The sequence below is a fragment of the Castanea sativa genome, chromosome 10 (genome assembly GCF_040712315.1).
Source record: "Castanea sativa cultivar Marrone di Chiusa Pesio chromosome 10, ASM4071231v1".
Lineage (NCBI taxonomy): Eukaryota > Viridiplantae > Streptophyta > Magnoliopsida > Fagales > Fagaceae > Castanea > Castanea sativa.
Window position 1 is genome coordinate 36,625,673 of NC_134022.1, and position 54,852 is coordinate 36,680,524.

The 54,852-nt window shown below is 35.6% G+C and overlaps 2 protein-coding genes and 3 pseudogenes across 2 annotated transcripts; 1 reads left to right on the forward strand and 4 right to left on the reverse strand.

Moving 5' to 3' along the window:
* The first annotated feature begins 3,174 nt into the window (after positions 1 to 3,174).
* LOC142611642 (uncharacterized) lies at positions 3,175 to 5,564 on the forward strand. Its single transcript, XM_075783735.1, has one exon. It carries the CDS (start codon positions 3,183 to 3,185, stop codon positions 5,307 to 5,309), a length of 2,127 nt encoding a protein of 708 aa, XP_075639850.1. The 5' UTR covers positions 3,175 to 3,182; the 3' UTR covers positions 5,310 to 5,564.
* Positions 5,565 to 14,567: 9,003 nt separating this feature from the next.
* Positions 14,568 to 20,235, reverse strand: LOC142613888 (oligopeptide transporter 2-like). The gene is made up of 6 exons (XM_075786406.1): positions 19,729 to 20,235; positions 19,041 to 19,138; positions 16,307 to 16,870; positions 15,967 to 16,222; positions 15,558 to 15,740; positions 14,568 to 15,280 (listed from the first exon to the last, which is right to left on the reverse strand). Exons 1-6 carry the CDS (start codon positions 20,233 to 20,235, stop codon positions 14,663 to 14,665), a joined length of 2,226 nt encoding a protein of 741 aa, XP_075642521.1. The 3' UTR covers positions 14,568 to 14,662.
* A 4,373-nt stretch (positions 20,236 to 24,608) lies between these two features.
* Positions 24,609 to 32,572, reverse strand: LOC142612629 (oligopeptide transporter 4-like; annotated as a pseudogene).
* Positions 32,573 to 33,735: 1,163 nt separating this feature from the next.
* LOC142612463 (putative pentatricopeptide repeat-containing protein At3g15130) lies at positions 33,736 to 35,522 on the reverse strand (annotated as a pseudogene).
* A 1,746-nt stretch (positions 35,523 to 37,268) lies between these two features.
* LOC142612464 (oligopeptide transporter 4-like) lies at positions 37,269 to 54,636 on the reverse strand (annotated as a pseudogene).
* Between the last annotated feature and the right edge of the window lie 216 nt (positions 54,637 to 54,852).

Genomic DNA, 54,852 nt, shown 5'->3' on the forward strand with positions numbered 1-54,852 from the left:
TAATAAGCCAATTCATTTGGGACCCTGCGGATCCACTTTTTTTCCTATTCAAAGATCCGCCCTTTGTCTCTGTGTTTTCACATCGAGAATTCTTTGCAGATGAAGAGATGCCAAAGGGGCTTCTTACTTACCAAACAGACCTTCCTACATCTATATATAAACACTGGTTTATCAAGAATACGCAAGAAAAGCACTTCGAATTGTTGATTTATCGCCAGAGATGGCTTAGAACCAATAGTTCATTATCTAATGGATTTTTCCGTTCTAATACCCCATCTGATAGTTATCAGTATTTATCAAATCTGTTCCTATCTAACGGAACATTATTGGATCAAATGACAAAGACATTGTTGAAAAAAAGATGGCTTTTCCCAGATGAAACAAAAATTGGATTCATGTAACAAGAGAAAGGTTTACCATTCCTTAGCCGGAAAGATATGTGGCCATGAAATAGGGATTAAGTGGAACAGAATTGATTCGGTGGTAGAGTCGTGGAAACACCTCTTTCTTTCATATTTTGGACCTTAGTTCCGTGGAACAATATGAGTTGGAATTTTTTATAGATTAGCTATTTTAATTAAATATAGTAAAATAAGAGTGTTATGAGAGAAGAGAGAGGGAAATGACAAAGATGATAGGGATAATATCACATGGTAGAGATGCAAAAACAAGGAGGACGAATCAATTGTCGTGGATGAGAAGATTTGTTGGTGTGAGATTTAGAAGAGGGAAACGACACTGTGTCAAGAAGCTGAGAGAGAGAGAGAGAGATGACCAAGACAAGTGAAAGAATTAATAAAATATCCATTTGGACAAGCTACATTGTTACATATTTTTTTTAGTGAAGCACTATAGCAAATTTTTATTTTGCCTAATGAGTGCACATGTATTGATTTTGTACTCTTTTTTTGGGGGGGGGGGGGGGGAGGGGGGTTCATTGGACATATTTGGACTCTTATTTATTATACTAAAATTTTATGTTCTTGCTTGTTGAATACTTTGGTGGTGATCGAGTGCAAGGAGGTGGTCATCTATCTATCTATCTATCTATATATATAGATAGATAGTAAAAGCTGAGAGAAAATTCAATTTTGTTCTAAATTATATTTCAATTGTGGGGCTAATTTTGTGCCATATGTTCAATTAATTTTTAAATTTTTTTTGCCAAGTGAGTTATTGAGTGCAAAATACTAAGAGTCCAATATTAATTAACTATAAAAAAAAAAACCAATTATCACCACATGTTTCATCTTATTAAAAAATATAATAAATTGATTATAAGTAATATTAAACTTGTAGGTACATTGCCCTGATTCTTTTGGATTAAGATACTAAGCAAAACACATGTTACAATTAATTTAAGGGTTGATATTGATCCACAATGGGAAGTTTGGACAAGAATACGTAAAAAACCAGAATCTCCTTTATTAATTTCAATATCATATGTTACATGTCCCATTTGAGTCTTTTTTTTCTTTCTATTATATGAGTCATTTTTTTCTTCTTCATCTTTTGTCCTAGTCCACCTGGATTGCCACCTGGATTGCTTTAGGTCTTCTTTTCATGGCTTTTCATCATGAACGGAGACTTCTGAGGTATTTTTCATTGTTCAGACATCCACTTGTACAACTCCTGGTCTTATTTGACTCTTATTTTGTAGGCTTTTCATCATGGGCAGAGACTTTTGGGGCTCCTCCTACTGTTTAGACTTGTCCCTCTGCATTGAATACAATGATGTCAGGTTGGTGACCTATTTAAATGCGGAGACGATTGTGGAATCACCAGGAACCTCTAGAAGACTATCTTGTAGAAGTTTGGTCTTTCTGCTACTTATCTTGTTAGCTTGTATAGACCTTAGAGGTGACCTCTGTGTGATGCTTAGGTGGGTGTTGGGCCTAACTGAGGATCCGAGGTTCTGCGTGCGTTGATTAAGAAGTGTGTTGGCCATCATGGGGTTTATCCCGATTGCTTGGGCTGATATTCTTGTTGGGCCCAGTGTTTACATTTATTATAATTAAGCCCAATACCTGTTTTGCATTCGCCCCACTACAAAACTTATGCATAAATTTTAACATGCATCTAATTGCATTTATTTTTTCTAATAATTTGATTAATTATTTATATTTTTATGATAAAAAAATGTTTATATTAAATACATCTATGCATATGCATGAGTTACAAGTTAGTTAAACTTAATTACAATGACCATGCCTTTAAAAAAAAAAAATTAAATACCACAATTATGGCATATGGAATTAAATACCCTTGGTGCAAGGGTCACTCTACAAGTATAAGTGCTTGTAGGGTGTTTTAGAGCCGGAGTTCAAGTCTCCAGGAGAGAGGTTCACACAAATATATACTTAGATTAGGCTAGAGTAGAATTTCTATCTTCTATAAAATAAAATAAAATTATAAAGTATTCTAATAACATATGTTTAAGGTGAAACTATAATTTTGGTTCCCATATATTTGTCACATTTCAAGTTTCATCCATATTAATTTAACTATGTCAATTTTGTCAAACAAACTTCAAAATTAAGCTCACATAACTATTAATTTGTACCCCCCACCCCAAAATTGTCAAAATTAAATCAAATTTGTCTCTCTAGTTATAAAATCAGGTCAATTTTACTTTAAATGTGACTTAATGGAGGACAGATTTGACTTGATTTTGAAATATGTGAGACAAGATTGACACACTTAATGTTTGAGGCATATTAGCAATGAAATGTATAAGAAGAAATGTTAAAAGTTTTGTAATTTAACTAGCATCTTATATTATTTTCAAAGGAGATAGGGTTCAAATTTTTCATCCCTTATTTATTGAATTATCCCAAAAAAAAAAATTGCATAAGGAGAAATTGAAATTTTCCAATGTTGGAGGGCCAAAAGTGTAGTTTGGTCTTGGTTTTACATTTTACTCCAACTTCGATTCATAAAATAGACAACCCATATCCACAAGGACCACAACCACATTAGGGTTGATGGGCCAAGTCTGGCTCATGCCAACAGATCATGGGCCAAGGACCTCCATTGTAGGCTTCACAAAAGTGAGCCTTGGGTCTGCCCATCCATACATAAATGGTTCCACTCTGTTTTAGCCTTAGCCTCCCAACACCCAAGTCCAAAGTCCAAAGTGACAAAGTGTCAAAGTCCCACATCCCCTTCCCAATACACACTATATGCCACCTGCTCATATTTTGCAGCGAACCAGAAAAAAACACAAACCGGATAAGCAAGCAACCTGCGGGCACTCCCACCTCAAAAAAAATGAAAGTCACTCTTTGAGTAAGCTCTCTCTGTCTCTCTCTCCAAAACCCATTTGGAATAACCTTGTACCACTCTGTTTTAATATAGTTCACACTATATTCTTAAGAAGTGTGTACTTTCTGTTTATATTACACATATTCTCTTCGGAGCATGCTTTTTTGATTGTTGAGCTTTGGTTCTATACGATTAGATTAAAAACTATGGATCTTATGGTACACGCAAAGCACGCCCCTGAAGGGTTTTGCTCATTTCCAGATTTTCATGTTAAGGGCACTGGAAATGTTATTAGTGTTGGAGCTAGGTTTAGGGGTAAAGTTGGTTACAAATCTAGGGCAATGATAGTCCATATGAGCTGCAAAAATCACCTTCTAGTTCTCTCTGGGCTCCGGCCTCGGAAACAAAGGAGAAATTGTGTTTTTGCTGTTTCAAGGGTTGAAAATTTTAGTTCCAATGGTAGGTTGCAACATATTGAACAAACCCCACATGGGCATTTGGATGACGCAGAGTCCATGCCTGTCAATGCTCATTCTTCTCGTAATTTTGAAGAATTTGAGAGTAATAATCATCTAAGAAAGTTGGTTAGAAATGGGGAACTAGAGGAAGGGTTTAAGTATCTTGAGAGCATGGTCAATCGAGGGGATATCCCGGATATAATTGCCTGTACGAGCCTGATTCGTGGGTTTTGTAAGATTGGTAAGACTAGGAAGGCAACTCGGGTTATGGACGTTCTTGAAGATTCTGGGGCTGTTCCTGATGTTATAACTTACAATGTTCTGATTAGTGGGTATTGCAAGTCTGGGGAGATTGACAATGCCTTACAGGTTCTGGAGCGCATGAACGTTGCTCCAGATGTTGTCACATATAATACGATTTTGCGTACTTTGTGTGATAGTGGCAAATTGAAGCAGGCGATGGAAGTTCTTCATCGGCAGCTGCAAAGGGAGTGTTATCCGGATGTGATTACGTATACAATATTGATCGAGGCAACTTGCAAGGAGAGCGGGGTTGGGCAAGCAATGAAACTCTTAGATGAGATGAGGAACAAAGGATGCAAACCTGATGTGGTTACATACAATGTTCTTATCAATGGGATTTGCAAGGAAGGGAGATTGGATGAAGCGATCAAGTTTTTGAATAACATGCCATCATATGGTTGCCAACCCAATGTAATTACCCATAATATTGTATTGCGGAGCATGTGTAGCACTGGGAGGTGGATGGATGCCGAAAGACTATTAACTGAAATGCTTCGCAAAGGATGTTCTCCTAGTGTTGTTACTTTCAATATCTTGATAAACTTCTTATGCCGAAAGGGTTTATTGGGCCGAGCAATTGACGTGTTGGAGAAGATGCCTAAGCATGGTTGCACCCCAAATTCCTTGAGTTACAACCCGTTGCTTCATGGGTTTTGCAAAGAAAAAAAAATGGACAGGGCAATTGAGTATTTGGATGTTATGGTGTCTAGAGGCTGTTACCCTGATATTGTGACCTACAATACTTTGCTCACAGCATTATGCAAAGATGGGAAGGTTGATGTTGCAGTTGAGATACTTAATCAGCTAAGTAGCAAGGGTTGCTCTCCTGTTTTGATCACTTATAATACAGTGATTGATGGGCTTTCGAAGATGGGGCAAACAGAACGAGCTGTAGGACTTTTGAATGAGATGCGTGGAAAGGGTCTTAAACCTGATATAATTACATACTCTTCTCTTGTGGGAGGGCTAAGTAGAGAAGGAAAGATTGATGAAGCGATCAAGTTTCTTCATGACTTGGAAGGATTGGGTGTCAGGCCCAATGCTATTACCTACAACTCACTCATGTTGGGACTTTGTAAAGCTCGGAAAACCAGTCGTGCGATTGATTTCCTGGCTTATATGGTATCTAGAGGATGTAAACCTACTGAAGCTACATACACCATTCTCATTGAAGGCATAGCTAATGAAGGTTTAGCTAAGGAGGCTTTGGAGCTGCTAAATCAGTTGTGCTCCAGAGGCGTTGTGAAGAAAAGTTCAGCAGAACAAGTGGCAGTCAGGATGTAATCTGTAATGAATTTCATCTTTTTGCTCTTGGATGGCTGGTCACTGATAACTTATGCCTTTGGATTTCATAGCCTCAATGTTAAAGACTCCTTAAGACTCCAATGTCTTTCTTATTTACTTTGTTGGAACTCGAAAGGAGTGAAATCCAAAATCAGTTTTGTTAGTTAGTCATGTAGTTTTATCCTCCATGTTTGATTTTGGGTTTATACTTTCTACCCCATGAAAATTTATATACAAGTCTCTCTTTTTCATCTATGATTCTATGTATACAGAAAGTTGTGTCATTTTAGTTGCTATTGATGCAGAAATTATCTATAGTGCAACTAATTCTTATGAATTGTTGTTACGATATTCATTGCTTCTGATGGTATTGTGATTATATTTTATTCAAGGACTGTTATAGTTTTTCCATTTTTTTTCATAGAGCAGAGTGATTAATTGGTTTACCTCAATATATTTCATACGAGGCTATACACCTATACAGCTATACCCATGTTATATGGAATAACTTGATACATTTATTAAGATGGTTGTTGCTGAAACATATCATAACTTCTCATGTTTTCTTGATTAATACGTTCCTTTCTAATTTTAGAGCAGTGTTTGGTAATTTAACATGAAAATACTTTGTATCAGGTATGAAGCATGTCATACCTTTTCATGGTATTTTTTTTATTGATTTTAATTAGGAACATGTTACAGATATATTCTGTTCTCTTGTTATGAGGAGTGTTTGATTAGTTTACCTGAAGTTTAGGAATGTCTGTTTTTGCTTTTGTAGTTTTAAATTTAAAGATGATATTGTTTACTGCCCATGTTAATTTTTATCCAAGTTTAGCAGAGTTTGTTAGTGTTTGTTGAAGTTTGAAATAGCTTAATATATGTGGTTAAGCCTTTGAATCAAGGTATTCTTAAAATGCGTTTTTGGGCTTTGTGTGTAATGATAAAATAGTGAGAGAAAAAAGTTAGCTGCAACAGCAAACTTACCCTCTCCACTATTCCTTTTACATTGTACCAATGAGGTTCAATGTTGAAATTTACTCCAATAACATTAGCAACATGAGTTCTTTGTCTGTTGTCTTTATACTGTACATGGTTGGCTAACATTCCCTACCAATAAAACTTCTAATGTTAAGAACTTAAGCTTAACATAATTTGTCTCAGATTAAACTCATGCTAGTTACATTAAAAATATCAGTAATGTAATCATTTTGGCACCATGCTTTTTTATTTGATTTTATTTTTATATAAGATAGAAAATCTACTCTAGTCTAATTTAAGTGTATATGTTTGTAAAGCTTTCTCCTGCAGGCTTGAATCTCGGCCCTTACTCCCCATAAACACTTATACTAGTGAAGTGATCATCTCACCGAGAGTGTGCGGTGGTATTTTGGCACTACACTTGGTTCCATTTGAGTTGGTTATTTTTGGACATTCAACCTACCCTTGCCTAATTATATCACGTTGCCAACCATTCCCTACCAATAACACTGGAAATAATTTGTCTAAGATTAACTCATGCTAGTTACATTAAAAATATAAGTTATGCAATCATCTTGGCACTACACTTGGTCCCATTTGAGTTGGTCATTTTTTTTGGAAATTCAACCTACCCTTGCCTAATTATATCATGTTGCCAAAGCACATATGCTGTAATCACTTTTGTTTCTTTGTTTTTGTTTAGTTATGGTGTGATAATAAACTGATTTTTATAATAACTGCTACTACTGTTTTTGGAGTTTAAAAACTATGCAGCACCTTGGTTTCTTGGCATGTTTTTTTTTTTTTTTTTTTTTCAATAGCTTCATGGTTTTTGCCTTTTGTCTAGTTCTTTGTTACCTATCATGTAGTAGTTAAACTATTGCTGGTCGGCATTGTTAATTGAGGGAGAAGCCAAGTACATGTTTTTTCCTGTTCCCACACTCTACATTTCTGTCTGGTTTACACTGCTCCTTTGGGTAAAATGAGTAGAAGTATTGCATCTTATCATGTTATATGTGATACATCTCTGATGCGGAGAATTGACGACAAGGATGGGATTAGGTTTTGTCGTCTACATCTAGTTTTGTAATAGCTGTGGTTGCTATGACAACTAGTGGAATTAGGTTTTGTCCCCTGCATCTACTTTTGCAATAGCTGTTTTGCTAATTACCGTGGGCCGTAGCAGTGGTTACTTGTTTTAGTTCCTATTTTACCATTTAGGCCGTTTGATATAGTACTTTAACAACGTATTTTCAGTTTTTAAATAACATTATATGTATTTTTATATATTTTTTTATCTACACGTATTTTAAAAAAATATAAATAACGTTATTAGAACAACGTTACCAAACAACCCCTAAATATGTAAAAGACAATAGACTATTGGCAACTGGTTGTGTAAGACATATTGGCTATAATAAAAAGAAGGTTTAAAACTTTAAATACATTTTACATACTGTAAGTTTGGGACCATTTCTAAGTTGATTCCTTAATTTCAAAACTTATAATTTACACCATTGACCAGCTCTAATTGAGTGGTAGGATTTATCTTATTTGAATATGATGATTACAACAAATGATGCCAACTTTCTATCCAAAATGACATTGTTTTTGGTGAATTAACGGCAAGATGTAATCGTCGAATGTGTAAATTGCAAATTTTCGAAGTTGAGGGACTAATTAAAAAGTGATTCCGAATTTAAAAGGTGTAAAATGCATTTTAACCTTAAAAAAGGTATCGTTTATGTTGCTTTTTAAAAAAAAAAAAAGAAGAAGATTTTTTATGTTGTTATTTGTAATTCTAGTCATGCTTTTAACCCATTAAGTTAAATTGCACCAAAGAATTAAATCCAAGAGCACACATTTATAAAAAAAAAAATCGAATCCAAGAGCACTCTATAAGTATAGAATTAGGGTCCTCTTCATTTGTTTTGAAATGGAGATGGTCCAAATCATGGGAAAAACATTATTTTTTTACATAATAGAAAATGTATACGGCTATGCCATCTAAACAATACATTAATTCCTAATCAATTTCATCATATACACTTTTAATCATGCGATACATATATCTTCTATGTTCAAATAAAATTAAAAATTGTGGGTTCTAGTTAGTTAAATTAGTAAAGTTTCTGACGGTTGTATAAAAAATTTGGGATTTAATCCTCGCATACATAAAAAACTGATTAGTGTCTTGGTCTGATAATAAAGAGCAATTATCAAAAGCGGACACCATAAGTTCAAACTTCCTAAAAAAAAAATTACCTTGAAAGATTCTTTTTCATTTGAAAAACAAACGAAGAAAATCTAGCAAACAAAGATGACAACAGCTAGTACGCTTGGTACCACCGAAACGGTGACATTATAAACATGTGGGGAAAGACTTTTTATTTTTTATCTTTTTTAAAGAGTGTTTTAACTTGAGGCGTTCGCTCTTGATGATAATTTTTAATCATCAGATTAAGGTACTAACAATTTTTGATATAGATGAAAAATGAATTCTAAATTTCTTATATAATTATTTGATACTTTATTAATTAAGTTAATTAAAACTCTTTATTAATTGACTTAACTACCAAAAAAAAAAAACATTTATACCAAAAAGTAGAGAGCAGAATGCAACAATTTAGCGAGAAAAAGAAAATGACCGAGCTTTGGGAAAAGAGTAATTGCAGAAGCATGTCTCTGACCACTCTTTTCGTACAATTTTTTTTATGGGACTTGTTGCGGACTCATAATATCTTATATTTGAATTGTGACGAGAGAAACATACACTTTTATATAATTTTGTACTATAATTTATTATATAGTAAGTTGTGATTAGTTAGAGTGTGTTAATAGATCATGTAGAAACACACTAATCAATTACAACTCATACATAACAAATTGTGGCATAAAATTGTGTAAAAATGTGTAACCCAAGCATTTCTCTTGTGACAAAGTCGCAATACAAAATGCTATGATGTTAGATCTTTTCTTGGGGAAAACTAACGAATTTAGTGAGAAAAAGAAAATGACCGAGCTTTGGGAAAAGAGTAGTTTCAGGAGCATGTCTTTTTCCGCTCTTTTTTTTTTTACAAATTTTTTATGAGACATACTCCACTTGTCACTTCTATGTAAACTCATAATCTCTAGTATTTGAGTTGTGATAAAGTTGCATACAAAATGCTGTGATGTTGGATTTTTTCCTGGGAAAAACTAACGGTGACAACAAGCAAAGGTTGGGTAAAAGTAAAAGCTCCCTGTCAAAAGAATGACACCCCAGTACAAAATGATTAAAACTTCGTACTGATGAGCCTTCACAATCACACACAACTTGACAAAGAATGGACACAACGAATAGTGAATTTGGTAAGACAATACATTCCACGGATATACTCTTTACTAACCTCCAAATTTCCACAACTGCTAGTCGAGTCCACCACCATGATCATCAATCAATTACTTTTCTTTCGTGAGCAAACCGTGTTCGCTCCCCCCACACCACACAAACTGTAGGGCAAAAATAGCTGGGAACAAATATAATTTTCACTAATGCAGTTTAGTCTAAGCAGTAATTATGGATTGGAAACGTGCGTTTTGAAAAGTGAAAACATTTTTTTTTTCTTTTGAGATAAAAACATTATAATTTCAAAAAGTGTCTTTTGAAAACATGACTTTTTATTTATTTATTTTTAGATATGAGATAGAATTTTACTCTATATGTGTGAATGGAGTGTTTGTGGTGCAGTTTTGAGTTATTTTCAACACTACAATTTGTGGTGTGATTTGACCAACATTATCACCATACTGCACTTTAGTTTTGTATTCACATGTGCCAAATGGTGTACAAAGTTGGGTTTGATAAGTTTTAGATTGGTATATTTTTCAGGATGTCATGGTCATTACTAGTTTACTATTAATAACTATGACAATATGAAAGTAAGTTTAACAAACTAAAATTACTACAAATATATACAAAACTAAAATATAATTCATGACAATAAACCATACACAAATTATACCTATTAAACAAATATAACATGTAACATAAAAATGCTTAACAAGCAAAAATCCATAAGGTCCATAACAGTGTACCATACACACTGCTAATCATACCTACTAATTTCAAGTTTCAATTATCACAATCACGATGGAAACAAATCTAAAGCAAAACATGAAAAAAAAATTAAAAACCCAATGATATGAAATTGTTTAAATAAATATGAGAGCAATAAAAAAGTTCATCCATCCAATGCTATACCTCTCCCCCACCCAACTGTACGTTGTAGCTCACACTCCAACTCTTTACTCAATCTTCTTTGTCAATTTCATCATCAATTGTATGATGAGTGGGTGAGACTTGAGAGACACTGAGAGTGAGAGGGTATTAGCGAGAAGAGTGAGAGTTTGAGATTAAGGGTCCGTTTGGATAGAACTTATTTTGCTGAAACTGAAAACACTGTAGCAAAATAATTTTTAAATGTGTGAATAGTACTGTGAGACCATTTTTAATAAAAAAGTTGCTGAAAAGTGAAATTTGTGAGACCTGTAAACAGTGCATTTGTGCACTATTTATTGCTGAAAAGTCCATACATGCGGCTAGGTAAAAAAAAAAAGCAAAAACGCAGATCCAAACGCACTCAAAAAAGTGAATGGAGTTTTGAACTTTTAATTTTGTATTAAATTAACCAAAGCAAAGCTGATTTTAATGGAAAATTGGACCCACCAACACTGGGCTGGCCTTATTACTTCATATAATATTAAATTATTGATATATATTCATAAAGAATCGGATTGCAATAAAAAACTTAACATTAAGCAATGTATTTTTCTCACCGGTCGGACCTAAAAAAAGATGAGAGGATTTTGTATTCTTGATAATATCTTTCTTTTCTGTGTATTTGAATGGCAGTAGATACATGCATTTGTCCTTAAAGCTGGATTGTTCCAGTAGATGTTGACACAGCCTAATGGTGCAAAAAGCAAGTTGATGTACGCTTTGAGATTCTCTCGTCAAATCCAAAATCAACCCCACATGAAAAATTTATCGCCTTTTCTCTCCTTCTCTTATATGCCGTCGATTCTTTTCTAATTTATTCTCTTTTACTGACCTCTTTTTCTTAAAATCGAAAAGACTACTCCATATGATTTATACACCATACCACCCTCTCTCTCTCTGCCACACACTCTAAATCCATAACAAAACAAGAGAAACAGAAAGGAAAAGTCCTAAAGGCCACAACTCTTTTTGAAATGATAATTCATATTCATTTCCAAGCTTAAAAAGTTTCCTTTCTAAAAGCTATGGAGAGAACTTCAAGTCCTAGAAACAACGCAGGGTTACTTTCTTGCTGGGGATGTCTCAAGTTGAAGCTTCCATGGGCACAACGAAGAGCAAGAAAAAGTACTCATATGAGGATGAGAAGTGTGGATAAACTTGGTGGTGGATTTAACTATGACCCTTTAAGTTATGCTCAGAACTTTGATGAGGGTTGGGATGAAGATGATGAGGAAATTGCTCAACGTGGGTTCTCCGCTAGGTTTGCTGCCCCTTCATCAAAATCACCTGGAGATAAGCAACAAGTTTCATTGAGAGCTGGTTGATATATATACATTTATAGGGGTATGTAAAACCTGATAGGTGCCATGTTGATGTTGATTGCTGAATGAAGCATCAAAGGTGCTCGCTTGGATGAAATTTGTAACTCTATTTTTGTGCAGACAAATTCACAAATGAAAAATGCAATACAGTTATGTTTATGATTACATTCTGGTTTGCGTTCCAATCATGTTAAGTACATGTGTTAATGATGTTTCTTAGTTAGTACCATCATATATATTGATCGATCTTACTTTCTTTAGTACTATATGTGTTACAACTATTAGGCAAAGATCTGGTTTGTCTTTTTGAGTTTTGTCTAGTTTTCATTTTTCATTTAATTAAGGTTCTGTGAGACTGTGATTCACAAAGCCCAGATATTCTGAGATCAATTATCTTTGGGACCGTTTGGTGAGCGCACTGAGAGGTAATGTTCATTTCTTCCTGTACTAGATGGTGATGGTGAGCCCTATGGCATGAAGGGACCTTTTACCAAGAACTATAATTATTATACTAATCATGACTAATGAGTTTACAAGGGTGGACCAGGCTGCAAAATATCGATGAATTTATGGTATCTCCTCGTAGTATATGCCCTAATGCTTCTCTAGTTTTGCTCTGGCACGGGGCACGCAATTAATACCCTCAATCAACGTTGAGAAATGAGAAATTATGCGACTAAGCAACATCAATATTTTCACAAGAAACTATAGCGTCAAGTGTCAACTTGTAACTCAAGAGAGAACAAAATAAAACAAAACAAAGAAAGACTATACCCGGTTATATTCACTGCAACTTACATCAATGGTATTAAGGTTATTGTGAAAATATCGTGAGATTTTGTTGTGGCTGTAGACTTTTTTATCAACTATTGATAATGGTAAAAAAGATGAAGAAGAAGAAGGAAATAACGGTGTTAAGGATGCTACAATTTTATTATATAAGTTTTACAATTTTTAATAATTTTTTGATAAATTGATAGTTAGGGAGGGGGGATTTAAATAATAGTTGTTTTCGGAGTACCAACTAGTTAAATTATAAAGCATTTTGCACATAGATCTTACAAATTAATGTATCACCAATCACGAAAAGTAATTACCAAGAGTTTTATAATTTAATTAACACATTCTGGTATTTTTAACGGAGATATTTATGGGCTCAATCTCGCATCTCCTATTATAGCTATCAAATTTATAAAATAAAAAAAGTAATTCAAACCATTTATTATTTTGTTGAAATACACAAATCTCATTCATTGCTACTACCAAATTTACTTAACAAATTTTTACAAATTGATGTGACAATGAATTTAATTAATGAAATTTAACAATACAATAAATTGATTTTAGAATTGTTTGTTTGGTTGGTGACATCAATTTGTAGGGCTCATATAATAAAATTAGTAATACTTTTAACATTACTCATCACCATAAGTTTGGTTAACCTATAATAATTTGCAATCCCTAACATTACTCTACCAATCAATCCTTCTCATCCTGAGAAAATTAATATTCTATTAAGATTCCAATTTGCTATATTCTGCAATGGCAATGCAAATGTTATAGGGAGAGTTGCAGATTAAAGAGTTGTGAGGTTTGTATTGTTATTCTTCTATTGGGCTTGGAGAGGATTTTTTAAGAATGTAATGCAAATTTGTATTTTACTCATTTTCTCCATGCCAAACTATTTATGTGGCCTATTGCCAATAGCCTTGTAGCTTCATCGAGTGACGCTAGACATTTAGGGTTCAAATTCCCCTACCTATAACTATGTAGAAATTTAAAAAAAATAAAATTTGTGGCTTTTACACTGTAAACAGAAAAATAAATAAATAAAGGAGGACAGCGGCTCACTGACTTACTAGTTTTGATTCGATTGTGAGGTGAAAAAAACAAGGCCAATGGCGAAAAATCTAACTCAAACCCAATTGGGTTTCAGAGCACAGCCCAAGTATAGACCAAGGCCAGCTCCATTTGCTTGAATATGAAATTAAATGGGCCAAACTTCAAGCTTCGACCAGACTCGTGCTGTACAGAACAGCCCAGTTTGTAAACTACACGGGTTCTGTAAGGCAAGCTGACTAGTCTGGTAAAAAAAAAGAGCATGGCCCATAAATTTTTAAAACTCGATTCACAAAGTTTTTTATGCAAGCCCAATTATGTGTCATGATGAGGTGACCGACCATTATGCAAGCGTAATGATGTGTGTTTGATGCATGACACGGTGATGATGACGTGGCCATGCTGACGTGGTTGAGCATACAGAATTATGCAGCATTAAAAGGTGGTGAGTGATTTTAGTATCACATAAAAAGTCATAACTATCCTATATGTCAATTTTATATAAATTTACCACTCACAGTCTGTCACATGTACAATTCTGAGCACTAAACAGTTTAGGCACTTACCTAAATTGTTGTAGAAAATTATCTAAACATTTCAAAGTTACCTGACATTTGAAATTTTACTCATATTATCAAGAAACTAATATACTTAATAAGATAATATTACAGGTCTAGTTTCTCTTAGTATAAAGAAATATAAGAAACCCAAATAAAAAAAATCCCATAAAAATGTTATTAAATATTCAACTAAAATCACAAACATACTAAAGAGACTTCACTTTAATTAATTTGACATTTAACCAACTATCAATTTATCAAAGCCTTAATATTTACAAAAAAAAAGACCCTTTTTCCAATGATGTTAAGAAATTGAAACGAAACTGCTGAAGTACTTTGGTAGAAAGTGGAAAATTGATTATGAAACTAAATTGCAAACTGAAATGAGAACTAAAAAACAGGGCAGCCATCAACAACTATTCCCTTAGCAGTTGGACATGTGGCCAGTTCACAGCGTTCACCACCATCAGAACCCCACCAGGATAGGCTTATGTCCTCCATGGTAAGCGTGAAGTAGAGAACCACCCCCATGAAAGCCAACCCTGCATCCAATGCTGCTGAAAGAACATAATTGTACCTTTGCCACCAATTCTTTCTATACTTAAAAACAAAGTAATTGAATATTGTTCCAACCACAATCCAGCAATTGAAGTTCACACTTGTAGCAGGTGGCATTGCTGCTGTAGCTCCAAGAAGTACTGGAAAGTTAATTAGTGAAATCCATTCCTGGTTGGGAAAAGCTTTCTGCATTAGCCATACAATTACAGGTCCAACTGCACCTCCAAGGAAGAACCAGTTGAGTGCTGGGTAGTTACCAAGCCTGCCAAAAATTCGTCTTGGTCCAACCAAACCCCATATGACAGATGCATCGAAGAAGACGCGGTCACCTGGGCATGTCCAAGGACTGTTGGGAGGTAGTAGTTCATCCTGGCATATGTTCTCAATGGTATTCAACAGCCACCATGCCACTCCAAGATTCACTGTTCCAGCTATTATAGTTCCTATGAACTTTTGTGGAACAACAAAGAGGAAATGACATAAGATAATGTTTGAAACAATTTTAGTTTATTGTAATTGTTTGAACATGTATGTAACGAAAAATGAAGAGGGGGGGGGGGGGGGGTATTATCACATAGCTGAACACTAGGATGTTATTATGAATCATTTTATTTAGGGATTGAGTTTCCTTTCAAACCGGTTTGGATTGTTCTCTTCCAACCTAGTATGTGAGGATTCGTAAGTATATATGTGGATGTTTCTATGCGGTACTTTTTAAAACATTTACCTGAACAATGAACATGGATCGAGGCGGAATCTTCATGTAATGGCCTAACTTGAAATCACTCAGAAAGGAAATAGCCTGTGACATGCTTATATACCCAAAGGTCTTAAAGCAGACATTGGCTATTGGTCTACCTGGCAATATGACACCCATGATGTATTCTGTGATGATGTTTAGTCCTGGTGACTGGGTGAAAGGGGTTAAAATCATAATAATGTTAGTGCGAAATCTCAAATCTCATCATCAAACTCTCAAGTCTCAATATTCAAGAAGGACAAATTCAGTTAATATCTACAATTAAAAGAGAACCCCAGTTATGAATCAGAATGATATAATTGGTCAATACATTATTTTTCTGGTATATTCTGATATCAAGTTAAGTGCAATATCTGATTTAGTTCAGACTTGTTACCTGATTGGTTGTGGCGGTTATGACACTGACTGGAAGAGTGAAAGTCACAGCAAGTCCAGCTGCAAAGATGAGTCCCCACCATGGCATTTGGATCTCATCGATCATAAAAATGCATAATATAAGAGCGAGTATTAAGGACACCACAAGCATCATGTGGAACCACCAGTTAGGTATGTCCTTGTACTTCCTCATCAATCTTGTGTGAATATCTTGTTTTCCAGTGCTATATGAAGCTCGGAATTGCGCATAAATATCCCTGTTAAAACAGCCCATTAGAATCTAGGATATTGTGTCAATAATATAATACAATCACAAAATACAACAGCTTCTGATTAGTTACCTCCCATTAAAAAGTGCCACATGAGTGAGGGTAGATATGATACCAGCAAAACCAATACCGTATGAGAGAGCAAAAAATATACTGAGATTTATGCGTCCCTGCTTTTCATATGTTGGCAAGTCCAGCTCGAACTTGTCATTCACAATGGCTGATACATTATAAGTCTTTCCGTGGGCATTGTATAAATGCGAGGAGAAGATTGGAAAATTCTTGGCATCATACAGGTTTACTCCCCAGTAGGCTATTGGAATTAACACATACAAGAGTAAGACATAGCCTACAGCAACATTGACAATGGCAAAGAAGGGGCTGATAAGAGGGCTGCCCAGGTATGAGGCTATGACTGACCAATCAAGGGAAAATGATCCAAGACCGAGTCCATTCATGCCTGATCCAATCTGATGGGCTGTTAATGACTTGGGAAATGCCCAACATACCCATGAAATGGTTGACAACAATGGAAAAAGGTAGCCCGGGATCAGGTACCAGGAGAAGCTGCATATCAGTGCAATCAAGAAGAATTTCCCTCGTGACATGCGGCTGTTGTCTTTCTCATGCATTGCCCTGAATAATGTAAATCAAGGAGGAGGCCGTTGATTAGTCTTTTTGTTTGCTTTGATAATTCAATAATTAAGGAAGAGAGGATTTGAATCTTAGATATTTTTATTGAAAACACTATACTGATTTAGCTACAAGACTTTTGGTATTCTTGTCTATTTTGTTAAAAACTCTAAATGCAACAAAGCAAGATTAGCTTGATATAGAGCTCATGTAAAAAATAATAATACTGAAGTCACTCAATTTTAAGAGATAGTTATTGCATAAGGATTTTGTGGACAAAGTCTATTTTATTATATCCATTTATTACAATTCTGTCTCAGCCAAAAAAGAGATTATTATAATTAATTTGATAATGATGTAGATGCACCTCATTTTTAATCTATTTAAGTGTGAGACATACTTTTGAGTGTAACATATTATCTTGTAACTTATATGGTGTGTATTAGCAATGATTGATGATACTAAAATCGAAGGATGATTGTAGTCACAATTTCTAATATAATGTAGTTCAGCTTGACATCAATTTGGCCTAAATTTATTCATTCATTTGAAAACACCTATGATGCACAGTATGGATATGAGTATGGGTACAATATGGGTACAGGTATGAAAATACAACATTTCTTGAAAAACTTAGGGTATGATACGTCGGGGATATGTGTATTAATAACTTATTATATATATATATATATTTTATTTATAATTTTTATATATTGTTAAACATTTATTTTATATATTGTTTTATTTATTTTTTTATTTTTTTATACAAGATAGAATTTCTACTTTAGCCTAATCTAAGTGTATAAGTGTGTGAAGCTCTCTCTTGGAGACTTGAACCCTGGCCGTTGCCCCCCACACTCCACAAGCATTTATACTTGTGGAGTGACCATTGCACCAAGAGTGTGCAGTGATTTTTATATATTGTTAAGCATATATCAATTTAAAAGCAATAATAGATAACAAAGTGAATCCATGGCCATTAGACTCTCAAAAAAGAAAAAAAAGAAGAATCCATGGCCCTTAAATGATATTTAGAATACAAACTAAGATTCAAAAGAGTAAATAACAGATAACTTGATAAATGTTCAACATTGAAACCACGGTATAAAACATATAAATCAAAATTATTACAAGTTTGGGCTATTTCTCACAATGGGGGATTGGGTTAGAACAATATCCAAGTCATATCATGAGTGTATCCTATATGATTCTTAAAAAAAAAAAAAAAAAAACTAGATATGTATCTTAGAGGTATGTGGTACGATACCGGTATGATATGTATCAAATACGGTACGTGAACAAAAATGGAGTATCCCTACATTGTAGGAAAACACTACTTATTAAGATTTTTTTTTCTTCTCATTGGTAAGTAACACAATCATCAATCATATTAACCTCATTATTATAGTAATGGAAAGTGCTATTTGAATTAGAGCTTATGGGTGTGTTTCTCATTCAAATTTTAAACAGATTTAATCTTTTTCTCAGTCACAATTTGAACTTGAACCCAAGGTCCATGGCCTTGAGCCAATGCTTCAATAGCTAGCAAAGACAGAAACCATGCATATAGAGAACGATTTTACTTCCAACCCATCGTCTGTGGAGTGTGGACATTGTATGTATACAGTATACATATGGTACACCGTATACTACACATTTGAGTGCCAATAGGTTGGTTGTAAGGTGTAAGTTGTAACTGGTAATGAATGGTGTGGTTGTTCGGAGTTGGACAATAATCACAATATATCTGTCCTGGTCAATGGTGTTATAATTCCAAACATATATTACTAACTATAGACATAGCTATAAGCGTTACGCCTTGAATAGCCTTAATTTTCAATACATATGCAGTTACGGCGTCTAGACTCTAGTGAAACTTAACATTTATGATGAACATTATGGAATGCCAAACTATTGGTAGGGGATAGGTGCTGGGTCTAGGATTCTAGGCGTTCACATTTGAAATTCAGGCAGAATAATAATAATTATTTGGATAATTCGATAATTTTTTTTTTGACAAAAGAAATGTAATTATAATCGTAAAAACCCCGACTTTGCCAAAAATTTAATTTATAATTTTTGAAATAACTAATGCAAATGTTATTATTTGTTCCTTCAAATGGTAGGAATGTTCTATATGTAAACAACAGCGTTTTTGGTCATGAAAAATAACCTGAACAAGGAGACCTGAACCAGACTACTAGGCCACCACATTTGCGCAGGATCCACCAAGTACTTCCTCAGAATACCAGCCCACCCATACCCCAATATCTGCACCCACCACGTACATCACAATGATCACATAACATAACATATTAACATGCACACCTTAAGACTTAATTAGCACCAAACCAATCACTCCCAGCCCACATGAATACAGTTAAGGCTTAGAATTTGTTTAGATACCGCTTATTACTGAAAACTGAAAACACTGTAACAAAATATTTTTTATGTATGAATAGTGCTGTGAGATCTAGTTTTAATGAAAATTTTGTTGAAAAAAGAGATTTGTGGGTCTCGTGAACAGTGTACGGGACCCACACGTAACATGTGAGCTGGAAAATGCGCAAAACGCGCTTCCCCAACTTACACTTAGTGTGCGTTTTTTTAGCATTAAGCTGTGTTTGCGTTTTTTTGGTTGATCCTATAACACTGTTCATGAACTAGCCAAAACACAAAAACGCGTGAACAATATTCTTACAGAATAGGGTTTTTAGTTTTCAACAAATAAGCGGTGTTCAAACAGACCTTTAAGAGTCGCACAACATTCCGTCAAAGGGGTATTCATTATACAAATCAGCTCGTGCAATCAAAAATCCGTTAACATATTATAAAACAACAGAGAAAGTGTTTGATGAAACCTGTGTAGTAATGACAAGGATCCAACTAGCCAAAAAGGAGATTTTCCTACGATAAAATGCACGGATAATATCCACAATACTAATGGCATAAGCGGCTCCACTCCCAAACGCCGCACCGGCATTAGCGAAAATCGAAATCAGCACGTGCTCCTTCATATTGAACGGCCCCGGATTCAACGAAAACTCCCTCTCCCCAAACCCCGGAATCCGAAACGTCGTCGTCGGAAGCACATTCGCCATGAACCGTCCGATCGGTAGCGTCCCAACCTGGACCGAAATCATCGATATCACGAGCGGCTCCGTCCTGTACTGAAAGAAAGTGTTCAGAAACGACAGCAGCACACACGATAGTAGCCCCAGAAACCACATTCGAAACGTCCATACTGGAAGGCTCGGGTCGTCTTCGTTCGAAACGGTCAGTCGCACTTCCTCGATCGGCGACACGTCGTCGTCGTCGTCTTCGATGCCTCTCTGTGTGGGCTCGATTTCTAGGGACTTGGAAGCCATTGTAATTGGCCGGTAGTAGAAGTGTTTTTAGAGTGAAGAGTAATGGGAAGTTATATTCATCCCAAAAAAGGTGGGAGGAGTTACGTGAAGAGAGAGAAGATTTGTTTACTTATCTTTTCTTGGGTTTTACTAAGGCTGAGTTTGGATACGGATGAAAATTATTGCGTCCGCGTCTGTGCGTTTTTTTTTTTTTTTTTTTTTTTGAATGCACGATTCAGGGGACAGCGGTTACTGTTCATGTACTGTGCATGAACAGTAGCCGATTTTTATATAAGTGTGCGTTTCCTAATTTATTTTTTTGAGCTGAAAAGTTTGACTTTTTTTTTGTAAACAGTGCTTATCGTGTATTGTTTATGGACTCACAAATTTTACTTTTTAACAATTTTTTTATTAAAAATAGGTCTCACGGTACTATTCACACATTAAAAAATTATTTTACTACAGTATTTTTCAATTTTCAATTTTCAATTTCAGTTACATCTAAACAGACCCTAATTTTACATGTCAATTTTGCTTCCAGATCTAGTTCTAGGTTTTACCCAAGAAAAGAAATTGCAGTAGATCACGTGGGTCCACATATCATCGCTCAACAAAAATTGAGTAAATAGTTGTGGTTTTAGCATTGACGCCACTTGCTATTGCTATACAATAAGTAATCAACTTGGATTGTAAGAGTTATTGTATGCATTGATTGATTTTTAATTAGCATTTTTTCCATTTTTACTCTTCTTATTTTTGAAATATTTATTATGATATCCAGACCACATTTGCATGTGAGCCCGCTATTAAAATTATTTTTTTACTTACCAATAATCATTTACTACATCAGCAATTTGTAAAAATATTGGTAAAATTATTTGTGACTCAGCTCTAGGAATATTTTTCAAGGTGATCATTAAGAAACTTAAATTATACAAAATTTAATAAAAATAAAATTTCATATATTGACCATAAAAAATATATAAATAAACACATACACAAAAAAAAATAAGTCTTATAATTTCCTTTTTAAATTTTCTTATTTTGAAATTTTTGCGTAATAGTCTCATTATAAATATTGCAAATTATATTTTTTTCAAAATTTTAGTTTCATAAAAATTTTCTTGGGCTTTTGCTACCACTCTCACAAAACAAATTAACATGATTACATATTTTGAAAATTTAAATGTTAAATTGTATGGTTAATTAGAAGTTATTTACTATTTAGTTTTATTTTTTTTATGTATAATCTTAGACAACAAAAATTTGAAATTTAAAGATTTGAGTGATGACATAGCTACTGATATTTGATCTTTTTGAAAATTTTCAAGTACGAAAGATTTAAAAAAAAAGAGTAATCCAATGGTGGATTTACCAAAATTCACTTCAAATAAAAAAAGATTAAGTGAAATTGTAGTCTTAATCTACAATCAAGTTTATTGATGAATTTTGTCCAAAGTATAATTATGTTGAGCTTAAAAAAATTTAGGGTGGTCCCAAATATTTTTTAAAGATAAAAAATCATAAAATTTATAAAATTTACATAAAATAATTAATTTTTTTACAAGTTCAGGGTGATTTTGTGACTACCCTCCACTCTACATGGAGCCACCAGTGACTATAGCATTGTCCATTTATTATTGATGTAATTTTGTAGTGTTAATATATTTAGCCTATAAATCGGCTATTTTCCTCTACCTATTAAGAAATATGTTTAAATTATATAAATATTCCTTATAAAATCCTTATTAGCACTCAAGGATTTCAAACAAAACCCTGAGTTTTATAAGGAAACTAGTATATAAATTATATTTACTCCACATTTGCTGTTGTTGCACTCCTTTTTTTTGGTTGATAATTCCATAGGGATTTAAATTTGGACATTTACGTTAAAACACTAAAAAATACTAGTTAAAACTTAAATCACAAGGCTCTTAAATATTACACTATTATTTTGATTGTAAATGTAAGTGTACTTATCAATAATGTTATTTAGATGTTTTATATTTATGTTTTTAAGTGGTGAATTAAAGTTTTTATTTAATATATATATTTGGTATGAATTAAAAGTTAAAAAATATTTTCTGGAGTATTTTTAGAAACCCAACCATATACATATGTTAAAACAAACAAATTTTCTTTTTGGGAGAAAAAAAAACAAACAGGACTTTGAAACTATATCTTGTGTTTTGAACATTAATTTATGAAGAATTTGATTATTAAATCTTGATTTAATAAATGGTCTATAGAGAAAAAGTTGATTAAAAATGTATTGTGAAAATTTTGGTAATATAGAAATCGTTTGTCATTTTTTGTATTTTATTTTATAGTTAAAACTTAGGTACAGTACTTATGTGCTGTTTCTTAGGTTCATTTCTTAAGATTTTGCCATTTGGATTTTTTTCTTATAGGATGGAAGTGTATTTTTCAATAAAGTAGCCACATGACTGAATCCTAAGAAGGGAGCCTAAGAAATAGTATTTAAGATATTGTACCTAAGTTTTGACCTTATTTTACACTCCATGTATCACAATTTGTTATATATTCTTTTACTTTCCTTATAAAATAATCAAGGTTTAAAATAGAAAAACAAACCATATACAACACACTACAATTGATAAAGAAAAATATAAAGCAGAACATAAAAAGTAAAACAAATGATCTCTAATGCGCATCTATATATAAATATAATTGTAATTAGAATAATATGTTATATTCAGTTTCCTAGTCTTGATATCCAGAGAGCTGTACTTATTGTAACCTTATATAGCTGTACTTAGTGTAATGTATAAAAATCACATATTTATTGTGAGGTGATAAGGTTTATTGCTATGTGGTAAGATGTATCATTCTTAATAGAGAAGGATATTTTTTTTGTTAAAGACTTTGTTAGCTATTTGCAGTGTCTATAATCTCAAAAGCAATTCACAGAGGCCTTGGTGAATTAAGTAAAAAAAGAAAAGAACTTTTATAAAACTTGAAATTAACAAATAATTTCTACTTCATACCAAAAAAAAAAGTCAAATTATATAAAAAGATACAAGTTTCAGAAATCGGATGCCCATCATTTATTGGTTTCATGAAAACTATTTTCCTTTGCAAATCACCCTCTTGATTTCATGAAAATTAATTTCTTCCTTTGCAAATCACACAAGTTTTGCTTGTATTATAAAAATGAACACAATTAAGATGTCATTAGAGTGATATTAGATCAGTACTACTGAATTTTATTACACATATAAACTTGTGTCAACATTTAACACAAAATAAAAATAATTAAAAATTATATTTATTATTTGTTTTATGCAACACCAATCACATAACTTATCATGTGTTATTTTATATATTAAAAAAAAAATTCCTTCAACATATTTTATATATCCATTGAACAAAAAACTTTTGCACCAATCCACTAGTATTTAAAATTGAATTACCATGTGCAAATGGAAAAGGACTAATTCCTTCATTGGGTTCCAATTATTTAATTTAATATTAAGACCAAAACAAATAAGCACACAAAATACAATGACACTTTCTACCGATCCAAAGCGAAAGTCATTACAATTATTCAAGCATTGGACAAAGTGATGGTGATGCGTGCTTTCTAGCAAAGATTACTAGAATTTCACTATATTCGGAGAGTATTTAAAATTGGAAAATGCTAACGAATGCCCTTAAGACATTATTTAATAATCCATTTAAAGAAAGTTTTTATGGAGAAAGAAAGAAAAACAATTAATTTTTTAACAAATATATATGATAGAATTTATTACAAAAATGAATTGTTAAAACTTTTCTAAAATGGATTGTGATGTCAAAACTTTTTAAAAATGGATTGTTAACCAAGAGTCCAAATCTTCTATCCCACTTTTTCTGCTCCACTCTATACTCCACCAATAAAAACTTGTCACGTGTTCACCTAATTAATTAAATACTATTATTAATTAATAACCGTAGCATTAATAAGTCAATAATGATAGTATTTAATTAATTAGGCAAACACGTGACAAGTTTTTATTGGTGGAGTATAGAGTGGAGCAGGAAAAGTGGGATAGAAGATTTGGACTCGTTAACCAATGCCTAAGAGTATTCGTTAGCATGACTCTTTAAATTTTTTTCAAAAAATATATGATAGAATTTATTACAAAAATTAATAGTTACCTAAAACAGTTCAACCAGTTAATTAGTAGGTTATTAAGTACTTCAAGAATTACTTGATCAATCGCTCTAGATGTGGTATTCCATCTTTCATAATAGCTTGGCCTCTCTTTGAATATGTGTGTATATATATATCAAATAAACGAACTAGCTAGTTTTTATTGTTGCAGAAGCAAAATCAGAAATTATGCAATGGTTTCGTTCTACAAATCAAACATGAATTAAAGCAAAATATATACCATGCAGAAATATAGTTTTTTAGAGACCTGCCTGCAAGTGCAATTCATGGATCAATAATTTACAATAAGAGAGGACCTTCTGTTTCTTACAGCCTTCCTACATAAATTCTGTTAGGTAATCAAACCTTTCAAATCTCACTTAAGCAAAGTAGGACTAGGAACATTAATATTGGACTTAGGATGTAGGGCAGCTCTCAACTGATATACCCTTCATAGTGGGGCAAGTTGCTAGTTCACAGTGCTCAGGATTAACATTAGGGTCAGAACCCCACCAGTGCAAGTTTCTGTTCTCCATGCCTAATGAGAAGTAAAGCAGAACTGCCATGAATGCAACTCCAGCATCCAAAGCTGCTGATAGGACATAGTTATACCTCTGCCACCAGTTCCTTCGATACCTGAACACGAAAAAGTTGAAGATTGTTCCAACCAAAATCCAGGAAGTATAGTTCAATGGTGTTGCTGGTGGCATATTCGCAGTTGCTCCTAGGAGTACTGGTAGATTAATGAGAGGAATCCAAGTTTGAGTTGGGAATGCCTTGTGCAAGAGCCATACTGCAATTGGTCCTAACAATCCTCCGAGGAAGAACCAGTTAAGTGCTGAGTAGTTTCCTTGAGAGCCAAAAATGCGCTTAGGCCCTACTAAACCCCAGATAACAGAAGCATCAAAGAAGACTCGATCATTGGGACATGTCCAAGGACTATTTTGTGGAAGGAGATTTTGTTGGCATATGTTTTCAACAGAGTTCAAAAGCCACCATGCTACACTAAGATTAACTGTTCCAGCTAAAATGGTTCCAATGAACTGGAAAAAAATGCAGAAGTAATACCTCATAAGAGGGTAATAAATGTAATGATAAGAGCATAGAAAGAGTGATTTGTTTTATTTTTCAGTATCAATTTTAAACAAGAATTATCTGCTTATACTGTTCCAAGTTTTTTTTTTTGTTGTTGTTGCTGAATATGTTCCAAGTTATTAAGTTCTAAAGTCATATGCCTGCAACAATTTATGCAGTTAATGGACCAATTTGATTATGATATAAGATTCTCATAATGATGGTCAAATTGCCAAAAATTAAAACATTGAATTCTTAATCAGGCGATTTCTTAGATTGTTACATGCAATTTGTATATTAGATTTACTAAAATTCAGAACAATTTCTTATAGTAGCTGCGTACAATTTGAACACACCCACACATATGTATACATATATATATATATATATATATATATATATATATATATTCTATTAAATTGTTTTAAATTCCTACTGAGAGATTCTGTTTTGAATATAAGTTTGTTTTTGTAAAAGTTTGAGTATGCTTGTATTCGTGAGGTTTGTAAGTGTTATTTTATATAGTTTGGTTTAGTGTGATTATAATCCATATTGTTAATCATGGATTTTCAGTAATGTTGCCCGAATGCCCAGTATAGGCTTGGAAAGTTGAAAATGTGATGTCAAATTGTATCGTCTTATGTGCATGTTCTAAAATTTTTTCCCATGTTAATGAGCTTCCGCTAACCCCAAATTCCAACCACTGGTACTGGAGTATCTCATCTATGACAACAATTTCTAAAGATATTAATGAATTATGCTAGTATAGGGAGAGAGAACAGTGCACATACCTGTACTAGGAACATTGATCTTGGAGGGATCTTCATGTAATGGCCCAGCTTAAAATCATTGAGAAATGAGATTGCTTGACTCATGCTCATATACCCATATGTCTTGAAACAAACATTGGCTATGGGCCTTCCAGGCAATATTACTCCCATTATGTACTCTGTGATGATATTTAGCCCCGGTGTCTAAACAAGAAGTATTGCTAATTAGTGGATAATTATTCTTGGAATAGCCAAAAAGAAACGAAAACTAATAAGGCAGTCTCTCTTCATATTGATTTGATCTTTAAATAACAAATTTTCTCGATAATTTGCTCCCATTATGCAATTAGATTACCTGATTTGTGGTGGCGGTTATGATGCTGATGGGAAGGGTGAAGATGAAGGCAAGTGCAGCTGCGAATATAAGCCCCCACCATGGCATTTGGACCTCCTTTTTCAGGAAGATACAAAGTACAAGCGAGACTGAGATGGTAACAATCAGAAGCAAATAAAACCACCATGAAGGTATGTCTTTGTAATTCTTCATCAGTCTTGTGTGAATATCCTCCTTACCCTTGGAAGAAGCTCGATATCGATCATAAATCTCCCTACAACATCATGGTTCATTCTCAAATGCAACCTTACGTACCAAGAAATTTATATAGAGAACATTATTGCTTAACAACAAGTGTGCATTTGCCTACATTTTTTACTTTGAACTTCCAGCTTATTTGATAATTTACAGCTATTTCACTTATTTTTTTCGGTACAATGTGCAATTATATATTAACCAACTTTTAGCCAAAAACAAACAAACTTTTAGAAAAAAAAAATTTCATCAAAGCTCATACTTATAATGAGTGATGCATTCATAAAAAAAATAATGAGTGATGTTATTGATATTACAAACTTTAAAACATAAGCATCAATGTGACAAACTACAAAAGAGTAATTAAACTATTCCTTTTTAATGTTATTGAAATGACACCAACCACCACCGCCCCCCTTGGTGCGATGGTCACTTTTCAAGTATAAATGTTTGTGGGGTGTGGGGGGTAAGGGCCGGGGTTCAAGTCTCCAGAAGGGAGCTTCACACATATATACACTTAGATTAGGCTAGAGTAGAAATTCTATTTTGTATATATATATATAAAAGAAATGACACCAACCAATCATATTCTTACCACATTAAGTTGTTAGTTTTTTTGTAGTAAAGTCTGTAGTTGCTATAACATTTTCCATTTATAATTACCTCAAAGGCTTTCACAACGTAGGCAACAAAACATAATGTAATAAAGCATGCGTGAATGAATGATCAAGAAAAACATTACCTTCCATAGAACAAAGCCACATGGGAAAGTGTAGATGCAATAGTAGCAAAACCGAACCCGTAGGTGAGAGCAAATAATGTGCTCAAATGGATCTTCCCTAGCTGATTATATTGTGCAGTATCTAACTCAAACTTATCATTGACAATCAATGAAATATTATAATCCTGACCTTGAGCAGTAAACAAGTCAGCTGAATAAATGGGAAATGTTTTAGCATTGTATGCGTTCATCCCCCAATAGGCAATGGGAATCACAATATAGATAATCAATACAAAGCCTACATAGACATTGACAATTGCAAAGAAGGGACTTATTAGAGGGCTGAATAGGAATGAAGCCACTGTTGTCCAATCCAAGGTCAAGGCTCCAACCGCAAGTCCATGCAAACCTGACCCAATTTGGTGAGCAGTCACTGACTTTGGGAAGGCCCAGCAGACCCATGAGATGCTTTGTAAGGTTTGAAAGAGGTATCCAGGGAACAATTGCCAGCAAAAGCTACAAACTAGTGCGATCACAAAAAATTTCACTCTTGATAGACTGGGCTTCTTGCCATCCTCTTTTATTTCTTTTTCATGCAATGTCCTACATTGATATCAGTAAATATAGCATTAGTTTATCTTTTGGTTATTGTAACAATTGTTATGGCTAAACTTGGATATTATAGTATAGGCTAAATGACACATTAATTAATTAATTATTGAAAGGATGACTATGATAAATCTTAAATAACAATAAATGGGAACGAATTACCTCATCTATTAACATGATGAAAAAAAATAGAAGTAAAAAGAAAACTAAGAAAAATAATGTCTTGCAAAATATGCCCAAACTCGGAGTGGAACATATTATCACCCTTGATCGAGTTGATAATGCTCAATTGTTCTTTAGTTTTTTCCGTTAATGAAAGTCCATTTTATAAGAATAATAAAAATAATAATAACAATAAAGGTTTGCAGTTTGCACCATCCCCCAAGGTTTATAAGAAACGACTGAGAGGGGCAAGTGACATCAAATTAGGTTAGTGAAGTTGTATGCTTGTATAAGCAATGCTTGGAGAGAAAAATTTTGAATTCTCTGATAGTTGTATAAGAGATCTGGGGTTCAATTCCCGTCTACATCAAAAACTGATTGGTGTCTTGGTCTGATAATAAAGAGCTATTATTAGGAGCGGACGCCATAGGTTGAAACTCTCTAAAAAAAAAAAAGTTTAATTTGAAGTTTCTTTTTCCACCAAAGAGAGAGAGAGAGAGAGAGAGAGAGAGAGAGAGAGAGAGAGAGAATTTTCACAACTTGTTAATGTGATATGTTATTATTGGAGCAACATTACTTTTAATTATATTTGTGATTTATGAAATTGAGATGGGTTCAAGTTACACCCGGTGTAGCTTTAAAGAGTTACACATTTTTTAAACCATTGAATTTAAGTAGATCCCTCATTAATGCTAATATTCTAATTCATCTAATTTATTATCCCTTATTTAATACATTCCATACTTATTTCTAAACCCAACTATTGCTTTTAGTTCTTCTCTATCTCTACGTTTCTCTCTCTAGAACACTCTCTCTTTTGTTGCATCTCATGCCCAAATGTTTATCATCATTAGCAGATTGATACGAAAGTTAAAAAATAGATAAACATAGGGACACTCTACCAACAAAAAAAAAAGCTAAAAACAAATATTAAAAACTCTGATTTTGAGGATAAATTTGATTTTTTAAGGGGCCATTACAATGACCATTGGCTTTTTTCGAACTTTCTGCCACAGAAACAAAAGGGTAAATTAGTTGCTCTTCATAGCTACAACATCTAATGTTGTTATTGCAGCGGATCATGTCCAATTGTTTGTTATCATCAACACATAGTTTACAAATTAATTTACACAAACATAATAACGTAAGGAACTTAAATCTACAAACAAAAACAAAACAGAATGAGAAACATTTTCTCAAAGAATAAAAAAAAAATCCAGAGAAGAGTGTTCTAGAGAGAGAAATGTAAAGATAGAGAACAACTAAAAGCAATAGTTGTGTTATAATTTTTTCGGGTTTAGAAATAAGTATGGAATGTATTAAATAAGAGATAATAAATGAGATGAATTAGAATATTAGTATTAATGAGAGTCTTTATTTTTTACCGTTGGATATACTTATTAAATCCAATGGTCTAAAAAATGTGTAACTCTTTCAAGTTATACCAGGTGTAACTTAAACCCAATTCTATGAAATTTATTGTACTTTTATCTCACCTTCCTCCAAAAAGAAAAAAGAATAATAATGTACATTTTTTAGTTGGACAAAATTTTTCTCCAAATTAATTTGGGAGAATTTTTTTTAGAACCCATTAAATTTATATCAATAAAACCATATATATATATATATATATATATATATATATATACACTATTTAAATAACTCACATAACGATGATTTTATCAATGATCATGCAGTTGAGGCGTTTTTTTAAAACCAATTTTAGAGGTAAGCCTTTCCATTTTCAATTTGTTGGTAGTACAACTGTACAAGGTGATGTCAAATTAATTATGACCTAAAATTCAAGTAAAAAAAAAAAATGTATGACTGAAAAAGATGTTGAAAGTATATGATGTCATGCTTGAAGCCTATATGTTCATGAGATGTGAAAGAGATAATTAGAAATCTTGAGAAAAATACAAATGGATATTAGAAAAAAGAATAATCAAACTATAGAAGTTCACTGTTTCCATTATCTCTGTCCTACAGGTTGATTAGGCTGATGGAGGATATTGACAAAGTAGAAATCAAGGAAACAAAGATAAAGAAAAGTCTTTTTGCGCGTAAAGTATTGGCTATAAGCCTATAATATTGAAAATTGGGAAGATATGGACCCTGCGGTTGTTTTCAAGAGTTAAAGATAATGGGATTGAACTGGAATTCTATGTACTATGTATGCAAGTTCACACATGTTGGTGGACATATAAGAGGCCGTTTTCTTGGTCAATATCACAGCCAGTGAATTAAAGATGGAAAATGTCTAATTAAATAATTTTTTATTAACTTATGACATTGTATGATGATTACTCTTTATTATTAGGTTAAGATATTAATTGATTTGTTATATAGACAGAATTTGAATTTCAAATCTTTTATTTGACAGACATATGACGTTACTAGCTTAGAGGGAGTTTCACCATCACCACCCCCAGTTGGGAGATGGGCAAGGTAAAAATATGGGATGCTTATATGAGAGCATTGAATTTGCTTATTAATTATAAAAATGATATTGTACCGTTTAGAGAGAAACTCTTTAAACTTATTTTATATCTTTTTATTAAATGTAAATTTTGAAAATCTAACTATTGGATTACATAATTTTTATGTTCTTAACTTGCATGTTAAATTTCGTTCAAATAAGATATTATTTACTATTTAATCAATAAACATATTTTTTGTGTATAATTTTTTATGATAAAAACTTGAAATTTAAATAAATCATTGATAACATAGTTATTGATCTTTGATGATTTGAAATTTTACAAGTATGAAAATATAATAAGAGCAACAATCGAAAAGTTAGATTTTCAAAACTTAAATCTAATAAGATAATATAAGAAAAGTTTAAAGGGTTTTATTTCTAAACTTTTTTCCGCTCAAAGATATGACATTCGCCTTCAAGTCATTCCTTGAGGTTCGAATATCATAACTTGGTCGGCCATTTGGGTTGTAGGACCATAACGTAAATTACAAGTTTTATTAATATAATCATTTTTAAGGAAAAGACAAGTTGCTGAGGGGAACTATAGTTTGGACTTTGGATTCATTTCATTAGTCACTGTGCATAAAATTTGGAGAATCAAATTAGGACACCAAAATTTTTAACAAGTGTACGGTACCTGAAGAGTGATATTTGAACAAGTGTATTTGGCCACCACATATGAGCCGGCTCCACCACATACTTCCTCAACAGCCCAGCCCAGCCCAGCCGTATCCCAAGACCTACATATATGTCACCAGACACGCTCATGTTAGTAGAACCATGAACCACCAAACGACCGCTTCATATAATCATATGATGCAAGTGTTGGTCTTCACTCAATAATTATCCCAAAGTTGTACCTAAGACTCATATCATATATTATAAGCGAAATACAGCATATATCAGATAATATGGGAGTTAAAAATACTTTAAAACCCATTTTGTCCGCGGATAATAGCAAGACATAGAGGAAGGTCCCACTTTCTGTGGTTGTCTTAACCAACAACAGAATAACCAAAAGGCTAATTAAAAGGTTGCAGGGAAATATATTAAGGTATATAAACAATTATACATATAAAAGGTACGTATACAAGCTTAGTTTAGGCTAGAATTCCGTGTGTATGTGTGTATATATATAATCCTCACTTTTCTAGGCTACCAAACAGAGTAAAAATCAAACCAATATTACGTAACTTTGAAAAACATATATAAGCAAATTTAAAAGAAAAAAAACAAGAAGAAGAACCTGGGTTGTGATGATAAGAATCCAAGCAGACGAGAAAGAGATATTCCTTCGATAAAAAGCCTTTATAATGTCAAAGATATAGACAGCATAAGCTGGGCCATTCCCAAAAGCACTTCCAGCATTAGCAAATATAGAGATGAGAACGTGTTCCTTCATGTTAAAGGGACCCGGGTTGAGCGATAACTCGTGGGACCCGATGCGAAACTGGGTTGTGGGAAGAACAGAGGCCATGAGTCGTCCGATGGGGAGAGTGGCAACTTGGACGGTGATCTGGGTGATGATGAGGGGCTCTCTGCGGTAAGAGAAGAATTGGTTGAGGAAGGAGAGGAGGGCACATGAGAGAAGGCCCAGTGTCCACATTCGAAATGTCCATACAGGGAGTGAGGTGTCGTCGGTGGTTGGTACAGTTAGCCGGACTTGCTCGATTGGTGACTGCTCGTCTTCATCTATGGTGGACTCTTCTCGTAAGTTACTGCTTGGTGGTGCCTCAGTTTCTAAAGTTTCCATTTTGAGAGTGGGAGATTGAGAGGCAGGAGAGTTTTGTCTACTTTATCCGGTGAGAAAATTATCTTACCTGTTAGATATATGGAGCACAAACCCTTTACAAGTGCGTGGGTCCACATGAGAGGCGTGCTCCATATGGCTAGCATACAAGATACCACGTATGGAGAACACCCTTCACAAATACGTGGATCTTTATGAGTGGTACGTGGATCTTTATGAGTGGGGTGCTTCATATATCTGGCACATAAGATACCACATATGAAAATATCACTCACATACATTTATACTATTAATAATGTGAATGCCAACTCACCTTGATTTAATTGCACTTGGAGTAATTTTAACCGCACGTTGATGTGCATAAAGTAAAAAAAAAGACTAGTAGAAACTGTTTTTCCCCCTAAAGAAGAGATTGTATTAGAAACGTCGACCAGGTACCATCTTCCTCAATGGTACACATCATCACACACAATGGAATTGAGAAGATGCATGCAATTGTTACATCCAACCTTAAAAAAAGTGGGTCATAAAAATTTGTCATATTAGTTTGGTTGAGTGACTATTTAGAGAGGACAATGCTAAAATTATTATAAATTTTACAATATAAAACTTACAAATTAACTTAACAAAAAAATATAATAAATGAATTTCAAAATTATTTTTTTGTAATTAGCGACGCATCAGTTTGTTAAGTTTACTTTATATTATTCCTAATGCCACTCTTTTATAATTATCTTTTTTCTTTAGCTTTTAAATTTATTTGTTTATATTGTTTCAAAATAAAAAAATTATTTGTTATGTACACTTTTTAAAAACTCACTTTTTTATAAATATAATTATAAATAATTTTTCATTGATAAAAAAAAGTTTTGATCAAAATGTTATGTCCAACAATAGTACAAATTAATTATAAAAAAAAAGGCACTGTCGGTTGGGTATAGTTTGTGAAATTTAGAATGTGAACTATGAACATATAAAATGAATATTTTTAGCAGTCGAATGGTCAAATGCAAGTCACATTATATATAACTTTGGAAGACATACTTTGCCTTAGTGGGGGTGAGCTAATTACGGAGTGTATTTTTTCTTAAAGAAAAAAAAAAATACTTATTGGCTATTGCCTAATGTATGGCTAAGAGCATTTGTTAGTAAAACCCTTAACTTAGGGTAATGTTAATGGGTGTTCTTAGAACAAATATTAATAAATATTAAGTTTTGGTGTCTTTTGGTTTGAGCTTGAGTAATTGTTCAGCAGCATAAAAACCCAATTCTAAATTCCCATGACTTCTACATTCAGCCATCAAGAGTGACCATATAAACTCATTGGGCTCAAAATCATTTTTCTTGATAAAATCAAAAGCTTCATTTAACCGACCCAACCTCCCAAACATATCAATCAGGCATGCAAAGTGGTCCATTACAGGCCTAATCTTATATACCTTTTGCATCATCTCAAAGTAATTGAGTGCTTCCTTGACCATTCCAGCATGGCTACAAGCAGATAGAACACCCACAAAAGTAATCTGGTTTGGTCTAACACCAGCTAGTCTCATATCCTCAAAGAGCTGCAGCACTTGTTGAGACTGGCCATGCTGAGAAAAACCTGTAATCATAGAAGTCCACAATATCATAGTTCTTGTATCCATCTCCACAAAAGCCTCAGTTGCTTTCTCAATGCTTCCACACTAATTATACATATTAATTCGTGCAGTGCCAACTACCACCTCTGACAAAAACCCAGATTTAATGATCTGAGCAGGAATTTGTTCCCCCTGTTCTATGGCCACCAATCTACTACATACAGTTAGGATACTTGAGAAGGTGAATAAATCAGGTTTCATGCCTGATTGATTCAAGTTAAAGAAAATGTAGAGTGCCTCACATCCACTTCGTATGCTGAAAGATCATCCTCTGCAAAATCCATCATCTGGGCATGGCCAGAAATCATTGCATTCCATGTAACCAGGCTAGAAGTTTCCGTTTTATCAAACAATTTTTTCAGCCTCACTAATACATCCACATTTAAGGTACAAATACATGATGAAATTTTTAATGGGTAGAGAGGACATATAGCCAAGTTTAACGCTTAATGAGTGAATTTGTGCCCCTACACCCAAAGACAACATTGTACAACACAAGCTCAAGACTCTAGTCAAGGTGAACTCATTGGGTATGATGTCCTCAGTAAGCATCTCAGCAAAAAACCTCAAACCCCTTGCAGCTTCTCTATTATCACCACAAGCGGATATAACTGCAGTCCATGAGATCACATTCTTTTCCCTAATCCTCTGAAAGGCTTTAATAGCAGATTCTAAGTTGCCAAGTTTGGAGTAAAAACTACAAAGGGCATTGCCAACACTTGTGTCAAAGTCAATCTGGTATTTGATAATATAGGCATGAAATTGCTTCCCCAACATGACAGAGTACAATGAAGAACAAGCATTCAAAGCAGTTCCTAGAGTGTAATTTGTAGGATAAGCCCCAGCCTCCAACATTTCTTGAAAAATCTGGATGGCAATCTCAGGATGCGAATTTTGAACATAACCAGTCATTAGGGTTGTCCATGAAACAACATTTCTTTTAAGCAAATTGTCAAAGACCTTCTGAGCATTTTCCATGCTTCCACATTTTGCATTGACATTAATCAGGAAAGTCATGGCAATAAATCTTCTTGTGTTACTGTTTTCATAATATGCCCATGAACAATCTGTGCTTCCGAAACCGAATTTTTGTTTATGCATTCTTGCTAGAGGGGGACATAATAAGAAGATTCGAACTTTGTCCCCTCTTTCATCATTGAAAGTGCTTCTCGGAAGTCCACCGACCTTATTTCTGAACTTCCATCCAAATGGGTCAGTGTCTGATTTCTCTGATATGAGATGCTTGGACTCTGAGATACATTGATGCAGATGTAGGATCATCCCAGGTTTGATAAAGCACATTAAATTCAAAGTGCTTTAGCTAATATACATACAGCAACCTTAAATTGTGGCATCAGGTAGTTGACATTAAACTGGAAGGTGTGCTGATTCAGCTCTTAAAAGCAAGTACAAGTACTTCGGAAATGATGCACTAACAAAAAAGTTATAGTAACTTAGTATTTTGAACATGTTATCCGTCACTAAGAAATGCAAACAACATAAACATGGAGGATGGTTTGGAACACACATATACACACACCCATATTGTCTGTATATATACAAGTCATATAATAAGGTTTCTTGTAACAAAACATGTATAACCGACACACACACACATATTACAAGATTTTAATGTATTGTTTAAATTCTACTTTTATAGCAAAAAGTGGTATCAATAAAGAATTTAGAAAGTAATTTAGAAAAGAAGTACCTTTTCGGTGGTGGGGTGCTTCCTATAATATATATATATATATATATATATATATATATATATATATATATATATATATATATGAGATGGGTTCAAGTTACACCTAGTGTAACTTGGCAAGAGTTATACCATTTGTAGACCGTAGATTTGTAATTGATTTAATGGTTAAAAAAATAGCATTAAATGCTAATTGACTTACACCTCATTCACTTAATTAATAGCAATTTTATTTCTCTCTCCTTATTTATTATTTAAAACCTTTTACATATATTCATTTTTTTGCCAATGACTTTACAAATATATTTGCAAAACTTTTTTTTTGTTGAGTTCATACAACTTTTTTTTTTCTTTTTCTTCTTTTAAGCCGGTCATACTCTTATAGTCTTATTAATTGTGAATATATATCATATGTCTCCGTAAAAATAAATAAATGGCTAAGTGTTGTTTAATGAGATTTTAAATAATAAGTTTCTCAAATAATAATTAACACATATACTTTTTTTTGTTGAATGACTTTACAATTATATTTGCAATTCTCTCTTCTTCTTTTTTGGGTGTGCCCGAGTCAGTAATGCTCATGTCATTTTCTTTTCAACTTTAAGCTGGTAATACTCTATTAATTGTGAATATTTTCTTTGCCTTCTTAAAATAAAATAAATAAATAAATTGTTGGGTAATATAATTGTAAACACATATCAACGAAGAAATCTTTTTATTAATTAATTTTGGCTTTTCAAAACTCAAACGGAGGAAACATTGGCTGTGTCTACCATGCATAACTTTTAAAAATTAAACAAGTTTAGCCACCTTGATTAGCCACCAAGTTTTTATCTAACCTCATAAAAGTAAACCCATTAGAATATTATCATAGGATTTTTCTTGAGGATGACAAAATTAAGAAACAAGTTTGGAAGAAGAAATTAAAATCATTGAAGGCCCACAAATGGCAATTAATGGTCATCATATTTGTTCTCACTTGTTTGTATACCATTTGTGTGATAAGACTATAAAAGTATGACAAAGAATAAAAAAAAGGGTAGTACAAACTCAAAAAAAAAAAGTATTGCAAATATATTTGTAAAGTCATTGGTAAAAAAAAGGAATGTATGTAAAAGGTTTTAAATAATAAATAAGGAGAGATAAATAAAATTGCTATTAATTAAGTGAATGAGATATAAGTCAATTAGCATTTAATGCTATTTTTTTAACCATTAGATCAATTACAAATCTATGGTTTACAAATGGTGTAACTCTTGTCAAGTTACACCTAGTGTAACTTGAACCCATCTCTCTCTCTCTCTCTCTCTCTCTCTCTCTCTCTATATATATATATATATATATATATATATATATATATATATATATATATATATATAACTTGCTAGTTTTTATTGTTGCAGAAGCAAAATCAGAAAATATGCAATGGTTTCGTCCTACAAATCAAATATATACCATGCAGAAGTATAGTTTTTTAGAGACCTGCCTGCAAGTGCAATTCATGGATCAATAATTTACAATAATAGAGGACCTTCTGTTTCTTATAGCCTTCCTATATAATTTCTGTTCTGTAATTAAGCCCTTCAAATCTCACATAAGCAAAGTAGGATCCTAGGCACATTAATATTGGACTTAGAATGTAAGGCAGCCCTCAACTGATATACCCTTCATAGTGGGGCAAGTTGCTAGTTCACAGTGCTCAAGATCAACATTTGAGTCAGAACCCCACCAGTGCAAGTTTCTGTTCTCCATGCCTAATGAGAAGTAAAGCAGAACTGCCATGAATGCAACTCCAGCATCCGAAGCTGCTGAGAGGACATAGTTATACCTCTGCCACCAGTTCCTTCGATACCTGAACACAAAAAAGTTGAAGATTGTTCCAACCAAAATCCAGGAAGTATAGTTCAATGTTGTTGCTGGTGGCATACTCCCAGTTGCTCCTAGGAGTACTGGTAGATTAATGAGAGGAATCCAAGTTTGAGTTGGGAATGCCTTGTGCAAGAGCCATACTGCAATTGGTCCTAACAATCCTCCGAGGAAGAACCAGTTAAGTGCTGAGTAGTTTCCTTGAGAGCCAAAAATGCGCTTGGGCCCTACTAAACCCCAGATAACAGAAGCATCAAAGAAGACTCAATCACTGGGGCATGTCCAAGGACTATTTTGTGGAAGGAGATTTTGTTGGCATATGTTTTCGACAGAGTTCAAAAGTCACCATGCTACACTAAGATTAACTGTTCCAGCTAAAATGGTTCCAATGAACTGGAAAAAAAATGCAAAAGACCGACCTCATAAGAGGGTAATAAATGTAATGATAAGAGCATAGAAAGAGTGATTTATTTTATTTTTCAGTATCAATTTCAAACAAGAATTATCTGCTTATACTTTTCCAAGTTTTTTTTTTTTGCTGAATATGTTCCAAGTTATTAAGTTCTAAAGTCATATACCTGCAACAATTTATGCAGTTAATGGACCAATTTGATTATGATATAAGATTCTCATAGTGATGGTCAAATTGCCTAAAATAAAAACATTGAATTCTTAATCGATATCTTAGATTGTTACATGCAATTTGTATATTAGAATTTGAACACACCTACACACACATGTATACATACATACATACATACATACATACATACATATATATATATATATATATTCTATTAAAATTGTTTTAAATTCCTACTGAGAGATTCTTTTTTGAATATAAGTTTTTTTTTTGTAAAAGTTTGAGTATGCTTGTATTCGTGAGGTTTGTAAGTGTTATTTTATAAAGTTTGGTTTAGTGTGATTATAATTGATAAGGGTTATTTTGGAAAAGGTTAAACTCGTCCACTTATGAGGAAGCCGACGGTCTCAATGAACTTGTCAACTTTACTTGTTCATTCACAAGCAATGAAGTCGACGACATCATAGGCCAACGGCTCCATGCTCGACGACAGCTATGTGGAACGACGAGAATGTCTAGACGAGATAAGAGGCTGACGGAAGGAAGCTGACGGGGAGAAGGAAACCTAGGACGGGTCCAACATGGCCTTGCTTGGCCTCCACAAATGTGTATATAAGGAAACATCTTGCACCCCATGGATAACCCTAATCAAGAGGATCCCCATATGGAAAGGATCCCACAATATACGCGTATTAATGAGGATTTTCCCTACAAGGAAAGACCCTCTTCGCCAAGAAACGGATATCAGCTTTACGCTACTATAAAAACCCCCAAACTTTCACAAACCAAGGTACGCATAATTCACCATAACTCTGGCACTCTAGAGTTGTGAAAGTTCTCTAACTTGACCTTTGGAGGGTAGTTGGCCGGTACCACACTGGTACTCTCTGTAGGGTTTTCTTCTTTTTGTGTTGCGCAGGTTTTCATCTAGAGCACGTAAACACCGTGCGGCTTACTGATGATCTCTGGCATCATCAGTTGGCGTCGTCTGTGGGAATCACTTGTAAGCCATACTACTGCTTCCCGGACAAAGGGTTGCATGGTATTTACTTGCTCGATGGTGACCACCAGCAATAATCAAGGAGATGAACCACGTACCATTGCCCTTGAGAGACAAGTTCAAACTCTCGCCGCGACAGTAGAACACCTCACCAAGCAAAACCATGATTTAGAGGAGCAGTTGCACCCAAAAGAACGTAGGGCTTAACACTTAGGAGGAGGACCAAGAAGGCACCAATGCTCAGAGAAGGGAATAAGAAGGGCTGGAGGGCAGCAACTCCCCAACTAGACAAGAGCGACAGGATACGAGCCGTCCATTTGTCGCAGATATGTCTCCACCATACATGGTTACAGAGATGCAGATGATGAAGGAACAGGTGGACTTCATGATGAACGCCCTCAGAGGATGAGTGTCTAGTGACCCCAACGAGTTAGTCCATCGAACCGATTCACTACATTCGTCACTTCATTTCCCCTTCCACCGAAGTTCCACATGTCGCAGGTAAAAGCCTACGACGAATCCAAGGACCCCTTAGATCACTTGGAGTCTTTCAAAACCCTGATGCACTAGTAAGGCGTGATGGATGAGATCATGTGTCGGACCTTTCTCACTACGCTGAAGGCCCCCGCAAGGGTTTGGTTCAGCAAGTTGACACCAAACTTCATTAGTACCTTCAAGGAGTTAAGTACCTAGTTTGCCTCGCACTTTATTGGGGGGCATATGTATAAGAAGTCCACTACATGCATGATGAACATCGAGCAATGGGAGGATGAAACGCTGAGGTATTACATTACCCACTTTAACAAAGAGGCTCTCTCTATTGATGAAGCTGACGACAAGATACTTATGGCTGCATTCACAAATGGGTTACAGAAGGGGAAGTTTTTGTTTTCCTTATACAAAAATGACCTGAAGACTATGTTAGATATGCTTTACAGGGCTACTAAGTACATGAACGCGAAAGACGCGTTGCTTGCCCGAGAAGAGAAGCCCGAGAAGAGGGAAAGACAAGAAGAGGCATGGCAGGACAGGGAACGGAAGACAACCAGGATTAGAGATCAACGGGAAGATAGGCGCTCCAAACCTCCCACTGGGAGGTTTGCAAGCTTCACCCTACTCAATGCCCCGATTGATTAAGTTTTAACGCAGATCAAAGATGAAGGAGCCTTGACGTTTCTTGGCAAGTTGAAGGGAGACCCTAGTAAGAGATCTAGAGACAAGTACTACCGTTTTCACCATGATCAAGGTCACGATTCATTCGACTGCTATGACTTGATGCAGCAAATAGAAGCTCTTATCAGACAAGGAAAGTTACAGAGGTTCGTCAACAAGGAAAGGACGGATGTGCCGCAAGAACAGGCTGCCCGAAGGCAGAACTCCTAGGCCTCCCCTAGAAGAAATAAGAATGATTGCGGGAGGAACTACAGCTTTTGGCTCATCTAAAAAGGCTCGAAAAACTTACCTAAGGATGGTTTAGAACGTCCAGCTGAAGGGTTTCATCCCAAAGATAGCGCAGATCGACAACCCTATCATTGGATTCTCGGAGGAAGATACTTGACGTCTCCACCACCCATATGATGATGCACTCATTGTTAGCATATGGGTTGGGGACTACAACACACACTAGGGTCCTGGTTGACAACGGAAGCTCTGCTGACATCCTCTACTACCTAACATTTCAGCAGATGAGGATTGAAAGAGAACGGCTGGTTTCGACCAACACCCCGCTTGTTGGGTTCGAAGGAAAAAGAGTATATCCCCTCAGAGCAGTCACATTACCCATAATAGTTGGTGATTACCCACAATAGATCACTAAGGATGTAGCATTCCTTATGTTCGACTGCTCGTCTACCCACAATGCCATCCTTGGACGGCTTACCCTCAACTCATGGAAGGCTGTGACTTCAACTTATCACCTAATCATTAAGTTTCCCACTGAGTATGGAGTTGGAGAAGTACGTGGGGATCAAGTGGTGGCACCTGTTGAGGGATTGGAAGATGGACGACCATCTACAGATCATAAGCATAGAAGAGCAGCGAACAGTTGTAGAACTCGTTGAGGGATTGGAAGAGATACCCTTCGACAACGTCAAGCCTAAGCGGATGACCGATATCGGAACCCTCGCCAGTCCACCAATCTGACAAGTGCTAACGACGTTCCTAAAAGAAAATTAGGATGTCTTTGCTTGGAGCCATGAAGACATGCCTAGGATTGACCCTTCAGTCATGGTGCACAGGTTGAATGTGTCACCATCTTCCCCCCCTTATTCGACAGAAGAAGCGGTTGTTCCCCCAAGAACGAGACCAAGCTATAACAGAAGAAGTCTGCAAGTTGAAGGATGCAGACTTCATTAGAGAAGTATACTACCCAGATTGGCTGGCCAACGTGGTGATGGTCAAGAAAGCCAACGGGAAGTAGAGGATGTGCATAGACTTTACGGACCTAAACAAGGCGTGCCCCAAGGATAGCTACCCCCTCCTGCGAGTTGACGTCCTAGACTCTATAGCCCGACACTAGTTATTGAGCTTTATGGATGCTTTTTCTAGTTACAACCAGATCAAACTAGACGAAGCTGATCAGGAGAAGACTTCGTTTGTCACCAGTCAAGGCCTCTTCTGCTACAAAGTAATGCCATTCGGCCTCAAGAACGTGAGCACAATATATCAAAGGCTAATAAACAAGACGTTTGCACCTCAGATTGGAAGAAATGTCCAAGTCTACGTCGACGACATACTGGTAAAAAGCCGAAAGGAAGATGGCCATTTGAATGATCTTAGGGAGACCTTTGACACCCTTCGCGTCTACAACATAAAGCTCAATTCGAGCAAGTGTGCATTCGGGGTAACGACTGGAACGTTTCTAGGGTTCATGGTGTCTCAAAGAGGTATCGAAGTTAACCCAGGCAAGATCCGGGCCATAATGGAGATATCACCACCAAGGAACGTGAAAGAAGTACAAAGCCTCAACAGCAAGGTAGCCGAGCTGAATAGGTTCACATCAAGGGCAACAGACAAGTGTCTGCCTTTCTACCACACGCTGAAGAAGCCTTTTGAGTGGAGGGCTGAGTGTCAACAAGTGTTTGAGGATTTGAAGGCCTACCTTTCTTCGTTGCCATTGCTAAGTCCCTCCAAGCTAGGGGAAGAACTATTCCTCTACTTAGCTGTATCCTCGTTTGCTGTCAGTGCGGCCTTAGTCAGGGAAGAAGACAGGGTGTAGAAACTTGTATACTACCTTAGTTGAGCACTCCGAGGTGCGGAGGAAAGATACCCACCGATGGAGAAGCTCGCCTTTACTTTAGTCACTGCAGCTCGTAAGCTCAAGCCATACTTCTAGACCCACATTGTGGTTGTCCTGACTAACAAGCCTTTACAGTAAGCAATGAATAATCCCAAAACCGCCAGACGGATGGCGCTATAGGCGATAGAATTGAGTGAATTTGACATATAATCGCCCATGAACTGCCATAAAGGGATAAGTAGTTGTCGACTTCATTGCAAAGTTCACAAACTACTCGGGGTCACGGTCATTGGTGCATAAACTGATTAGGGATGGATATTACTAACTCACTATGTAGAAGGACGCCTGGGCTTATGTCAAATCCTGCGACAAATGTCAAAGGTTCAGCAATGTCATCAGACAGCCGATAGAAGAGCTCACCCCAATGACGGCCTTGTGACCTTTTGCTCAATGGGGTTTGGACATCATGGGCCCATTTCCAATAGCAATGAGATAGTTGAAGTTCTTAGTGGTCGGCATAGATTACTTCACCAAATGGGTAGAAGCTGAAACTTTGGCCACCATCATAGAAAAGAACGTATGAAGTTTTGTCAGAAAAAAATCATTTGTAGGTACGAGATCCCTAGAGTCTTGGTCTCCGATAACAGAAAGCAATTTGACAACGACTCCCTCAGGAACTTTTGCTTATACTTAAGGATCAAGAACCACTACTCCTCCCCCACCTACCCTCAGGCCAACAAGCAAATTGAGGTCACAAACCGATCCTTTCTTAAAATTTTCAAGACTCGGCTCGAGGGGGTAAAGGGTTTATGGCCAGAAGAGTTGCCAAGCGTACTATGGGCATACAGGACAACAGCCAGAATGCCTATAGGAGAGACACCATTTCGGTTGGCATATGGCAGCGAGACAGTTATCCCAACTGAGGTTAGACTCACAAGCTATAGAGTGGACAACCATAACGAGAATAGAAACGACGAGGTCATGCGTCTACAGCTTGACCTAGTGGACAAAATCAGGGCAACAGTTGAACAAAGGCTAGCACGGTACTAGGATCTCATGGCCAAGTACTACAACTCCAAAGTTAGACATAGAGACTTCCAAGTTGGAGACCTCGTCTTGAGGAAGGTGATGGGAGCTACTAGAGATCCCTCTTAGGGAAAGCTCAGTCCTAACTGAGAGGGACCCTACAGAATCACTTCGTGGTAGAGAAAAGGTACCTACCACTTGGAGATGCTAGACGGGTAAAAGTTGCACCACCTATGGAACACGGAGCACTTGAAAAGATACTACCAGTAAATGGCAGCATGAAAAACAACACTTTTCATTTCCAATTTACTTCATTTTAGTTAATTTTTACTATTTACAGTACTTTTTTAATGTCAGCTTTTTATCATTTCAAGAACAATTTTTTACTTATGCACGCATTTATCATAATAAGAGGAGTTATTCAGATATGACCTGTGTATGTATATGTCCATACGAAACTACATCTGTGATTAAGTCCACAAGTGGACGAGTTCACAGTTAAGTCCCCAAGTGGACGAGTTCATCCCATGAGGATGCCTTGAAATTACTAACTCCAAAGTGGACGAGTTCATGATTAAGTCCACAAGTGGATGAGTTCATCTTATAGGGATGCCTTGAAATTACTAAGTCCACAAGTAGATGAGTTCACAATTAAGTCCACAAGTGGACGAGTTCATCCCATAGGGATGCTTTGAAATTACTAAGTCCACAAGTAGACGAGTTCACGATTAAGTCCCCAAGTGGACGAGTTCATCCCATAAGGATGCCTTGAAATTACTAGGTCCATAAGTGGACGAGTTCAATAGTAGGTCCACAAGTGGATGAGTTCATTATTGGGTTCACAAGTGGACAAGTTCATCCCATAGGGATGCCTTGAAATTACTAAGTCTACAAATGGACGAGTTCATAAGTGGATGAGTTCATCCCATGGGGATGCCTTAAAGTTACCAAGTCTACAAGTGGACGAGCTCATCATTAAGTCTAAAGTGGACAAACGGATGCTTGTCACAAGATAAAAGATCAACACATAACAAAAGCATACTAGAAAGCAGCGGGTGTAATATATTAAACAGACACCATAAATAATAAGAATATGTTTACAACAAAAGCTCAAAAACAAAAAGGCACTTAACATCGTTTGAAAATAAAATACAAAAAAGTTGAAATTTATAAAAACAAAACTAGGCTGAAGGGACGTCCTGAGTAGGAGGGTTCTCGTCATCTTTGGTAGGAGAATTCTGGGCGTCCTAGGCAGAAGGGTTCTTGGTGTCTTTAAGAGGATCTTTAGCATACGGGATCACGGGAGTGACAGGTCTCTCCAGAGCAGGTTGAGCAAGCACCACATCATCATCCTTCAAACCTTGCTCAGCAAAAGTACAGTTGTTAGTCTCCTCATTGACAGTATCGCCATCAGCAGGGGTCATCGGCAGTGGACCCATCCATGGTGACGTTGGATAGGTCAAGATTTGGGTAGACGAAGTCGACCTGCTTCAGGCAGTCCTTAAACCCGTCACCATAGTAGACTGCACATGCGTCAATAAAGGGCTGAGAAGCCCTGAACTCCGTTATGGCATCGGCCCTGGCCGTCTATACCTGCTCAACAAAAGTCGTCAGCTCTTTCTCCACGTTCGCCTTTACCTTTTCTGCCTTTACTCGGAGATTGGCTTCCTCTGTCAGCTTCTCCTTCAGAGTCATCACCTCCTCATTAAGAGTACGGAGGGCTGCCTTATATTATGCCTATTCATTGGTTAGGTTTCATTTCGCTTTCTAAGCCGAGTGATCACCCCTTCCTTCGTAACACACCTATCTTGAAGCGCCTTCATACGCACCAGCGCCTGAAAACCAAACAACCATTAGCTAATGAATGAACAGTGGAATGGAAGAGAGTCTAAGAAAATGATGTACCCTAGAAAGGTAAAAAAGACCTGACGCCCTCAGGTCTTCTGTCTCCTGCTCAGCACAAGGGTCCAAGTTCGTCTCCTTAATGTTTGACTCAACCATCTCAATGGCATATCCCTTATGCGTGAGAAGACGGCGAGAGGTTCCCTAGGTGACGGGGCTCGTCGCCATCATTAAGCCTTTACTAGCCCTATGACTTTGTTTGGTAGGCGACGACTTCTTTGACTGTTTGTTGCCTGTAGGAGTGACCGATCCTTTTTTGAGTGGACGATCGTCCTTCCCTTCACTCTTCTGTTTGGATGCTCCCTTGCCAATGACCTTGGGAGCCGACGAAGACGCCCCCTTCTTCCCATTCTCCTTCTCCTTCTGCTTACGTGCCACAACTGACGCCCTTACCAAATTTCTTTGTCTAGCTGCCTCCATTTCTATAAAGAACAAAGGACAAACGTTTAGTGAATAGACGTAAGTATGAAGCAGACGGAAGAAGGAAGCAAAAAGGTAAGGACTTACGCTGACATAAGTATCTGTTCAGTTTACGAGCTTTAGGCTTTGGCACAGGACCACTGTAGTAAGCATGCAATATATCAAGGGTGATCAAATCCCTACACTTCCGCTCGTCAAACGGGATGTCAAGTACCCGACGGATGACAGCCTCTTGCTTGTCAGTTATACACGGGCGAACACTAGCTGAGAAAAAGGGAAGCAGACGACGTTAAATACATAACAAATAAGTGAAGTGAAAAATGAAAAGACTGACAATATCAAACCTTACCCCAAGTATTGTTAAAGCCATAGGGCATCATCACCCATTCTTCCTGTTGGCATACCCAATCCGTCCCTTGGACAAAAAAATATCTACCCTTCCAATTTTTATTGGAGCAAGGCATGTCCGACTCTAGCCTAAGTACTTTCTTCCTCACCACAAAGTGAGATATCCCTTGAGACGAGACGATATGTTGGGGTCTGTAGCACCAAAAGAACTCGTCAAGGGTAAGCTGACGGTTCCTACCACTAAGGCGACCCCAAAGGATTTCAGCCCCTATGAATATTCTCTAAGCATTGTGAGCGATTTGGCTGACAGATAATCCTAGAAAATTGGCCAACTGAAGGTGTAGTGCCGTCAGTGGCAATCTCAATCCTGCCGCGAACATGGCGTTATACATGCCGACGTCCGCGGTCTTCCCCGAGTAACACTTTTCAAACTTCTCGGGCAGACGGATTGGGATATTGTCAGGGATTTGACAATGATCCCGAAGCTCCTTGAATATTCTAGTCGTCATCTTCGGGTAAAATTCATTGACTGTCTACATTACAGGAAGAATGAAGGGATGGGTTCCGTCGTCCTCTTGACTTCCTCAACCTCCCTTAGAGGATGTTCCTCCATCATCCTCACTTTCGTCCTCGTCACCCTCCTCTATGCCCTCCTCTTCCACTTCGTCCCCTTTTCCCTTGTCGTATTCGTCGTCCACATCTCCCTCTACCTCCTCTCCGTCATAGTTTTCCCCTTCATCATCAGGAGAATGTGCAGATAGTTCCCTCTCTGACGACTAGGATAAGCCCTCCACGGGCCCATGACCTAACGGGAAGACTTCTCCATAGCCCGCTCCCTCATGGACTAACGATGACTGCTCACTCGTCACTTCTCTATCACCTAACATCTATTCACCTATAAGCGACGGAGGTGTTTGAAGAACCTATTTAACGAGTCTCTCTACAGAAATGAAGACTGACTAGAAATGCGAAAGTAAAAATGGAATGAAAGTGGACTTACAAGATTGATTGATGACTTTGCAGAGGTGATGGGATCCACAAGTTGACGGCAACGATGATGACGAAATGACAAGCTCTCTCTCTTAGGATTTGCAAAAATGAAATAAGGAAAAATGAGGGAAGGGGATAGGTTATTTATAAAATGCAAGAGCACGGGAAAAGAAGCGACGCCTTTGCTCAGAAAGCCAACCAGCCTCTACCACGTGTCCTAGCATTTAATAAAAGCTGCTCAAAAAAGCCATTAATAAGCACTCTTATTTTTCAACGGATAAATAATAAATGAAAGGAAAGCTACACTCCACAGCCTGTCAGCTAAAGCTGACGGAGTGATGGAGTAGGAGGCAGCTGATAAGGGTTATTTTGGAAAAGGGTAAACTCGTCTACTTATGAGGAAGCCGATGGAACGACGAGTTCTATGTGGAATGACGAGAACGTCTAGACGAGATAAGAGGCCGACGGAAGAAAGCTGACAGGGAGATGGAAACCTAGGAGGGGTCCAACATGGCCTTGCTTGGCTTCCACGAATGTGTATATAAGGAAATATCTTGCGCCCCATAGTTAACCCTAATCAAGAGGATCTCCACATGGAAAGGATCCCGCAATATATGCATATTAATGAGGATCTTCCCTATAAGGAAAGATCCTCTCCGCCAAGAAACGAATGTCAGCTCTACGCTACTATTAAAACCCTTAAACCCTCACAAACTAAGGTACGCATAATTCACCCTAACTCTAGCACTTTAGAGTTGTGAAAGTTCTCTAACTTGACCTTTGGAGGGCAGCTGGCCGATACCACACCGGTACTCTCTATAAGGTCTTCTTCTTTTTGTGTTGCTCAGGTTTTCATCTATAGCACGTAAGCACCATGCGACTTACTGACGATCTTCAGCATCATCAATAATCCATATTGTTAATCATGGATTTTCAGTAATGTTGCCCAAATGCCTGGTATAGGCTTGAAGAGTTGGAAATGCGATGTCAAATTGTATCATCTTATGTGCATGTTCGAAAATTTTTTCCCGTGTTAATGAGCTTCCACTAATCCCAAATTTCAACCACTGGTACTGGAGTATCCATCTATGACAACAATTTCTAAAGATATTAATGAATTATGCTAGTATAGGGAGAGAGAACAATGCACATACCTGTACTAGGAACATTGATCTTGGAGGGATCTTCATGTAATGGCCCAGCTTAAAATCATTGAGAAAGGAGATTGCTTGACTCATGCTCATATACCCATATGTCTTGAAACAGACATTGGCTATGGGCCTTCCAGGCAATATTACTCCCATTATGTACTCTGTGATGATATTTAGCCCTGGTGTCTAAACAAGAAGTATTGGTAATTAGTGAATAATGATTCTTGGAATAACCAAAAAGAAATGAAAACTAACAAGGCAGTCACTTTTCATATTGATTTGATCTTTTAAATAACAAATTTTCTCGATAATTAGCTCCCATTATGCAATTAGATTACCCTATTTGTGGTGGCGGTTATGATGCTGATGGGAAGGGTGAAGATGAAGGCAAGTGCAGTTGCGAATATAAGCCCCCACCATGGCATTTGGACCTCCTTTTTCAGGAAGATACAAAGTACAAGCGAGACTGAGATGGTAACAATTAGAAGCAAATGAAACTACCATGAAGGTATGTCTTTGTAATTCTTCATCAGTCTTGTGTGAATATCCTCCTTACCCTTGTGAGAAGCTTGATATCGATCAAAAATCTCCCTACAACATCATGGTTCATTCTCAAATGCAACCTTGCGTACCAAGAAATTTATAGAGATCGAGAACATTATTGCTTAACAACAAGTGTGCATTTGCCTACATTTTTTACTTTGAACTTCTAGCTTATTTGATAATTTATAGCTATTTCACTTATTTTTTTTGGTACAATGTACAATTATATATTAACCATCTTTTAGCCAAAAACAAACAAACTTTTATAAAAAAAAAAATTTCATCAAAGCTCATACTTATAATGAGTGATGCATTCATAAAAAAAATAATGAGTGATGTTATGAATATTACAAACTTTAAAACATAAGCATTAATATGTCACAAATTACAAAAGAGTAATTAAACTATTCCTTTCTTATGTTATTGAAATGATACCAACCAATCATATTCTTACCACATTAAGTTGTTAGTTTTTTTGTAGTAAATTATGTAGTTGCTATAACATTTTCCATTTATAATTACCTCAAAGGCTTTCGCAGTGTAGGCAACAAAACATAATGTAATAAAGCATGTGTGAATGAACGATGAAGAAAAACATTACCTTCCATAGAACAAAGCCACATGGGAAAGTGTAGATGCAATAGTAGCAAAACTGAACCCGTAGGTGAGAGCAAAAAATGTGCTCAAATGGATCTTCCCTCGCTGCTTATACTGTGCAGTATCTAACTCAAACTTATCATTGACAATCAATGAAATATTATAATCCTGACCTTGAGCAGTAAACAAGTCAGCTGAATAAATGGGAAATGTTTTAGCATTGTATGCGTTCATCCCCCAATAGGCAATGGGAATCACAATATAGATAATCAATACAAAGCCTACGAAGACATTGACAATTGCAAAGAAGGGACTTATTAGAGGGCTGAATAGGAATGAAGCCACTGTTGTCCAATCCAAGGTCAAGGCTCCAACCGCAAGTCCATGCAAACCTGACCCAATTTGGTGAGCAGTCACTGACTTTGGGAAGGCCCAGCAGACCCATGAGATGCTTTGTAAGGTTTGAAAGAGGTATCCAGGGAACAATTGCCAGCAAAAGCTACAAACTAGTGCCATCACAAAAAATTTCACTCTTGATAGACTGGGCTTCTTGCCATCCTCTTTTATTTCTTTTTCATGCAATGCCCTACATTGATATCAGTAAATATAACATTAGTTTTGTAAGTGCACAATTGCGCCTGGACCCAATAACAAACGTGGGCTTAGGCCCAATGAGCCTTAAGCAATAAAATTTGTAGAGTGTGGATTCGAAATCTAGTTTAGCAGCGTGGGAGGATTGATAAACAGACTAGAGTGTTATCATATTTGCAAATAATAAACAAATATTACAAAGGAACCTCCTCGGACGTAAGCAGAGGACGATCTAAGTATTAACCTTCTTTCTCTTTCAAAGATTACAGTTCTTAGTCCTTCTCCAGCAAAAAATGACCCGTCCCTTCTCTTTACTCTTTTTCCTTCTTAAATACTTATTCTTCCTCCCTCTTTGTCCACATGTCACACAAATCTTACCCTTAGATCCTCACCCTCCTTTTCACCACCTTCTTGAAGTCTTTAAACAATGGCAAGAAGGTCCATTCTACTGTTCAGGGGTCATTTTCCTATTAATGCGGCCAGGGAGGTAGGTGCAGGGTCTTTAATGTGGAGGTAGCAGTCTTTTTCTGAGATATTTCTCTCACACCGTTGTGTCTAGAGGGTACTTGGATCCCCCTCTTAACCAACAGTTTTTCCAGAACTCTGCCTTGATCTTTTTGGCGAATCCCAGGGTCGTCGCGGGTCTGTCCGAGGAGAAATTCGTCCTCGGACGAATCCTCGGACTTTCGCTCTGTGGGCCGACTTGTAGTTCTAAAGGCCTTTGGTCAAAAGCGGATTGGCACCCGTCAACAAAGCCTAAGGCCCAAATAACTGTTCAAGTTTCTTTTACTCCCCACAAGTTTATCTTTTGGTTATTGCAACAATTGTTGTGTCTAAACTTGGATATTATAGTATAGGCTAAATGACACATTAATTAATGAAAGGATGACTATGATAAATCTTGAATAACAATAAATGGGAACGAATTATAGTGGAAGGGGATGCAAAAATTTGTATCTACTCTCTAGTGCCTATGAGTTCAAAGGAAAGCAAGTGCACTAGTCCATCTCCACCTTAATAAAAAATAGTTTATAAGTTAGTAAGAGTTTTTTGAGTTGTAAATTTTGTTGGATTAGTAGAGCCTATAATGTTGGCTGGTAGTCCTAGAAGGTTTTTTTTTTTTTTTTTTTTTTTCTTTTGTAATTAGTCCTACCTCCCTGTTTGTATTCCTGATATTTGTAGAGCCAATTTTTTTTTGAGAAACCCCCTAGGAATAGGGAATATTATTTAGCATTCAGTCGAAGATCAAAGTTGTAAAACATCAAAAGTGTCGGGAGGAACAGACTCCATCCAGACAGTGAAAGGACTAAAAATAGCTCTTCTAGCTAATTTGTGAGCCATACAATTAATTACCTCACCTTTTAACATGGTGAAAGAAAACAGGATTAAAAAGAAAACTAAGAAAAATATTGTCTTGCAAAATATGCCCAAACTCAGAGTGGAACATATTACCACCCTTGATCTAGTTGATAATGCCCAATTGTTCTTCTATTGTTCTTTAGTTTTTTCTGCTAATGAAAGTTCAGTTTATAAGAATAATAATAACAATAAAGGTTTGCATCATCACCCAAGGTTTATAAGAAACGATTGAGAGTGGCAAGTAACATCAAATTAGGTTAGTGAAGTTGTATGCTTGTATAAGCAATGCTAGGAGAGAAAAATTTTGAATTCTTAAATGAGTTTAATTTGGAGAGAGAGAGAGAGAGAGAGAGAGAGAGAGAGAGAGAGAGAGAATTTTCACAACTTGTTAATGTGATATGTTATTATTGGAGCAACATTACTTTTAATTATATTTGTGATTTATGAAATTTATTGTACTTTTATCTCACCTTCCCTCCAAAAAGAAAAAGAATAATAATGTGCATTTTTTAGTTGGACAAAATTTTCCTCCAAATTAAATTTGGGAGATTTTTTTTAGAACCCATTAAATTTAGATCAATAAAACCACATATATATATATATATATATACATATATACTATTTAAATAACTCACATAACGATGATTTTATCAATGATCATGCAGTTGAGGCGTTTTTTTAACCAATTTTAGAGGTAAGCCTTTCCATTTTCAATTTGTTGGTAGTACAACTGTACAAGGTGATGCCAAATTAATTATGACCCATAAATCAAGTAAAAAAAAAATGTATGAATGAAAAATATGTTGAAAGTATATGATGTCATGCTTGAAGCCTATATGTTCATGATGTGAAAAAGATAATTAGAAATCTTGAGAAATGCAACTGGATATTAGAAAAAAGAATAATCAAACTATAGAAGTTCACTGTTTCCATTATCTCTGTCCTGCAAGTTGATTAGGCCGACGGAGGACATTGACAAAGTAGAAATCAAGGAAACAAAGATAAAGAAAAGTCTTTTGGCGCGTAAATTATTGGCTATAAGCCTATAATATTGAACATTGGGAAGATGTGGACCCTGCGGTTGTTTCCAAAAGTTGAAGATAATGGGATTGCACTGGAAGTCTATGTACTATGTATGCTTGTTCACACATGCTGGTGGACATATAAGAAGGCGTTTTCTAGGTCAATATCACAGCCAGTGAATTAAAGATGGAAAATGTCTAATTAAATAATTTTTTTTATTAATTTATGACATCCATCGTATGATAATTACTCTTTATTATTAGGCTAAGATATTAATCGATTTTTTATACAGACAGAATTTGAACTTCAGATCTTTTGTTTGACGACATATGATGTTACTAGCTTAGAGGGAGTTTCACCATCACCACCCCTAGTTGGGAGATGGGCAAGGTAAAATGTGGGCATGGGGGCAAAGTAGCTAGCTATATGCTAATATGAGGACATTGAATTTGCTTATTGATTATAAAAATGATATTGCACCGCTCTTCAAACTAGATTAGAGAGAAACTCTCTAAACTTATCTTATATCTTTTTATTAAATGTGAATTTTGAAAATCCAACCGTTGGATTACATAATCTTTATGTTCTTAACTTGCATGTTAAATTTCGTTCAAAACAGATATTATTTACTATTCAATCAATAAAACTATTTTTTGTACATAATTTTTTACCACAAAAACTTGAAATTTAAACAAGTCATTAATAATATAGCTATTAATCTTTGATCTTTTTGAAATTTTGCAAGTATGAAAAATATAATAAGAGCATGCAATTTAAAAGTTAGATTTTCAAAATTGACATCCAATAACAAGACATAAGAGAAGTTTAAAGGGTTTTTTTCTAAACTAGTTTGGAGATAAACTTTTTTTACTCAAAGATATGACATTCGCCTTCAAGTTCAAATATCATAACTTGGTTGGCCATTTGGGTTGTCGGACCATAATGTAAGTTACAAGTTTTATTAAGTGATTGTTTGGATAGAGCTTCAGCTGCGTTTGCGTCAAAATCAGTGGGCACGAGACCCACAAACTATTTTTTTTTTAAAACAATTTTAAAATTGGGTATCACAGCACTATTCACATAAAAATTATTTTGGTATCGTGTTTTCAGTTTTTAGTAATAAGTGGTATTCAAACAGACTCTAATATAAGCATTCTTAAGGAAAAGACATTTTTGCTTAGCCTATTATCGTGGTCCAATAATTCCAAGTCCAGACAAGTTGCTAAGGGTAACAATAGTTTGGACTTTGGACTCATTTCATTAGTCACTGTGCATAAAAATTGGAAAATCAAATTAGGACACCAAAAATGTTCAACAAGTGTACGGTACCTGAAGAGTGATATTTGAACAAGTGTATTTGGCCACCACATATGAGCCGGCTCCACCACATACTTCCTCAACGGCCCAGCCCAGCCGTATCCCAAGACCTACATATATGTCACCATACACATGCTCATGTTAGTATGAACCATGAACCACCAAACGACAGCTTCATATGATGCAAGTGTTGGCCTTCACTCAATAATAATCCCAAAGTTGTACCTAAGACTCATATCATATATTATAAGCGAAATTCAACATATATCAGATAATATGGGAGTTAAAAATACTTATAAACCCATTTTCTCTGCGGATAATAGCAAGACATATAGGAAGATCCCACTTTCTGTGGTTGTGTCTTAACCAACAACAGAATAACCAAAAGGCTAATTAAAAGGTTGCAGGGAAATATATTAAGGTATATATACAAATTCCGTGTATTTGTGTGCATATATATATATTCCTCACTTTTCTAGGCTACCAAACAGAGTAAAAACCAAACCAATATTCCGTAACTTTGAAAAACATAAATAAGCAAATTTAAAAGAAAAAAGAAGAAGAAGAACCTGGGTTGTGACTTGTGATGATAAGAATCCAAGCAGAAAAGAAAGAGATATTCCTTCGATAAAAAGCCTTTATAATGTCAAAGATATAGACAGCATAAGCTGGGCCATTCCCAAAAGCACTTCCAGCATTAGCAAATATAGTGATGAGAACGTGTTCCTTCATGTTAAAGGGACCCGGGTTGAGCAAAAACTCGCGGGACCCGATGCGATACTTGGTTGTGGGAAGAACAGAGGCCATGAGTCGTCCGATGGGGAGAGTGGCAACTTGAACGGTGATCTGGGTGATGATGAGGGTCTCTCTGCGGTAAGAGAAGAATTGGTTGAGGAAGGAGAGGAGGGCACATGAGAGAAGGCCCAGTGTCCACGTTCGAAATGTCCATACAGGGAGTGAGGTGTCGTCGGTGGTCGGTGCAGTTACTGCTTGGTGGTGCCTCAGTTTCTAAAGTTTCCATTT

Excerpts from the sequence above, each read along its gene's own strand:
- LOC142611642 (XM_075783735.1), top strand. The coding sequence starts at position 3,183 with ATGCCACCTGCTCATATTTTGCAGCGAACCAGAAAAAAACACAAACCG.
- LOC142613888 (XM_075786406.1), bottom strand. The coding sequence starts at position 20,235 with ATGGCTTCCAAGTCCCTAGAAATCGAGCCCACACAGAGAGGCATCGAA. Across the intron at positions 19,139-19,728 it reads TCCTTGTCATTACTACACAG|ATATTGGGGTATGGGTGGGC; the intron begins GTTTCATCAAAC and ends TGGTGGGTGCAG. Across the intron at positions 15,281-15,557 it reads GATCCATGTTCATTGTTCAG|TTCATAGGAACTATAATAGC; the intron begins GTAAATGTTTTA and ends GTTCCACAAAAG.